This window comes from Larus michahellis, chromosome 1 (assembly GCF_964199755.1).
Source record: "Larus michahellis chromosome 1, bLarMic1.1, whole genome shotgun sequence".
In the NCBI taxonomy this organism is placed as follows: Eukaryota; Metazoa; Chordata; class Aves; order Charadriiformes; family Laridae; genus Larus; species Larus michahellis.
The window spans coordinates 105,459,846-105,531,934 of record NC_133896.1 but is presented as its reverse complement, the minus strand read 5'-3'; the positions used below and the strand labels follow the sequence as shown (position 1 = coordinate 105,531,934).

At 37.7% G+C, this 72,089-nt stretch overlaps 1 protein-coding gene across 5 annotated transcripts in view; it reads right to left on the bottom strand.

Annotated features, from left to right (window-relative positions):
* Positions 1-92, bottom strand: part of EPHA6 (EPH receptor A6) — a 512,920-nt gene extending 512,828 nt beyond the window's left edge. For all 5 annotated transcript variants that reach the window (XR_012588748.1, XM_074597837.1, XM_074597854.1 and 2 more), the window contains exon 1: positions 1-92. This exon is cut by the window's left edge and continues 660 nt beyond it. The gene's annotated coding sequence lies outside the window, so the exon portion shown is untranslated.
* Positions 93-72,089: the final 71,997 nt, after the last annotated feature.

The following is a 72,089-nucleotide window of genomic DNA, read 5'->3' as shown; positions in this document are numbered from 1 at the left end:
TCCTTCACGCTCCCGAAGGCATCAAGGAAACTTGTGGGGCGGCATCCCCGCCGCTCGCCCCTCTCAGTCTCTGTCTCTCCCCCCTCTCTGCCGCGGAGCAATCAGAAACCAGGCGGCTCTGGTGTGATGTTCGCTGCTCCCTCCCGGTTTGCGTGCCGCCCAGCCGCCTGCAGTTCGTTTTTGGTTTTTTTTTTTGGTGGTGGTGGTGCCGCCGCCGCCTCTCCCCTGCCGCCTGCGGAGCGATCGCCCCCACCGGCGCGGCCGCGGGGCCGCCCCGCCTGCGCCCAGCCCGGCGGGTGGCGGGTGCGCCGGGAGGCCAGCGCGGCCCCGCGCCGGGGGGCGCTCCGGGCACAAGGCGCCGCCGCCAGCCAACGGGCGGCGGGGCGGGCGGGAGTGGAAGAGCCGTTGGAGCGGCGGCGGCGGTGGCGGCGGCGGCCCCTCCTCAGCCGCCCCTCCTGAGGGGAGCGCGGTGCGGTGCCGGGCGTGAGGCGGGCGAGGGAGAAGCGCCCCCCTCGCCTCGCCGCTGCCGGCAGCCCGCAGGTCAAATGCGGCCGGTTCGGCGCTAGAGGGGGTTAGTTGACAAGGGAAGGGGGGGAAAAAACAACCGGGCCCCGGCCGGTGCGCTCGGCTCGGGAAGGGCCACGGCGGCGGGGCTTCGCCGTTTAAAGGTGGGCGGGATGCGGGGCGGGGGCTGTGCCCTGCCCTGGCGGCGCCGGCCCGGGCCTCCACCGGCTGGTAGCGGCGTGGGGGTCTCGCAGGAGAAGGCGGGGGCATCACTAACCGGCGGGAGAGGCGGCGGCTGCCGGCTGGGAGCCGCTTCCTAAAGTTACGCCGAGGGGGTGTTTGGGGCTTTTTCTTTTTTCTTTTTTTTTTTTTTTTTTTTTTAATTTCTCAGTCAGGAAATAGGCCGTTGTGCAGGGCTGGCGGTGGGGAAGGCGGGTCGGGCAGGGAGGTGGCGGTGTGTGTGTGTCCCGGTGGGACCTGCCGGCCCTGTGAGCGCCCCCCGCCCCGGCCAGGCCTCGGCGGTTGGCGGCTGGGACGGGACGGGACGAGACGGGACGGGAGGGGCTGGCGGTGGAGGTGCCGCCCTTGGAGCACATCTCAGGCGCCCGGGTCCCTCTCGGTTGTTTAATTCGTCCAGCATTTCCGTTTCTGGATTTGCGCGAAGGCAGAAAAAACCAAAAACCCACCCCACAGGAAGATCCTCATATCCGTATTTCTGAATGTGAGTTCCTAAAATCAGGTGTCTAAATCCACACCTCAGAGAGAAACAGCTGTCTGATTCCCAAGGTTTCTGAGTGTTCCACAAATCCCATTGAATGCAATGGGTAATGCAACTACAAGATTTTGCAGCAGAGAATATCAAAGTTCCTGCTGAGGTGCCTAAACAGGTGCTCAGAGAAGCTGTATATGGAAATAATTACTTCATAATGCAAGAATAAAGAATATTTTTTAAAAATATTATTTTACGGATTATTTTCAAAGGAAGTGTTCAACAAAGCCAACACAGAAATATATATTTGGGATTTTTTAGAGGCATTTTTTCAGATTACAGCGGGCCTACAATAATGCAATATTTCCCATATTTAGCTGTATTAACAACGTCCTATAATGAAATGAACCTTTATTCAAAAAGAAGGTTAACAGGAAAAGCTTCAGGAAATATTTATAAATAGCGAACAAGTCATTAGTATTTTGCCTTAGGTTCATGGGGGAGGTAAAAGGAGAAAAGTTCAATTTTGGAATTTGGGGGTTGGACTAGATGACCTTTAAAGGTCCCTTCCAACCCAAACTATTCCATGATTCTATGTGTCCCAATACTGTTCTGTTTTAGAATTAACACGGTCAAGAAGGGAAGTAGCACTGATATTACAAGGCTAGCTTTTTGGTGTAATGGGTGAGCATTCAGATTTTTCTTCTGCTCTAATTCTTGGCTCAGTAGTAAGATGCTTCCCAACCAGACTGACAGAAAAAAATTAGTGCAGGACATATAAAGGGCCCCCAAATTAAGATGAGTCATTTGCGCCCTGCGGATTATCAATACCACTGCTTGGCTGCAGCCTCTGAAAAAGACTTTTTGTGTGTTAATTTGCACAGCAAAAGTAAAGTGACATTCCTTCCCTCAGGTCTGCTGTTGCATGGTACAGATTTGGGGTTTTTATAATAAGCTTTCCTCAGACAGCCCTAGTAACGTGTGTGTGTATATATATATGTGTATATATATATGTTTAGATGTGTGCTTGCACTCTCCATATACTTATGTGCACTTGTGCATCTCCATGTACACCTGCATGCACGTCATATGGGCACGCTGCACATTATGCATGGTTCCTTGCCATTAATGAAGCCAAAGTAGACTTCTCCAAGGAGCTTAGAAGGTCTGGCTTACCACTTCTTTCGCTTTTAAGGAGGCAGTGAAAGATGTGATAGGAGCGTAGACAAAATCTTTTTTGTGTTTCGTCTCACATGCAAAGCACAGCTTTGTCTCCTGGTAACCTTGAACTCCACAAGCCACAGGCAACTCTTAGGTAACATAGTAGCTAAAAGGGGTGGCATCTTCTCTTAATTGTCCCTTCACCAACTTTTAACTGTCTACAGAATTTCCGGGGGAACAACTTTGAAAAAACTCCACTCATTCATCTACACACAGATTAAATTTTTATAACCTTGTGTATTACCATGAATTCCAAATTAAATCTTAACCACTGTGCTTTAATCTTTCAGATGTATGCAAACATGGTAAAGGTAACGGATGAAAGCAGAAATATTAAATATAAAAAAGGTAGAGTCCTATTTATATAGCCTTTTTTTTCCTGAAATTTAAAGCCACTTAGTATTGTAAACAGTGCAGCAATAAATGCTGTAAGGGATAATTGCACCAGGAAAAACAAAGAGGAACCACAGTTTGAGAACCTTCATAGTCAGATTTCTAGAGTAGGTTTCTGTAGATGCGAGGAAATCCATATATTACTGTTCCTGAAACAAACCAGGATTTGATCTTTCCTGGGAACAGAAAAGTTCCTACTCTGTTTTCATTGTCACTTTCTTAAATAAAGGGAACCTCTTTCTGTTATAAACAAACAAAAAAAAACAAGAAAGAAAATATAGCATAGGCATAGAATTACATGTAATAAGCTGTCCTTTTTTCTTTGGGCAGTTACATATACATAATTTATCTTTAATGTACCATGATTGTATTAATTATAATAAAGCTGTGACTTCCTGTGAAAAAGAACAGGCATTCCTTTTTTTTTAATTAAAATTCCCCATAATATAGTGTGTTTTGTGTTAGTCCTTTGAGCCATCATTCACAACTGTATGTGATTTAATGTGATCAAAGTAAAAATTTTAATTAAGACACTGACAAAGAACAGCTTTACAATAAACTTAAACCACATTTTCCATACAGTACTCAGTAGGAATCACTGATTTTAAAATTAGTGTAATATTTGGACCAAGACATTAGGATTTTTTACCACTCACGCATACTGACCTAAACTGTAACATGTACACTAAGAAAAAATATAAAGTAATATTGATCCCTAAAGTGTGAACCAATAGCTTTTTTAGTGAAAAAATACACTGCCAATTCAGCAGTCTAACCAAAAATGAACCTTTTAATAGTATCTCTCTTATTCAGGGTTCTAAATTACACTTTCCCATAAAATTGAAAGTTAATTCCGTTTTGTTATACATGGTATTCTTGTTTCTGCAAAATTATACACATAATTTTTTAGGTTTTTTGACACTAGATCACTACTGGTACTTTTCTTTCTTCCTACCATAGTGGCCAAATATGCCCAAATATTGTATGTGCAGCAATTCACTTTAAGTTTTTAAAGTATTTGCATATTTTGGCAGTTTTCTGTGTTCAAAAGATGCACACACCCTGAGAATCAAGGGGAAAAAATAGAAGGTTCATAAAGTTTCAGCCTTATTACCTTTTCTATTATTGAAAAAGGCAATGAAAGAAAACGGATGATAGTCAAAAAGAAAAGTGTAAATTCAAAGAAATCTGTTAGAAAGATAAGCATACTGAAACTAGGCTGAATAAGTATTTGAATTCTGACATTAAAAATATTATTTGGATTACAGAGCTAATGGCAACACCTTAGTCATGAATTTACTATGCTGCAGAATATTTTGTTATAGGCAATGATTCCTACACATACAGGATCCAGGAAAGTCATTTGCCAAGTCTTGCCTGCTAATTATGTAAGTTATGTTACTAGATTACATTTTTCTTTTCAATAGACTTGTATATAGCGTGGACATATTCTGAGCACACTAATTCTAATGCTCTGCACCATGTAAGAAGGTGCAATTTAATTAAGTGACAATGAACCAATTATAGTGAACAATGTTTTAGGGAAATTACTGACAAAATGTGCAGTATAGTAGTTTCATCCCCATCTAGTTACATGCACAAGCTTTGAATTGCCTCAAATTATTTTTACACTAAAACTACTGAATCACAATGATAAGATTATACAAGGTACAAGCTAGTAAAATGTTACACATTTTTCAAAGTTTATACATTACAGTTACAGAAGAGCCTATATGACAACCCTTTCTTCATCACCAGTATTGCCTTTTGCATTTCCATAGTAATGTATAAAATAAACAAAATATCAAAATTTTAAAGAGGTGATACAGGCAAATCGGTTACCATGTTTTTCACTTGCAGTTCCTTCAAATAAATCTAATTATTTGGATTAACAGGCAAAGCAAAAGATACAGTCTGAGAGCTTTATGTTTTGCAGGAAGGTCTAATAGTAATAGAATTGTCCTGGAAATCTTTCAAGAATAACAAATTGCTTGGCAGTGAATATTTTCAATATTTAAATTTAGTGAGTGGAATCTTGCCGCAGAGGGGCAAAGGGATTCCAGATAAAGGCAGCAGAATGAATTAAATCACAGATCCTGAAGGAGAGGAATGGAACTTCTAGACCACAACAATAAACACTGTGGCCTCGTTGACAATGGAGGAGCCAAAATTTTCCTCGTAGTGTTGGCAAAGGTATGTCAGAGATGTGGGTATGATTGTGGTTTAGTAGAGCATCTGAATTAAAATGCAAGAGAGCAGAATTACACATTAATCAAGTTTGGGAGTCCAAGACAGGTAAGCTTTTATATAAGGGCTTTATCCATCTCAGTCAATTAAATAATTCTAGCTGAATTAATTGCAAATTTGAGTTTGGTCTCTAAATGATAAAATAATTTTATTCACAAACAAAATGCTTTGGAAAAAAAGAGAAAAAAACCCAACTGTAGTTACTAGCGAGTGAACCAGATTCTGTTGGCGCTCCCCAAACAGTCCTCTTGACATAACGGAGAGCGATGAAGTGAGGGCAGACTTCAAGGCTGTGTCTAAACTGTTTATCTCCTGGAAGTTCAAAGACTTAGATTGCACTCTTAACAGCACATAAAGCTTCTTAGCTTCCTTTCTAAGAATATTTAGGACCAACTAATGAGCGTAGTGAGATACTTCTTCAGTAATTAAAAGTAATAGTAAATACAGCCGTAAATGAATGTATAATGGTAATGCTATAAACATTCTGGGTCACATTAACAAGATTATGTGCCCAGTTTTAATGACCTATATTTCAAAATGCCATTGAAATTTTACTGCTAAAACTTAAAAAAACATATTTACAGCTTTAAAATATACTTAAATTTAAATTTGGACCCTTTTATAGAGAGGCAAGAACTTAAATTTCACGCCGTACTCTTAAAAGTTGTGAAATCAGAAGTAAGGAAAAGTAAGGTCAAAAATATTAATTCATGTTGTAGGTTGTGATAAAGCTGGTGGTTTGCTTTTGAATGGTGTTAGCTATGGACAAATTGGAGCTGCCTGTATCTAAAGACTCAAGTTTTATAATACTTTAGAAAAATGGAAAAATTTTCACATGCTTTAATATATGTTGCTTCTGAAATCAATCCCTGTGGCTATATACTATTTTACTTGAACTAATACTGTATCTACTTAAAGATTTGAATCTTCCTGATTGTTTTTTCCTTTTGGAACTGCTGCCATGTAGATGAAAATGAGAAAACACCGAGTTTGGCTCAGTACAAATAACAATACAAGCAAACAACCAGACTTATTATAAAGACATATATTTTTGCCCTTATCCAACTACAGCTTAATGCAGAAATTGCTTCAGGCACTGGAGCAGACGTGTTTATCATTACCACAGATTAATGTTCTGTTTGAACAGTAACTTCTATTCATGCTTACATTATCTTAGTATGCGGTGTGGTGTGATGTATACATTTCTGCACATCAAGATGGGCTAATCTCCTCTACGGGAAGCAATTGTTCCCATGAAAAACTAGCAATAGGATGTAGTAACTACATCATAAGTGAGACATGGGTAGCAGTTCTGTCAATGTAGCTGATATAATCTGAACTACTCCCAGAAATGGTGAGTCAAGTTTTTTTCAGTTATATGCAATGGTCCTTCGCACCACCACCAAACTAATCTGATGCAATCACTTGGTCTTAAATTCTACACAAAATATTGTAATTAATTTTGAAAAAGAAACTGTTACAAGTCTGAAAACATCTGTCCTTGGCACACACTCAAACTGACACGTGGGAAGTAGGCATTCACAATGACTTCAGTAAATTTGAACCTCTCAGGCAACCTTTACTTTGCCCTTAAAACATGAGAGACATCTTGGAATGCAGTCACAACCTATTAATTGAACTTCGCAAAATAACAATACGTCACCAAGTTTATTTACTTGAAATAGCCACAAAATGTCCAACAATTTTAAACACAATTAACACTTATTAGTTTCAGAAGCCCTAAAACTGAAGTTTTGCTTGGGCACCATGTTGTTTCCAGAAGCAATGACAATTCATTTATTAAGCACTTGAGGAATGCATTTGGATGTCCAAGAGAGTGTTGCACATAACTGTAATGAGACATGGGATTATGCCTTCAGACCTACCACTAAATATTTATATATGTGTATGTATGTGTAGGTGTATGTGTGTATAAAAGTAAGTGTGCACATACATATTTCAGCATATATACTAATTTTTCCAAATATGCGACCTAACATTGCGGTTCAAATCGTTGTGATCATAAGAAATTATCTGTTTTGTAAGGACATCAAGTAGCCTGCATATTTTATCTATGCATTTGGCAAATTAACATTCAGGTATTGTTTAATTTTTAACGATTTTTAAATTTTAAAGATGATAAAATTGATAACAAATTGCAGACTGGTATTAACTACTGTAGGAATATCCTCAAAGTCTAGCTACTTCCGTAATTTTCATATGTGAATTTCCCAGCTTTTTATATTCTCATCATTTTTATAGATGACGTATTTACATTATTAGGTGCTGGGTTGTGGCATTGTGATCAGCAGACCCTTTTCAGTATCTGTGGATACAGCTGTATTGCTAGAGACATCTCCCCTTCAAACTTAGTCTGATTGAAGGTCCCCTGTATCTGTCTAGAAATAAAACACATAAAGTGGGACTGGGCTAGACTGGACTACAAGGAAAGTTCTTAGGCTTAATGCTTTGAGTGGACAGCCACGGAATTTTTTCTTGTGAATAAGTACTGCAGATTTATTTTTTTTTTTTTTAGTATAAAATGTGTTTTTGTGCCTTCATTCAATGCACAGGATTAGTAGTGTTCAGGACTGTAAAATCAAGTGAGGCAGCAAGGTATTACAAACATCACTTGTATGAGTTAGAATGTAGCCCTTCAGGAAGACAAACTCAATTCTGTTCTGACGTTTGCTGTAGCCTTTTGCTGTGACGCCAAAGCCACTGACATCAATGTTAATCACAGTTAGCTGAACTGCTGATCACGTAGATGGGAGTTGTCAGGAACGGATAAAACAGGTAGTGACCAAAGGTCACAAAGTTTAAGAATAGCCTCATCACTTTGTCCTCACCGGGAATGCCCCTCTCCCCGTCTGTCTTCCTATAACCTTCCGTTCTAACTGCAACCCACTTTTCTTCTATAAGTATAAAGGCTTTGAATATATTTCTTGGTTGTTTGATCAGACACAACATTAAGGAAATGTGGGACACGTTACTGAGGGGAAGTAAGAAATAAAAGACCTCCCTAAGTTTTGCAAGCCCAAAAGCCTTATGATTTTAACTAAGGCTTTGGTAAATGAGAAAGAAATTGCTACACATTTTCTGATTTGACCCACTAGTCTATGACACAATGTGGTATCTCAGATTGCAGTTTTGTTCCATCTTATTTCCACTGAATTAAAAGAGCATATATAAAAGGAGTCTTTGTAACAGGAGATTTGCTTAAACCTTGAATAAAAATGGAGATGCTTCTTTCCTTGGTAATATAGTATTGTTTAGGTCTCTTCAGGCAGGTGTGATAGGTTGGGCTAAATAGGTTGGGCAGAAATAACAAAATAAGCTATTATACTGCCATTAAATCTGGCAAGAACGGAATAAGATCTATCACATAATATGTCACTACAAAGGGAAAACCCCCCAGAATTACTAAAACGGGCATTTTTTAAAAGTCATGGGTCTAAGAAGAAATCAGTCAAGAAACTGTTTATCTTGTCAAAGCTCTATGGGAAAGCGTTTAAATTTCTTTTAGCAAAAAGTAAAAATAATAGTAAAAAATGAAAATCCAAGGTGTGCGTATGACTTAACTTTGTGCCAGTAACCCCTTGGAGGGCTTACTTTGAACTTTGAAACTTCTCTGCTTACAGCGATTGTCTCTACACAGCGATCTGTTGCTTTATCCTTGCTATGATTCATTATTTCTTAAGAACTTCTGCTTGACTTTGCTCACTAAGATCCTTTGCTACCACAACTTCAGCTGGCTGCCTCTTACTAATCCTCGCAGTGTTTTCTAATAACGTGGAACAGGATTTTAACACCTACTTTCTAGATGCATGGTTGCTTCTGTTCATCAGGGTTTAATTCACAGTATAATTTACTGTGGTGCTGTGTAGGTTATATAAAGAACACCTATGTGCATCAGCTGTTTAAAAAGATCCCATGCAGGTTGAGGGACTGAGGGTGAACAAACATTTTTCTTTAAAGTCTTTGAGGAACAAGCATTGTCAACGTTCTGTTCCATACATTTTCTCTCCAATCCACAACACACAAGAAGACTCCTATTGGGACCACGCTATCCACTGAAATTAGAAAGATTTCAGTAAGGTTGCCTTTGATCTTTAAAAGATGATTTAAAATAAAATAATTACCTCACATAAAACAGAAAAGTTTTCACTTTTGTTCCTGAAATCTATAATTTGAATCACCTTAAATACTTTGTCAGCTTTGTTAATAGTTATTAGATAACAGAAGAACACACGTAAATTATAAGGCCCTCCAAAAAAACTTTGAAAAGAGTCTACCTGTATACCACCATCAGTTTTGTGAAGAATAAGATATTTCTGTAAATACATATAACTAAATATATTTGTTGTAGTCATCAACTGCTGCTGTAATAGGGGAAAACTACAATAATAAATAAGGTGGTGTACCTGGGAACCAGGCGACTGAATTAGTAGCTTAAATCTTACAATAATATATAGCATTATATAGTATGAATCATGTCATCTTCTGATCTGTGAGTTTTATTTAATTCCAGAATCTGAAAAGATATATAATCACTGGACATAAGATGTAATAAATGTCCATTAAATAAGTATACTACGAGACATTTCAATTTAGAAATGCAGCCACTTCTAAAAAAAAAGTTTTTCGTAGAGAGCAAATCTATTTGAACCGCTGATCATGGGATAATGAGTCCATGGCAACAACTCAGGCTAGCATTTGAAATATTTTGTTACAGATGCTTTTAATAATCTAAGCCTAAGTTTCCAAAACCTCTTTTCAAGGTGGATTGCTGGTAATTCTGAAATGTTTACTTGATGCTATGTTGAAAGTAAACAGTAGGCAGAAGTTAATGCTTTTTGCCCTGAAAAGTATTAGGGTAAATGGTGTTCTCATGGAGATGAGGGAGATGAAATAAAACAGTGCCACTGACACAGCTTTTTAAATTCTGCCACTTTTAACTACATTGAACAAGGAAGAGTATTTTCAAAATGCAGAATACAAAACCACTTTAAATTATTTTCTAGTCAGAAGCCATAAAAGGATGAGAACATGGAGTCCTTAACTTCTTAGTATTTCAGAACAACCAACCTAACAAACTACACTCCAAATACTGTTTTCTAAGACTGAAAGGCCAGTGATATCAACAATGCTGATTTTTCAGGAAAAGAAATTAATCTTAAGGATGCGTAGTATGAATAACGAGCACAAGGTGAACTGTTACAGGGACTATCAAATGCGTTTAAAGCTGAATGTTGTCTGACTTGTTAAATTGACAGATTTTAAGTAGTATATGGTGTTAAAGAAGCTGCTGCCCAAGCATTCACACACCATTCAAGGAGTTGCACACACATTACCCAAGTCTTTCACTGCTGGGACCGGGGTCCCTTGGCAAGCAGGTGACCCCAGTGAGCCAAGGGGTGCCCCTTTCAACTCCTCACACACACACACACACACACACACACACACATGCACTTACTCTCAGGCACCCTCCCTTTTTCTTCAGGCTCGACCCTAGGTTTCCCGCAGCAGAGTCTCAGGTGCCGGATTTTATTAAAATAAGCAATTTAATTAAAAGGTACAGCAGCAAGGTCATCCCAGGCTGGGTGCCTCCAAAAAGGGAGGGACCACGAGCAAAGAAATCCCTGGGCAATTACACCCTTGTGACCTATACACCCGTCCCTCGTGCGCTGTTCATGTGTCTTTCAGTCCAGTGGTGATTTTTGGTCTGGGGTCTTCTTACACCTTATTGGATTCTTTTTCTGTGTCCAGGCAGGCAGGCTGTTTACTGCTCTTATCTTCTTGATTTGCAGTCTCTGCTGATGGTTGTAGCCTCCTTATCTTCTGGTTTATGCTTCTTGTGCACCTGCGCTTGCTGTCAGAACATGGCAACTGAAAAGTCCTAGATTTAGGGAAAACACTACCAAAACATCAGTATGTTATCAACATTTTTCTCACACTAGAAGACTAAACGCAGCACTGTACCAGCTGCTATGCTAGGAAAATTACTAAGAAAATTAACTCTATTGCGGCCCAAAGGCTTCAGCAAATCTAGCTACTCATGCTAAGTAAAGCTAAGCAAACAGCATAAATCACACCATATTATAACCCCAAGTAATTTATTCTCATTTAAACTTACTTATTTAAGCAAAACAACAAATATCTCTCAACAATGGATAAAGAATGAGAAACAGAACTAAGCTTTTATGGTTATCTATTACATACAAGATGCCACTAGAGGGACTTGTACAGCCAAGAGTAACTTACATGAGCTTCAGACAGAATTGTGGATAAATTATTAACAAAAATGGAAATATGAATAAGAAGTAGTTACAGTTATGTTTTTTTAATTTCACCTAAAAAGAATTCTGCCTTTCCATCTGTGTCTTTTCTTGACAATATCGTAATTTTTTTGTAATATTGACATGCTAAAAGACAACATCAGGAGCATACCTTTAAGATTATCTATATCACATAGCTAAAAATAGACTTTGTTTTGACTGCAGAATACGGTTTAAGTACCTTTAGAGTTATTCTCACTCCTCTTGATTAAAATTCAATTTGTGCAATTCAAACAGTTCATTTGTTTCTGTGCAAGCAAGGCAATGTAAAACAGTATGCATAGTTCACAGAAAAACCTCATCTGTATAGACAATGAATATTCGATGAGGCGAAAGGATTGAAGAATTTTCAAATGGATTTTGAGAAGAGGTCTTTATAGTGATCTAGCTGCACCACATGAGTAAGATGCTAAAATGGGACAAGGTATTTTCTGCCCTGTATTTATAAAATGAACACTTGAACTGCAGTAAAAAGATATTTCTGTCCTTTCAAGTTTTTCTACATATCTGTTTCAGGTAGTAAAATACGCAACATTAGTCCAAGAAGAGAAACATTGTATTGCTGTAAGAAATAAATTGATGGTAAAGTATGTAGTCAAACTATCACAAAAAGAAGATATTTGTGTAATTGTCTGCTGTAAAATTCGAAGTGTGGTTAAAACACATTGATAGTTGACTTCATATTTATTCCAGACAACACCCCAATTTATATTAGCAGATGGAAAGTGAAGTGGTTAACAATTTAAAACATTGGAGACACATTTCATGTATCTGTTTACTTTCATCATTGAAGCGCTATAGCCAAATGAAGTTTGACCTTATAGATCTTATAAGAGTACACTTTAAAAACTTCAAAATCGGTGTTTTGAAATGCCAGACAAGAATGAGTTGAGGTATTCAAGACAATGATAGTTTTGTGCTACTGAAATGGCTGGATCTAATTCAAAGCAGAAAGTATGATCACCTCTTTCTATTACCTTTCTGGCTGATGCAAGCTATTTTTATTTTATCTAGAGAAATATTTTTGGCAGAAAAAGAAACACTTTTAAAACTTTCCGACACAAATTTGAAAGTAGTGCTATATTGCACAAAAATGTGTGTTACCTAATGCCTTTAAAGAATATGTTCTTATTTTCAGACTGAATCAAATGGTAAAAACTTGAGAATTTTTTTTATTAGTGGGAGAGTAAAATGTTACAGTAAAGAAAATATTAGAATCGGTCTACAAAACATTATTAGTTTAAGAAGAATGCAGAAAACTTTAATACGTGGTTCTTAAAATGGAACGAACTCAGAAAAAATATTGCTAGTTTTATTAAAGTTTGCGTTTGTATAATTATCTCCTCTTCATATTTTTTTACAACAGTTTTATTGAAATTATTTTTTGCTCATGAAATACCTAATGACAGATGTATTATTTTGTGTGTGTGTGTGCTTTTTCTGTTAATTCTTATTATATAGGATATATATATATATAAAATAAGGAGAATTGCAAGTCTGACAGTAGAGAATTAAACTGAGTAGATTATTGACCTTACCATACTCCATGGAAAGAAAAACAATAAAAAGTCCTGTTAAACTTAATCTACAACATTTTTATTAAATCAACAGCATAAGTAAAGCTTTCCCAGGAGTTTCCAGTCACATATGCTAATATGCGAGAAGCACACAACACGGCAAGTTCTGTACTATGGTGATTATGCGAATCCAAAAATGATAGAAACAAACTTTAAAGACAGATGTTTAAAAACAGCTGCCATTTGCTAGCAGGGCAGTACTTTTAGGGAAGCAATTGTGTCTAATTTATCTTACCAATGAAAGTACAGGAAAATCTTGAGCGTCTGCAAATGGGAATCTCTAAATTAAAACTGGTTAAACTGGATATAGGAATGCAGTCATGGCACATGATCGAAAAAAACCAAAAATCTTAATACATATGTCATTGGATATGACTGTATCATTGTACCCTAACCTGAATAGAGTAATATATATTTAATGGCTACTGAGCGTTCAAGTGGTTTCTTCTAGCCTTTGGTCCATTAAAAGTCATCACTCACCTTTAGCTCACATTTCATGTACTTCCTGAGCATGTAACATTCACTTAGCCTAGAAAGGTAAGTTGACTTTTGCTGCCTCTAAAGCTACTCACATATACTAAATTACTACACTGTTTCCAATGATTATCATGCATTTTTCTCTGTATTATCTTGTTCTAGCTACTAATACCTGGATTTACTAAAAGAGGATTAAACGACAGGACTACACTCTGACAAATTCAGATTATTTTTTCAATATAACAGGGCAGATTGGATACATGTATCTCCTGAAAGCTTACACAAACCAACCATGTCTTGTAATATTTCCACTTCTATTACAGTTTCAGTTTTTTTGATATAATTATAAGAATGAAAAAAGAGTGTGAAACCAATCATTTGAGAGTGACCAGGTAAAGAAGAACTAAATAAGAAGGCCTGTCATAAGAATATTACCAATACAAATTCAGATCTTAACTAAATCCAGACTGTATTAAAATAATGTATAAAACCCCCTATTTATTAAAAATGGCTTCTATTGAAGAGAAATAGTATTTTTCATGTTTACTCAACATCTTGAAGTGAGAATTTATTTGAATAATTCCAGTCTTCTAGAACTTTGAGTTCACATTCATATATGCTCCAGCTTATGCTTTTCATGCCTGATTATCTAACCACATAGGATAAAAAAATGTTCCAGGAAGGTATTGTTTTCCAAAATTGAGCAGGATGCTTTGATTACCAATCTCAGTTTCTGTACCACTTTGTCAGGTCACTTTTAAGGTTGCACCAGCAAAGGCTGCTCAGCCTGATGTTTTGGGTTGTGTGCCACAAACTACATTACCTGTTCAGCCGGGTTTACCCAGCCAAAAGTACCACCATTCCCTGACTCACGGATGTCATATCCCAACGTCCTTCAATGTCCATATTTCTTTGACATCCATACAGATACTATTTTATCAGCGTAGGCTATCAATCAGAACGATACTGGTGAGTTAGGAAACGAACAAGGAGGGAAGCAGAAAGCAGCGCCAGTGTTGCAGCTCTAAAGGAACACCTTGTTCTCTTTAGGACTGGCTAACATCCTTTACCATTTGCCCCTTTGATCACCTACCATCATTTTTAACAGCTGACCAGTATTTAAGTTGCTAGAGTCAGGCCAGAAATGGCAGGTTTTGATGGTTCTAGGCAAGCAATATAAGCACATGCTATGGGATATATGATGCCTCTCTGCAACCATATGGTTGCAGGAAGGCATCATGGGCTTGTGCCACAAATTTCTAAGCTCATGCTTGGGTGGATATACATCGCCTCAGAGAGTGAGGTGTGATTTCGGTAATGGCATCAGTGAGGCACACCTACCTATCCAGGGTCCCATAGAAGGACACAATGATTCATTAGAACTATCAAGGTAATCATTCATGGAGCTTCTGGTCCTCAGCAATCACAAGAGGTAATGTGAACATCAAACATCATCCCCATTTTAAGAACTTAAACATGTCCCAGCCTCTCCCCACAGCATGAAGGTGTCTAACTCTCTTACCAGTATTTGTGATTATTGCCTGCTGCCATACTACGTGATCTGAAGATCATGTTGCCCCAAGGAAATTGCGTTATATTGTCAATGTCCTACAGGAAATAGTTAGGTGAGCCTTTGTATGATAAAAGGCCAGCTGACACTATATACAAGCTTGATGGTGCTAAGAATAATTCTGTCAGTTACCCCATGGTCCACAGCAAACTATTAAATCTGTGAGAGGATTGGAAATGCTCCTGGGTGTACGAAGGAGGGAAGGATGCTCCACTGGGCTCTTTTCCAGCCAGACACACTGTACCCATTCAGCCATGACAATATTTATGGCAGTTGTTTCTATTTCTGTGATAGGCTGCCTGAAACATACAATCTACACACTACCAAGGAAGTCACTCTCTAAACAGAACACAAAACTGCAAACAACTATCCTTCTATTTCAGCAAGGCTTTGGTAGATAAGTAGATACCCAAGTGGGTTAAGGGCTGAGGGTGGAGGAGTGAGGTCTGGCACCTGTAAGGCCCCAAGAGCATCTCTTCTCCTGGGCTTTTGCTGCTGGGGGTCAGGGATAATTTAGAGAGAGGGCATTTGACAGCTGCCTTCCTGCTAGTAGCCGTGGGGAAAGTCCCCCAGACAGCACTGCAGGGAGGCCTCAGCCAGGGCAGCCCCTTGCCCATGAGAGCTGCTTTTAAGCTGAGCCTTTGACTCTTGTCCCCCACCCAAACTACAGCTCCTGGTGCATTGCAGCCTGTGCAAAGCCAGGGGACTCTGACTGGCGGGTTGCCTTCCCACCTTCTCTTGCTCCATCACCATGCACCTGCCCCTGCCACTGGACTGTGTCTGACCTGTTCACTGACACTGGGCCTGATCCTGCCCCTGACTTGCTGGCTGATGTTCCCAGCCTGACCTCAGACCTGCCTCATCACAATGGACATGTCTGACTCTCACTTGAACACGACTGCCATCCTACCTCTCGTGTCTCCGTTGCGTTGGGGTGTTGGGAGCAGCAGGGCAAGACCTCACCTGACAGCAAGTCGAGCAAGTTGGGGGACAGCTGAGGGTAGCCCCAACCCTGGGCCTTGGGCACATCCCTGGGGATGGCGGGTTGGGTTGGAGTCAGCGCTGGGCTCAGCAGGCGTGAGGCCAGGCAGGGCAGGACTGCAGTGCAGTGGGGCTGAAGCTCAGGCAGGGACCAAGCATGAGAGCCTTGGCCAAAAGCAGTTCCCACAAGCAGGGGTTAGTCCTGACTGCAGTCTTCTTGCGGCACAGCACTGTTGGGGAGCTTCCCCCCATGACCAGCAGCTGGACAAGGACCACAATCAGCTGCAATGTCTCTGAGCTCAGCATCCCTCCCACCTACCCCCAGGAGGAGGGGTGCTCTTGGGGCCCTTCTAGCAGCCTACTCTGAACCTTGGACTTATGCTTGTTTCTAAGGCATTTTTCCTAAGGCTGGGATAACTATGTCATAGGTCAAATCTTATCCAAAAATCCCTTAGAATACCTGTAATGCTTATCTGGTTTTTTTGAGGCATCAGTGACACCTTTGTGAAAGGAGATATTGTCAACGTTATTCTCTGCAGAGCTAAGCACTCCAGGCAGGAGCAGTCACTGTGCACGTGTAGCCTGTGTAGGGAAAAAACGTTCAGATATCACATAATGCTAAGTGGCTGGAATGATTAGCACCTGTGCACTGTAAATTCAAAATCCATACTGAGAAATCTTGTAGCTGAGTTCCACAAGCATCAGAAATATGCAATACTGTACTATTTAAACATACACTTAATAAACCCATGCTCACCTTCCAGGAAACAGCAATTCAAACAGCAAACAGATCTCTTCTCTGCTGACAAGACCACTTGTACAGTTTCTTTGAGCTGATCTCATCCGCCACAGTGTGTGTGCCACACGGTGTACACCTTTTCCCTCTTTCCTATTCTACCTAGATGGAAAACACCCTATAAAAAGCATATGACTACACAGGACATCCTCAACTACATCTTTTTCGAGCCAGTTAAAAGAGCTCTTTATCTATTCAGTATAGCTGCACTTGACACAATAAGTAATTCCTGGATGGACTGAAAAAAACTAAGAAAGTTTTGCAGTTATCCAAAGTAAATTTTACCCCATTGGGCATCCATAAAAATCAAAAGATAGTACTGGACATCTTTAGCTTTTAGGGAGTTACTGAAACTTCTATTTTGGAGATATTAACTCAAACTTAATTTTCTTATGTTACAAATATTTGAAATTAGGAATAGAGAGCTTGTATAATTAGAGGTTGTGATGGAAAGCTAGAATTAATATAATTGTAATTTTTAAGTGGATTAAATGGAACAGCAATTTTTTGGCATCATCTGACACTACCTAAAAACTGTCTGTTACTAAAGTAGTATAAAGTGGGAAAAGTGAGGAAGTGTGAGAGAAGCAGTTCAATTTATCTCCCATTTATTATTTTAAAAATGTCTTTAGAGGGTAAAATTCAGAGATCACAACATACGGAAACAAAACAGAAATAAAGACTCAGCTAAATACTAGCCTTTGAATCTAACCTCTAACTTTTAGATAATGAAATTAATAAAGCAATACCAGCACTAACTTCTACAAGCATTAGCATTTAACAGGATTTGGAATATCAGAAAATCTTTTTGACATTGGGAATTTAAGAGCAGATATTAAGAAAAACCACTTCCTCCACCTGTGAATGTAAATGCTCTCACATTGTCTCTCTCCCTGGCCCTCTCCCCATTTCCTTCTCCTTTCACGGCGAAATCTGTTGGAGTTGAAATTCCAGTACCAGTACCAGTACCAGACATTTAGTCTTCTAATGAAAAAAAAGTTCTAACAAACGTAGTAGGTCTAAAGCAAAGAAATTATTTTTGCATTGTCTTCATCATGTTATTCAGCATTATACTATTGATATTTCTGAAACCAGAACTTGTGTTCCAAATGACTGTTGCCTCCATAAGGATCTGACCTGAGACTTTAACCCTAATTTTGCCAAGGACAGTGTATAGATGGGCTAGGCTTCTGAAAGTGATGTTGAAAGATTCCTGCTGAGGACATCTAAAAATTTCTTGATCTAATAATATAAGGGGACTCTTACATAATCTTCTGTCAGAAACAAAATTCTCTTCCTAAGTCTTTTATGGTGTAGCTATTTCATGGTTAGTAAACGTTTTATTTACTTTGCCAATTTTTCATATGAAAAATGTCCTTCTCTTTCCTAATATATTCTTCATTAGCTTGAGTTTTGCTTGAGATCTTTGAGCACTTTTCTGACCCTAACTTGTTAACATGAAAGCTTTGTTACCATATGAAAGCAACTAAGCATCCTTTGGGGGAATAATTTTTTTCAATTAAAATGGATATTTCTAAGCATTCTTGGAGGTTTATCCTTCTTATAAAAAACTTTAAATCTGGAATAGATATTTGTTTGAAAAAATCTCTCCTTTTACCGTACAGAGCATATGAAAACGTTATATGGAATTGTATTTGTACTATCTTCAGTTTCTTTTAAGGTGATGCCAAGGCTTATTCCAATATTCTGTTGTCCAGTGCTTTCCAGTGCCTTCTAATCTTTTGGTCCAAGTCACAATTTTATAGACACTGGGAAATTTGTCGATCTACATTACAAATGTCATTTTTGGTTTCTTAGCAATGAACACAGTGTTCAAGCCATTCCACTTATTCAGTTCTGCATTTTTTGACAGAAAACTCCTTCCATTATACTTTTTCCTGTTTGGAAACTCATACGCTCACGAATGCCCTCTGACTTGAGGAATCTATAGCAACACTTATCAAGACATTCTCCATCAAGTCAGAGACTGACAGAGACACAGCACAATCATTAATCCTCCACAGAATACACAGCGACATAAACCCCTGCTTTACAAGCCACAGGGGACCACTTGCCTGGCATGCAGCTGAACTGTTGCTTTTTGAGGAAACATACGGTATTCACAACTCCTGGGCATAACAAGGTTTCAGCTTTGACCTCCAGAGAGTCTCTTGTGCATATCCTCATTTGCTTTATTCTGTGAGATCAGAGAGATGATTTGTTGTTAATATCAAGTCCTGTAGTCAGTTTTTGTTCTGCATATAGAGCATAAATACATCTAGAAAATTGAGCACTGAGTTATTAGTTTAGCATTTTTGCATAAAACTTTTAGGGACAGGATTCTGTAGTGGAATTTAGTCTTGATTTAGGCACATATGTTTTCTACAATGCTTATGGGAACGAAGAGACTCTTTAGAAAGGAATTCACAACAAGTAACACACCTGAAGATGTCTGAACTAGCAATAGGAAATGATCAGAAATTCTGGACTTCTAAAATGCAAATTTTTCAGTTCAGAGCTTAAGTTTCTTGATGCCATAGGTTTGTGGGGCAGGGTGGAGGGCAGGGCATATTGATTTGTGTTTTGCATTGCAGATAGGAGAACTGCATCCTACATCCGTAATTAGGATTGCTCGTCCCTTGAATAATTCACATTGCTGCTTTTTTTTTATAATGAGCACACTTTTAGTAAAATACAGATTTTTCTTGGTTTTGTATTTGTTGGTTGGGTTAGGGTTTGTTAGTTTATTTGTTTGTTTTAAACAGAATATTTCTATTTTTGTAGATGATCTAAATATGAACATCAAGGACTTTCAGTTCCTGGATATTTATGTTATGGACTGAGTCCTATGGATGGGGTCTAAGAGGGGGTGGCATATTTGGGAGAATATTTTGTCTCCTCTTTTACCATCATCCACATTAGGTTTTATTCCTTAAAATCTTCCAGAAGCCATGGAGGTTGCACAGAAAATTGTAAGAAAAATAAGTGTTTATCGCAGCTGATACACAGCACACTGGAGAACATCTTTTGAGCTGCAGACATCATCTGCAAGAACTACGTAAAATGATGAGATTTTCTAAAATTTCCGAAGTTTGCAAATGTAAGCCACAATATCTCATGTGTGGCAATGATAAAAGGCTATATAACTGAAGGGAACAGAATTGTTAGCAATATGAAACTCCTTGAACTCCTGCTTGTAGTTAAGGAGCCTTTAAAGAGTCTTTAGGGAAAAAAAATCTACATTTTCATATCCTAAAAATGGACCATGTTGAGCTTCATTTCCTTGCTCACACGTTGCTTAACTCCCGCAATGAGAATATACAACTTCAATTATGTCTTCTCACAATGGAACACAATGTAATTTTTCACAGACACATATGCTGTATATGATATTGGGCAAAATTATTCCTTCTTAAAATTCCATTCAATTCATTTTATGGTAATACATGTCTTCTGCCATGTATACAGGCAAAAAAAAAAAAAAGATTTTCTAACACATTTGTTTTAAATACATTTGTTTTAAATTTACATAGTGTATATTCTTTTGTTGGACAATGACAATTATGCATTACCTTCTTAGTAGTACTATCTTATATTACTTAATAGAATATCTTCAGAGTTTCAAAAAACTACTGACATTCAAAGGTAATGAAATTCACAGCCATATATTCTCAGTGTTATTTCTCACATAGACTTTTTATTACTTAAATAGGAATTAATTATAACTTAGAAAGTTGCAATTTCATTCTTTAATAGGTAATATACTTCCTAAATTTCTAAAAAGCAGTACTCTCTCAAGATATACAGCAGTAATTTGATTTATTAGATAATATTACCTTTTAAAAAACAAAATCAATTGCTGAAAGGGTAACATATATGAGCATAGTTTGATAAGGGACTTTGATTTCTTAAGTACACCATGATAAAGTATTCAAGGTATACTGCAGTATTTTATTTTTTTCCATTAAAGTTTGCCTATTACATCATTTTCAGACTGTAAATTATTTACGTCTGTTGAACATTCTGCCTTGAATTATTTATTTACTATGAAAATGTAAATTGCAATATTCTGTCAAATTTCATGCAATCCAGTGAAAATAATCTAATCTATTGAGGGTTGATACTATTGGTTACATGAGCTTCCCCAGTGACTGGTAGACAACACTAAAGAAACTTCATTATAATGTAAGAAAGGAAAAGAAAAGAGTGACCAAAAAGTCAAGAAGTAAACAGGTCTAAGTTTGTTTTTTTAATTGAGACAATGAAATCATTGGCATTCCAAGAACATGAAACTTTCCACATTTGCCATTTAATTTGTTATAATGTGTCAGAGATTTTGATTATACATTAAAAAAATTGTCTTTTAATTGACTGTTTGATTTACATAGCAGTAACTGACTGTAGTGGTTATCTCTCTTATTAGTGTACAATTTGCATGAGCTAATAAAAAAAACTATATTCCAAAATGACACTGTTTGATTCTTTTTAAAGTAAAGGAAAAGATATGTTGAAAAAATGACTGTAATCTTTCTCTCCTGTTTCAGTCTTTGTGAAACCATGACAAGTATAAAGCTTGGATGGTTGTCAATTAAACATGGAAAATATTGCTTTATTAAGGTTAGTTCCAATAAACTTTATGGAATAAAAGTTTTTGAGTAAGGCAAATAAGATTTGGCCAAGGAAACAATGCTTATGTATCCTTTGGAAAACAAATAACAGACAGTCTGCCATAACAGAAAGGATAAAACAAACTTGGATTCCTGCTGACCCATATGGGCTGTTCAGTACCAGGCAGGGATAATGTTCTGGCATAACAGCCCATTCCATAGTGAAAAAAAGGGAATACCTTGTTCTCACAAGAGATAAATACCCTATTTAACATACAATTTAACAACTATGAAGTCAATATAGTAATGGACTATTTATTTGAATAAGTAGACAATTTACAGGCAAGATTATTAATTCCGTGCTTTTTAGAATGTAATTAGCTGTGCTGCTCACAATCTTACGCTTGTTTCAATACCTAATTCTTCTGTTTGAGTTATGTCTGACATGCCCTAATTCTCCATTTAAGTTGGACCAATGCAGAGTAACACTCTTGAAAGTCAGTGGGTTGCAGTAGGGTAATGAGCAGAAATGAGCAGCGATGTTCACAATTCCTGCCCTGATATACACAGATTGGATACCAAGAAGATGAATTATTTCTATAAAGGCAGGACTAGTGTTCTTTAAATGGCTTTCCATCAATGATGAGTTATTTTGTTTATTAAGTAATTTAGTTTCAAATGGAAAATGATAGTTTTACATCAGACAGTGTCAGATTTTCTTTACTAATTGCAAAGTGTATTATACTGTCTATGAAATTATGCCTGCATTGTGCCTTTCCAGAATAAAAAATTTGAAAAGTAAAACTGCTGCACATTACAGCAAGATATCCAGATATAGCTATTCCTATTATTCAAATGGCTGCTAGTGCAACCAGCTTCATCTTGTTCTAAAAACTCATTTCCATTTGCTTTCAAGTATGGTATCAACACCTTTTTTTTTCCTTCCAATGAAAAATGAATCCAAATATTAAGTGACTTAGCGGTTGTCTTTCTTCTTGCAGATCTGAAACTAAGGAAAACTTCAGTTATTCAAATCAGCTAAACTATTCAAGCTACAAGCAAACCTGAACCAGATACCCATTAGTGAAAATAGGATTTCTGCCTGCTTCCCAGTTTTCTAGCCACTAGAGGGCAAGGTTTTTCTCTGTCTTTTTGCATGTGAGAAAGTATTTGGCTCCTAACACAGAGCTGTTATTTCCTTTAAAGCATATATGGCCTTGAACATGCCATTCTACCAGGTACATCTGAACTTTAATCCTTTCACCACTGTTGAACAACATTCAAGGAACAAATAAAGTCACAAGACACCTATATAATACAAGGATTTTCTTAAGTTGGTGCTCATAGTAAACAGGAGAGAAGACAAACTCTTATTTGACACCAGCCTATGTTAACTCAATTCCTCACTTACTTTAAGTGTGCAGCCTGCACCTTTGTGTTAATTATGTTATTAAACTCTTAAATGCACCAAGGTGAATTGGAATACGGATGTCAAGTACTTACGTCAAACCTCTGAAATTGGAAAGGCAATTTTTATTCTCAGATCAAAAAAGGTCAACTACCATTTTTATCAAAGGGAGTATCTAACCTTCTCTTTGTTTTTCTTTGCTTGTGGATTATCCTTTATTTTTCTCTGGAGCACACATTTCCCCTTCTTCCAAAGATGCATAACACTTCACTTGTTCCACCAGAAATTTAATCCCGTTTTTCTTTGGTATACTAACACTGTGATTTTTAATACATTCTGGATTTTTTTTGTGCTATTTTGGGGAAAAAATTGTCTCTACTTATAGCCTCCGGAGGTTTTATTTGATCTTCCTATTTGTTACTTCCAGACAGGCTGGAAATTACAAGGCCCAATTCTGAATGACTATTTTTTTAATCAATAATATTCTGACCTCTTGTCTATATAACCTATTTGGAACCCAGTTGTCATTGCTCTTTTCTTGATTATCTTTCATCAGCTCCCACTGCTAGCATAAACTTTAGCATTGACAACTAAAGCACTGTGGAGCTCAGTAAATCTCTTGAGTTATTACCACCTCTCTCAGAGCTGCTCCGCCTTCTTTGATAATACTTTGTGTCTCCCATTATTTCTTTATGTTATTTAGTCCTTTATTTCATACAATTCTCTTCTTTTTTTTTTTTCTGCTAGTGGATTTTTTTCAGTGGTGTTTTTGAGAAGGAAATATTTCCTTCATGTCTTTTCCTAAGATTCGTTGATTTGTACACTAGATTTACTTGTCTAAAAAACTATCTTCATGGTTACGAATGCTACACTGAATAAAGCAGCATGGCATTTGACTGATAAATTTGTAAGGCTAAATCTAAGTTTTGTAACGCTTAAAATATTTTCTCAAGTTCAGTTTCAAAGAGATACTTAGAGCGTTGTCTGTGCATCCTTGTGATTTCTGATATCAACATGCAATTACTCATAAAGTCAGTTCCTTTTGTATTTGACAAACATCTCCAATCCCTCCCAAAACAGAGATGACTTGTGTTCTCTCTGGTAACACCCATGTGTTGTTATGGTATTTTCTGGAATGCTTAGCCTGTGCAAACTGTGTTTGTTCATCCTTCTATAAGAACTGGTGCTGGGGCTGGGCAAACTTCTCTCACAGACTTCAGTCCCATGGCTGTGGTGGCTCTTGCATGTCCATTACTGCCTCAGCTCAATCCCTGTCCTGGGAGCTCAGAGGACCACTTTTTCTCTGGTCCCTACTATTTGATCTGGTGAATGTGGACAAATTATTTGAAGGCAACGTTTTTATTTGCACAGATCCTCAAAGCCATGGTGCACTCCTCAAGAAAATCCACCAAACAGATATATGGAACAAAAACACAGCATGAATTTCAGTAAGAAATAATCCAGAAGCAGATTGGGTTGCATGGTAGGAAAAGCTGTGTCTGTAAAGACTGGAAGATAAAGGCCACAAGGATGTCTTAGCTGCCAGATATTATCTTTTTATCTTAATATATTATCTTCCCTGACATATCTTCTTTAACAGATAAGATAGGAAAAAGACTTGAAACCCTTCTATATGACTGATATTCTACCCTGGAGAGGTGTTCAAGCCATAGTGCAGTAATATAGTTGCAGTCAGATATTCTGACTATCAGTAGCCCTGTCAAGTCAGCAGAGTTCTGCAGTGCCAGTAATGAAACCATTGTAAGTGGAAAGATATAAATTTTACAGCTACCCTTTAGTTTACCTACAACTATTCTGAACTCTTGGTACTGTCAAAAGTGCAGTTCTCCAATTGAAGAGAACGTTTAAATATCATTTGCAAATAAATATTATTTTAAATATGATTTTTCAAATAAAAATGTAACACTTCCTGAGTAAATCTTATTGCTATATATAAAAGCATGAACAGTGGGGGGGCAAGTTATAGAAGAGGCATAGAGTTTCTCTTAATTTATATTCCATTAACATTACGAGTTGTGTATAGATTTGTGAGAGAAATAGTAAACTATCTCCATTGAATGCATTACTAACACCAATCTAAGAAGGAAGCATTCTGTAACATTCAATATAATATGTAGTATAATATGGTCTTTAAAATACCATATATAAATATATAAACATATAAACATATATAAACACATAAACTACCAATAAAATAAACATAAGGATTGATTATTAATTGGTTAAAAGACAAGCAAGAAAGGTGAATCCACTTGTTCACCTCCTTAAATTTGAGTCATATTTAGGAAATCTAAGAAGAGCGTCCCCTGACTTTCTCTAGTTGATCAAACGTACCCATGGGTATTGAAGTCATAGGAAAACTGTTATTGTTGATAAAGTTTTACTTGCATAAGGAAACAAACTATCTTTGTAAAATGATTTTCAACAAGGATCTAAACATGTTTCTACCTCATATACAAAATATTCAAGTTGCATTAAATATTCAGAGTGATAGAGAACAACCAAATTCAATGCTGAACATTAATGCCAAGGCTGTCTCCCTGAGGCGGCTGAAGTCACTCGTTCCTTGCAGTGAAGGTAGGAGACAGACTTCATCTAAACACAATCCAGTGGCAGCACCTGCCCTGCACTGGTTGACGAGCAGAGCAGTCATTACCTTTCAGCTATATATAGCTATATGCATCTTAGGAAATCAATCAAGGATTTGAACTAGCAGATTGAGCAACAACAATCAGTTGCTAGGTATCAATTTTGCTAGCTGTCCGTGTCAGAAAACCCTCCTTCTTCTGGCATAGTTTGCTAACAAAAAAGTATAAGCATTATCTCCGTGGGAGACCCGAGTGTACAGTATCACTTGGCTGCTGCTCTTTGCTGACTTTGCCCTATCAGTTCACCATGTATCTCAAGAATGATCACAACAGTATCAAATGATGCAAAGTTATTTGGGATGTAGTTTGTAGATGGATGAATGAGGTGAGAAGTTTTCATCGTAGTCACTCACGTTCTATGCACTACAAAACCCGTACAAAATCCTTGGCAAGTAAGAACTTATATGCAAGACACGAGCTTTCTACAAATATAAGAATCTCGTTGTTGCACTTGTTAGAAAGCAGTTTGAAATAGAGGAGGGAAAATCTGTACAGGTCTGCTCTGACATTTTAAAATAGAAATTCTGTTCACCACTCTCAACTGCTTTCAGAGCACCATTTGGTCTTTTCCTTCCTATGTTAGTGAAAGGCGTGAACTGTTTAGAGGGAAAACTACTTTTTTTTCCCATCCATTAGTCTGGTCATCTCATTACAACAGGAACTAAATTATCATTTTTACTCATATAAAATGTGTGGTTTACCTATCAGCCCTTCTAAATCTGCAGCACCTTTGGTGAATTTGCAGATAGTTTTGTATATTAAATAACGTGCAAAGAGTAATATTTACTCTCTAGTGTATAAAGCAGTCTCAAACTTCACCATCCTCCAGTATGCAGTTAATATATTCTACATGAACAATCAGATTAATTGTGTGTCTAGTAAAAGTTACAAGTATAATTGCATTGGTCTGCTCATAGCTCATTTACAGTTTGAGTCACTTAAGGACAAAATTATGACAGTGTTCTCTTTTTAAATAAAAAGAAAGTAACAAGATAGTTTGTTTAAACTAATCGATATCCCCTAATTCTTGCATTTTTCCTCTTGTGTTTATCAGAACTTAGTGTTGTTGTTTTTTTCTTCCAAAAAGACTTCAAGTCATTTTGAAGTTGTTTCTGCTTCTCCCAGTGCCAAACAAAATCTGAAAACTAAAGGCTCGAAATGCAACATCATGAAGAAAGAAGCCATCATTTTGAACTTTTAATTTCTTTCCAATGAATTGGTCTTTGATTTTTTAAGATATAGGCTAATATCCTCTATTCCATTTCTCCCTGGTTGTGAAATTGTTGTCAGGGTTTTGCATGTGAGTTTGTGCACATATTCATACACAAGCATGTACTGATATGAACTGTTAAACACAGTTCACATAATGATTTAACTTTCTCTAAGAAGGAGAAATTTCTAACAACTTCTCTTCAGTTGCGGTTAGAAATGATACAGGGTACATCAAAATACAACAGCTATTCAAATAGTCAGCAAGATTATGGGTCCTGCAAGACCATGCAAGAATTGAGCAAGATTAAGCTACTTGCTAGCTAAAGAGCAGTTAATGGAAAAAATCTTCCTGTCCTTACGCACCAGAAGGAGAACTAATTTAAATCACTAGCTATAAGTTATGTGTATGCAATTGCCATATCTCACCAGAAATTCTAAAATTCTGCTCTTTAGTCAGGCCAACTGCGTGAGACCAAATTCTTATGGGTGATTGGAAAAATATGATTCAATTTATGTTCTAAACAGGTTAAAAATAGAAGCAAGAAGGAACTCCAGATACATTCAGCAAAGTTATAACCCTTTTTAAAGCAAGCACAGGCTTACGATACTTCAAATCCAAAATTTAAAAATTTAAAAAATATATTGTTCTAAACAGTGTCGAACAAAATTATACAATAAATTATACAAAGAGAATGAGAATGAAATTCCAGCAGGGGAATCTTCGCTGTTTTTATACAATATCATGGACATACATTGCATACCTTGTGTTATCCCTTTTCAATCTCATTTACAATTTCTAGGCCTTCAAAGACAGTTCAGTAAATGCTGATGTGCCTCTCCAAGATTCCAAGACGCATGGTAGCTGTATCACGCAGTACAGTTGCATGATTACTCTTAAGTCTCAGTGGTAGCTGCTCTCCTAATGAGCCAGGATAAAATCATTAAGAAATAATTGTGTGCAGGTTTTACAGATAAGTCTCCACTCTGGGGCAAGGCAATCCTGACAGACTTTAATATTTCTAAGGCAATATACTCCTCCCTTCCTGTTTAATGAGCCACAGATTTTTAATCTGGGAGTTTTGGTGATAGGCAGAAGAAATGCACAAGAGGTCGGTCTGGAGGCATCTGTATGCATCTCTATGTTATACGTGGTCGTATTCCATATAGACAATGAAAAGTTGGGAAGCAAAACCAGCTCTCAATTTCCCCAGAAGTTCTGTGTTACCGTCTGTGTTACCACTTCCTCTGGTAATTTTCAATCACAGAACACAAGTCCGAAAGTAGGTTTGCTTTCAAATGATGGGCTATCTTTACTACTACCCTTTAATGTAAGAGAACACATACAAAACCATAACTTGAGTTACACAGCAGAACTGGAAGAAAATCTAATTCTAGTTTGTAAAATCATTGAGAAAATAATTGCAGTAGAGGATTTTCCATCCCTTAAAGATGGAATGCAGCTATGTCATGGATATATAAAAACCAGTTTATGTCACAAAAAGAAACAGGAAGTGGAAGATAACAATTCGTTACAGGAATTCAAATATTCTTAATATACTACATTTATAATTGTCCTGGTTTGAGACAGAAAAGAACCAATTTTCTTTTCAGTAATTTTACTTTTCAGTTAAGTCTCTTCTAACTGACTGCACTCTCTGAAATTAATGGCATATTTTTCAGTGTCTGCTTCTAGCAATGATAATGTCTGATGTTTATAGTTAATACCAAGGAATGGTACGCAGAGAGGCTCTTGCTTATACTTATTCCTGTAACAATCAAGGTCAGCTAACTTTTATATGTGCCACATTGGGGGGTCAGAAGTGGAGAAGCATAGAGGGGTCGCACCTGTGGGAACAAGGGGCCAAGACAGGTGACCCAAAACTGGCCAGCGAGGTATTCCATCCCATCTGGCTCATACTCAGTTTAAAGCTGCGGGATCAAAGGGGCCAGCCTCTTCCTTCAATGGCCGGTGTCTGAGGAGGACTCTGTCTGTTCATCTGCCTTTGATTTCAACCTATGTGTTCTGGAATCCAGCTCCTGTCCTTCACTGAGTCCGGTCTAGGACTTTCTCAGTGCCTGCTGTTGATGTGATTGCCATCTTGGGAGCTTGATACTAGTTTTGTATATATTTGTGTATATCTTTCGTTATTTTCTTGTTACTATTATTATATTTTCTTTTTGTTGTTAATAGTTTTAGTTTCACATTTCATTAAAGTAGTTTTAATTTCTTTTTAACCCATAAGTCTCTCTTCCTTACTCTCTCTCCCTTCTTTTTTGGGAAGAGAGAGAGGTTAAAAGAGCATCTGTCATTTGTTTAGTGGCCAGACCAGACTAAACCATTACAATAATTAAGCACAGCCTATCCAAAAACCATTTTGTAATAGCATTCTGTGAAAGTAGGAAAAATAACAGATGTAAAACAGGTAAGATGTCTTGAAAAGCATATTAAGGAAAAACACAAAATCTACAAAAAGATAATGACACCATTTAGAAGTTCCTGGTCTGCTTTTCAACTCACAGGCATGCATCACTTCATAAGAGCAGCCTGCCACACAACACACTCCACTTTCACCATGCTACTACCAAAATGTCAAGCTTTTAGCATTCATTGCACTGCATCTGCTCCAGTCCACTATACCTCAACTTTACCTGCCTAAGATCATAACCCTGTCATGAACAGACACCTAGTGAAATAATTTGGTGAGCTGGAATAGAGCAAATTTTAAAAATCTTTGAAGTATCTCTTAGCTGTAAAAACATTAATTCCCCAATTTCCCATAATAGGTTTTATCATCTCTTGATGAGAATAATAACAAGATCAAATACCAAAAGACATTGCAGAGATCTGAGTAAAGATATTTTCATACAAGTTGAGTCAACTTGCTGCGATTTATTCTCCAGATATTGGCCCATGCCCCCAAAAATGCAGGCACAAAAGAAACTTATTCTGACTAACTCCCCTATGGGGTGTATATTCTGTGCAATGCTTGTATTTAAGTGCAAAAGACCAGAATTTTATTTCAGCATTTGATCAAATGAACTCCTGTTTCTGACACACCAAAGGAAGAGTTTTCGCATAACAGGGAAAATTGGAGTGTTGTACTTCCTCCGATGGTCTTTATCTACCACTTTTTCTTCTATAGTTTAGATTCAGAGGGAGAAAGAGACAACCGGTCACATGCCAAACCCTAGTAACAATTAAGTTTTTTGGTTTTAGAATGTCTCCATTTGGAGTCTTCAAAGGCAAACCATGGGAAGCTATGTAATTTCAGTGAAACCTCTTAAAACAGGAGTATGAAAAAGTACTTGGGTATAGAAATGTGCATGTGATTAGTTGACTCTATTTCTTATTGTATATATATCCACGTACACATTTTAGTACTTTCTTAACTTTCCAGGTGAAAGAGCTCAAGTTACCCTGAACCCTTTTCATAATAAGAGATTTTCAGTTACAGTTTTTATGAGAAAGGGTAAATCCCTTCTGTCACATCTCAAGGCCCATTTAACTTCCCCAATCACTATAAAACAAGTGCTGCTTGTTTTCTCTCACAAACTGTCTCTCACCTTCTCTCACCCCACCTGTGTTGAAAGTTTTTCTTGACATTTATGATAATAATGGCATCTGTGCTGTCCAATGCACTTCTCCTTCTGTGTTTCCACCCCTCCCCACCACTAGCTTATGTTATACTACAAAGAACTGCACCGCAAAAAGGAAACACTTTGGCCAGGCCCTGATGCTGCTTATTCACAAGGCTTGCTCTATGAAATCCTCGTCTTAGTACTGGAACACCAAATCAAAAGGAAGAGATTTTCTCATTCTTTTCCCTTGCCTTTAGAAAATAAGATAATTTGATACGTCAACATGAGACCATGTTGTAATAAATAAAGTTGTTACTTGTGGCAAGAGGCTTACGGGAAAAATGATCAAAGTCTGAAAGAACTGGCTATTTTTAGCAAGCCATCTAAGCCTAAACCTAGAGAAGACTATTATATTCAAGGGGGTACGCACCTATTGCAGTATCTCAGGGTATGGATTTGATTGCTATTCTATCAAATACAACAACATATTGAACTTACCCCTTACGGTTGAACACATTTCTTATGTTACCTGATCTACACATTGCTGTTATGCTACAGTGCAGGTCTTCTAGAAAGGCATTTTTTTAAAGCAACATTTTTCTAAATGATGCTATTAAAATGTATAAAGCAATTTCTTCAGCCTTGTTAGCTAGACAAGCTGTTCTTAATCTTAAAACCAGGAAAGAGTAAATGACTAAAAAACTGGGATGGAAGCAGATTTGACTTTGCACCTAGTTTCAATATAAGATTTTTTATGTGACCTTCAACAATTCTCTCAACTATGATACACCTTTGCACTGTAAGAAATGAGGCCTTGTCTTACAACGAGCTCTGCACATTTCAGGCTTTGTTCAAGACTGTCACCTGCCCCATCTAATACTCGGTAGGTACAGGGTAGTTTAGGGAGTAACTAATTTATGAGTTCAGAATACGACACACACACAAAATTTCAATCCCATATTATGATCCTTTAGATCAGACTGAAAGGGAAAGAACAGCAAAAGCTTAAGCATTTATGCTTTATCTGGACCATCTACTATTATCCATCTTACAAATGTCAGCTGAAGGGATATACTTTAATTATTCTTCTATATTCTGTTTTTATTCCTTGAGCTACATAATTTTTAAGTCCACTCATATATCACTGATGTTATAGGAAAATATGATGAGAATTCATAAAGACCATGCACTGTTGTAAACTTATCTGTTTTCTGATTTCATCCCTGGAGGGTTTAGCCTTTATATAGATAATTGGTGACATTTGCAACAGCCTCCAACCTCCGCTAATGTTGGACATTATAAATTGCACACTGAAAATTATTGATTACTGAGTTTCTTTATGCAACTGAGAATGTTCAGTGTCTTAGAGGAACTAACCCTAGCTCCTCAGCCTTCTGTTTTGATGTTATATCTAGACTATCCACCCCATAAATGACATCACCCATCCTGTCCACAGTCCTTCGAAATGTGGAAAGTTTCTACAGAACTTCTAACTTCACTTTAATAAATCTGTTCACCTTCAGGGTAGGATAGGAGGATATGAAACTTAGATGAACTAACTTTCCACCGGGACTGTGGCTTAGTGCATGCTGCTCGATCTGTTCCTCTTCAGAGTGCCTGCCTATAGAGATGTTGTAATAGAACCACTCTGTCTCTGTAGCCTGTAGGACTGACTACATCTTATTTCTTTTTCTATGTTACAACAGTCATCAGGCTGAAGCAACATCCCTGGTTACAAGGATACGCACTCATGTTCCGAGGGCACCGAAACTTTCATTCTGATCTACATTTTAGGCTTTCAGCTTAAAAAATCAAAGGTGGAAATGAGCGTAAGAAAGTTAAAACAAATAAAGTTTCTGTAATTCAAGGAAAATTTCTGCCAAATATAGGCAAGAAATTTAAAAACAAGTGGATAGCAAACAGAATGGAGCATTAAGTTTTGCAACACCTTTCTCTGTTTGTATAACAAAGAAGAGAAAGCTTTCCTAAAAAGCAGTTAATTTCATTTCTATAGTGTGTCTTTCAAGATGAGCTTATGGTTATGGCAGACTTATACTGCCATATATAGTTCCTTGTTCTTCCTACCTCTGTCATAAGAAAAGTAAAGGTTTTTTTCTTAAAGAAACATCAAAGTATTCTCACAAAAGAGACCTAACGGTGTCTCATGCCCCGAACAAAATATAACAAATCTCTATCTGCCCCTGTGTCAGGAAGCGAGAAAGTCTTGCCATTATAGTGAGTGATGGAACAAAATTCATTATGGGTTCAGACTCAAGCCACACTCTTGTTCTGAAGTAGACATATTTTACTTTACAATAGCTATGTTGTATATTTAGTCAACTGTAGGACTTGTTCATCTTCTTAGATTTCATGTAAATGAAGCTCAATGAATAATTAATGTTCAGCTTCAGTAAGATGGAGACGGACACACATGTGGCCAGATTAAAAGTTTCAGGAGAAATGTGTCTAGTTGTTGAAATGTGGCCTAAGAAATTGTTTAATTTTCATTCAGACAGTACAGGAAGCAAAACATACATACCTGCAACTTTTACCACCAAATTGATAGAATAAGTTTTATTTATACAGAACTACTGAAAACATTTATCACCTTTTGAGTTTATGGCAGTAGTTTATTGCCTTCTTTATCTTTTCTTTGACAGCTTCGAGTTGTGCCACTCCACAGAATAATATATCCCACTGAAAAGACTGACTAGAAAAGCCATAAGATTTTATTCCATTTGAAAACACAAAGCCTTTAGAGAACCTCAGTTCCCTCTGGATGGACATTTTCAGCTTCTATGCTGCCAAATAGATTTTAAAGAAGCAGCTTCCTCCTGTCTGCTTCCTACAGATGTATTGTCGTGGAACTCTACTTATATTTGGACTTTTGGTGTTAAAATAATTTTTTTCCAGAAAGGCATTAACAGGCATTAGACAGAAAGAAAAGAGGAGGAAAATAGAATTAGCATTAATTAAGTGGAATAAAGAAACACAAAGCAAGTAACATTTGTTATACAAAATGGCTTCTAAAGAGCTATGACTCTTCATTTGTGCCATACAGAACGGGCAATTAATGGCAAAAGTGGTGGAAAAAAATTCTACAGTGGTCTGTCTTAGTATAAAACGTGTTGCATAATGAAGGTTGTTTTTCGTTTTGCCTTTGTGAGCAAAGATTTTTTTTGGTTACAAAAATAACAATGCCCATTTCTTTGGCAATCCAGCAGAATCTTGAGTAACAGAGATATAATTATTGTTTAAGAGTTTTAACTGGTGCTAAGTAATTATTTTTTATTCCTTTATTATTCCTCTATTCCTTTATTATTTAAACCCCATTTAATTTATAACTCTTTGTTCCACAGCCTGTCTTCCAGATTTTTTTAAAAGAAACAAAGTATGTTCAACGTGGCTGTATTGAAGTTGTTTTGCTATATATTCATTTTTGTCCCCATCATAAAGCATAAACAGTCAACTGATGTGAAATTTGGAAGTCATGAAGACTGTTTGCTGGAATTACTTCAAGGACTTCAGGAGCCGCAGACTGGATATTAAGTCAGCAGCTCAATAAGGTAACAATTGTTCTCCCTAAAAGCTTCTGAAGGACTGAAATTGAACATCATCATCCATCCAGGAGCAGAATTTGGGCCCAGACAAAATGTAGTGAACTACACCACCACTGATACAGCACAAGTTTCTGAAAATGCTGAGCATCCTCAAAGGCCTTTGTCATAATGTTGAGCATGGCTGCATCTTGCACAGTTGCACAGTAAAACATGCTAAAAATAGTGACTCCAGAGGAGAAGCTGGGAAAATAGTAAAAGTTTGACCAAGTCAACAACAATTCCAAAATTATCCCTGATCTAAGACGCCAAGCTTTTAGGCCTGACATAGGGGGTTGGGTATTCACTTCCCTGAATGGCAAATCCAAAACCCAGACACTCCGCAAGAACATGAGATGCTCTCTACAAGAGGTCTATCCAAAAGACAGAAGTAAGAAGATCAGATTATTTCCACAGTGGCTATTGTTAATGATTGTAATATAAAGTTTAATGTTTTTACTAGAATAAGTATTGACCTCAATTGATTCACTGGTGTTGCATCTGGGAAAATGAATTATTTTTTTAATTAAGATCACAAACCACGTTAATTTCAGCATTTGGTTGCACCAATACTCTGTTTTAATAACTTCATTTGAATAAATATTGTTCTGCTTAAATTGAGTGGAAGCTGGAATGTAAAACCTTTGCTATTTAGTTACTTTCACAAACCGACATTTTTTGCAGGTAAGTGCTGCCAGTTTATTTATTTTTTTTTTGCCACGCAAAGTATTCTAGCTTTTCATGACAGCCAAGATAGCCTATTCTGGTCAAACTGCAAAAACGTGAAAGGAAAAGGCAACGTCTGATAACACCTACCTACACTGAATAAGTCATACAAAATGCTCTCAAATTGATACACTGTCTGAGAGCTCTGAAACCAAAGAAGACTTGACACATGCCTGCAGGTATTAAACCCACACATAATTTCCAAGCTTTTGACTCCCTTTCAATTCTGCTGCAACAATGCTGAAAGTGCTCATGATTAACATTGATATTAAGGGTTTGTTTTCACCAACTAACTGCTGTTGGAACTGATATGCAATGTTTGCCAAGCTACAGTCTAGCATTTCAAACAATATTAGTGTACCCCATCGCTAGATTTAAAGCTCCTTATAGCAAGACAAGGGTTAAACTAGTCAACAAGTTAGGACTACCGGAAGAGGACTGAGAAACAGAAGATAAAAGGCTAGTAGGACTATCTAGGAGAGAAGTCACCTGGACAGTGCAGACTGAGAAACTACTCAGCAGAGTGGAGGAAATAAAAAGGCACTTATTTTCAAAGGTGATGCTGACAACTCTGTATGTCTCAGGGGAAATAGAGGGCCTAGAAAAAGGTCCTGTGAGATTAATATGGTTAATATCTACTGTCAGGAGCAAACAATGACAGTGATGGACACATGCATTCCAAGAAGATGCTCTAGGAGAGATTTTTTTCTGTATAACTTATGTCAGTTATGCCAGACCGTCATATTTTAAGACCTCCATAACTATCACAGTAATACCAAAAAAAAGGCCAAATTCTTCTATTTCGTGGATGCTTTTACTGCAGCAAAACTTTGGTATAAGTTTGGTTTTGTCTTTCTATAGTCAGAATTACATTTTTTTAAGTATATAGATTTTTTGTGTTTGATTCCATTACAAATGGAAATGAATGTCTTTCTCAAGGAAGCACAAAAGATATGGTTTCCAACAACTTTCTTAGTGAACCAAAACCGGATCTTATGACTGGGTTGATACTATAGCATGAAGATGAAGATATAATGGCTGTAATTTGTCCAGGTGCTAATGTACTGTTTCTGAAAGTTGCTAGACGCAGAGTATCGGGCAATAAATCACTGGCAGCCTATATATGTTGCAATATTGAATGCATTGTTACATTTGCAGAAACTTTTTTAGATACTCCACAATGATCTCAACTAGTGCATTATATTGAACTCTCTGGGTTTGTTATTTGTGACACTGATATATTTGCATTCAGTACATGCTGATGATTAACCAATACCGAGGCCTGAGTGTCAAATTACCAGATTATAAGCAAACAGCACTTTGAAGACTTTTATCTGGAATTCCATGATTCTGAAGTTTAAAAGAACTAAACAGACATCTTAGTATGGCTGTCTGTAACAGCAGCGTGTGAATGCCCCAGAAACTTATGTGGAGCTTGTCCTGCACTTCTCTTTAGTAGTACCACCTTTACAGGCTTAACTATGGCCTTTATTATCCTATTATCCTTTGCATCCACCTTCTTGAAGACTATTTGATAGACTATTTTCTGTAACTCTGGTTCTTAAAGGAAAATCCAAGCATTGAAATGAACTCTGAGGCAGTCCTCTTGCAAGAGGTTTACGCTGACTACTTGTTTCCCGGAAAGAGCACAGGAAAAAAGTAATTTGAGGTGTACAGTATTCTTTTACTACCTTGAAAGATTGCTCATTTTGGTGATCAGACCCTAGTGACAGCTTAACGTAATGAAGGGTGTCGCAACACACAAAGCAGGAATTTGCACACTGTGCCAGGTGTATGCCTTCATAGCACAATGCTGAACAGGAAGCAAATAGTTCATCAAAACTCTTGTAATGCTTATTGGACAGTGTCATAGGTGTTTACTAATGACAGAGTGGTTTGTACTCCAAAGAAAGGGAAATATTGGTAAATATTAACTAATATCAATTTTGTCATAGTTCTGGATGCTGCTCTTTCATGTGGATTGTGTGGAAAAGGAACCACTATAAGGAGTTTAAGAAAAAGATTTTAAAAGATTAAATTTGTTATATGTCAGGTACTGGTAGGCGTGAACCAGTTACAGAAGAAAGGATAAAGGGCCTGCATGTCTTCTCCCAACTTGTGCCACAGGAGTCTGGGCAGCCACATCTCTCCCTTTTTACAAGGCAGTAAAACACGAAAAGCTTTATCCTCCCTGTTTATGCAATGTGCAACATATTTCTGCCTTACGGGCCTATTTCACCAGAGAAAATTCTATTTAACATTATACCCAGAAGCCAGGGAAGTGCTTAAATGTCAAAACCCCTTCTATGACTGGTGTTTCAGAAGTTTATCTCATATTATAATGTTGTTCCATAGTTATATGGCTCCCATGAGAAAAAAAGCCATTTACTCTTTACACTGAAGCACAATTGCTTGAATATAATCACAGTGACTAATCAGTGCTGAAGAAAACACTAAGCTGCAGTTTCATCCTCTTTCCTATGGCAGTAACATGATTTAAAGTGCTATTTTTTTCAATCTTGACACAGTCTATGTGTGCAAATTACTCAGGGAGGCAATCAGAGTTATGTTTCTTCATCCAGGAGCTACACACAACGCTAGATTGCCCCGTGCACTGGGGGCTTGTTCGGTGCCTGTGTGCTGACTCATGGCGCGCACGGGGAGCCAGAGCCCAGGCAGAAGGGACACAGGAGTCTGGCAGGTCTCCATCTCTCCATCAGTCACTGCAAATGCCTGCATTGCCCCTGTATGTGCCCATTGCAGAGGGAACTTGAAAGCAAAGTGAACCCACCTCTCCTGCACTTATGGATATAAGCACCAATTATTCTGAAATCACCAAGGCATTGGGTCTGTTCAGCATTAGCTCTGAGCAAAGGAAGACACCGGGTTTTGAGAAGTGAACATTTGGTGTTTGGGAGTGTGTGTTTTGAGGAGCCCTGTGCACCAGAAACCACTCTGTAATTATGACTAAAATTTCAAGCACAGGGCAAGGAGGGAGGGTTGTTTTAGAATAACACCCAGAAACTAAATGGCTGCAGTCCCACAGCCCTGGCTTGAATCTCTTCCTGCTCTGCCTCCATGCATTTTAAGCTTACCTTGATACGTGAGGAGCTGGCGACTGTCACGACTGGCAATGGCCTCCGCGGAGGAGGAAATCCTGCCTTGGAGTCCCTGCAGGGAGCTGGTGGTGAGCAGCTGCCACCTGTCTGGTGCCAGCAGGGAGGCAGGACATGGTCAGCAAGCCAAGATGGCGGTCACTCCCTGCCTTGGGAAACCACAGGGCCCAGGGGCTCCCCAGGGGGTGTCTGGGCAGGGCTTGGCAGCCAGGGCCCCTGCCAGGGAGCAGGGCAGCCAGTGGCACCAGGGCAGCCTCAGCCCCGGACATCGGGCACCTCCCTGGGGATAGGCTGAGGCCAGGCCGGGATGTAGGCCTGCGGGTGGGCCTTGCTCGGGTGGGCCTTGCTCAGTGGGGCCCATGGCCGGGCAGGGCTGTGGGGAGCTGGACACACGTCCCTGCTGCCATGTCGCTGGGCAGGGGCTGGGAGCCCCAGGGGGCTGACATGGTGTCCTGGGCCCTGGCCAGGGCAGAGGAGCCCTGGGAAAGGCTGTCCCCAGGCTCCTGCAGCCCACCCCACTGCTCCTCAGCAAGGCCCATGGTGCAGTCCTCGGGGTACCTCTGGCTGCCACAGGGAAGGAGCAAGAAAGAGGAAGAAGGGTAAAGAAATATTTACACATGTAGTGGTATTTTGTTGTTAATAGTGGCATAGTAATTTAAAAATTATTTGTTAAATTATTACTAGCTGTTTTTATCACAATAAATTATAAGTTATAGGTGAATACTGAAGAAATAATTACCCTTATTTCTCTCATGACTTTTAGGTGAAGGCCACAGACAAGTCCAAGGTATTTCCTTCAGGAAACATCCTCCTTCCTGCTTCTCACTGGTGTCTCCTTTGGTAGGTCTTGGAAATAACCAGCCTTGTTTGACTATAGATAACACATTATGCTGTCTTTTTTTTAAAAAAAATGACTACCTAGCAGTTCTTCTACTTGTAATGATTTGTTCAGTTATATAGGCTCCACAGCTTTCAAAATCTGAGGTTTTGCCTGTCATTTCTGTGTTCATATGTTTATTCCTGCCTCCAAGCCCCAGTCTCATGCAAAGCAGTAGAAAGAAACTGGGTTTTTTTCTACAATGTCACCAGTGTCCCAGAATGTGCTTATTTAAGAGGATCCATATTGAAAGTTATTTATCCCCATTGTGGTTATGCCTGAATATACTGTGTGTCTGCCTCACTAGACATTGGGATATTCAGTGATAACGCAATTTACTGAACTTAGTCCACAAAGTCTACACAACATAATACTTTAAGATCAGCTTCCCTCTATCAACCCTCACAGAAATTTCTCTGCAATTCTTCCATTTTCTGTGGCTACCAGGAGTGGTAGCCTTATTTGCTGGATCTTGGGCTTACAACTATGAATTATTCTCTGTCAGCCATCTGACTTATGCACAGATCTAGGCCAGAACCCTATTAAAAATGTGTTTAGCAACAAATAATAAAATCATTTCAAGCAAGAGACATATCTGAGATTACATTTTAAGTTATTACCCCTAATAATTCTGTCTGATTCTATTACTGTTTTGTTTGATGCTTTCATTGTTCACAGCAGTTCTCAGGTTTGTCTGTAACATGCATAAACACAATCATGGAATGCCTAGCTTTTTAAATGCCTGCTGGTAGATATGGGCAAAAAAGCTATTTTTGGTGAATTAAAGTAACATATTAATTCTTGAGTTCACCAAGCAGACCTGAAATCAATCCTCAGCTGTAACAACCTCAAACTTCTAGTAGTTCAGAGCAAAGAAACATAAAAAAAAAAAAAAAAAGTTAGCATAGTGTTCTTTAGGTAATATGGGAGAGTATGTGTTAATGTATCACTCTACATGCTGTAGACACCTGTATAGAATCCCCTTGCAATATAGTTGTTAAAGTATACACAAATTCTGATCAGCTTTTCTTCGATGAAAACATTGTTTACCAACAGATCTGTAGAATTTCACCCAGTTACCTATGAGCAAGACCCATGGGTTTTCCATGCAGCAAGACTTCTGGTTCAGGAAGAGAATAATCTCAGAAATGGCACCCAGCCTTGAATTCAGAGTGTCAGTAACCGATAATCATCAATGATGGCCCTAGCTAAGCTATCCCACTGGCCTTTATTTTAAAAGCTTCATTTTATTTCAAGACTCTTTCCTTCCTCTTCTTTTTATTTAGTGTCCTTGTCAGCCTCTGGATTTGCTGACATCTACTAGATTAAATCCCTACAAGCATTCATTATTGTACTGTGGGAAAATAAACAACTTCTTGAACTACTTCATATTCGTAGAAAACAAATGGTGCAGTATCAGTAATATACCTCTGTGAACTGGAATACACATCTTAAGCCCCTGACACTTACTCTGTTTTCTTTAAAAGCTTCTTTATTCAAAACATATTTTTCCCTTGTCTTTAAGAAAACAACTGTTTGGCTACTTAGTATCTCACAATAAGCGTAATTTCCTTTTGCTAAGGAAAGGATTACTCCATTGCAAAGACAAATGATAGAGATCTAAAGCAAATCCAGGGCAAAATGCCAAACACAATCGAAATTAAAGAAACTGTGAATCAGCAATACACTGACATTCATAAATAATTAGAGGAATTTGTTTTGTTTAGAACAAGCAAACAATTCTGCAGTGATGTACGATGTATTTAATTCTTTTCAGAAGCTGCTACTTCACAGGTACCAAATTACAAAAATTACTCTAAATATCACCATCTTTGGTCTTGTGCTCTATCTTTAAAAAAGGGTCACAGATTTGCATCTAACACATCCCATTAGCTTGGCAGCATGACTTCTGATTATTGTGGCAAATTCTACAGTAATTTTTCAAAAGATGAGCCAAGTTGATTCTTTCTTGTAACCTTAATGTATCAATCAAAGTAACACTGTTATGCTGTATTAGTAATCGTAATTGTGCATTGTTTCACCAATAAGAAAAAATGTTTCTATCAGAAGATTATCTGACTATATGTAATTTTGTTGTTTCTATATTGTATTAGATATGTAATTTTTAGTTATCTGACTATATGTATGAAGGTAGGGTTCATACCTGCGCTATTTTTGTATTTTAAAGGTTTTTATTGAACTCTGCATTAATGCTTTACCATCTTAATTTTAATAAACTCTTTAAAATCTCCATGTTCTATTCTGTAGATGAGTCTTTCATAGCAGTTGATTAAAACTGTTAAATGAAGCATTTAACGTGAATTTAAAGTCACATGCCATCTCATTTTCATCACTTCTCAAGGTATGTAAAATTTTCATTTAACTGTGGATATTAACACAGCAGTATCTAAACACATAACTATCTTTTATCTTAGCTAACACCTGAATCAGATTCCTTTTAATTTGTATAAAATATCATTTTTTCCCTTTAATATTTGTTTAATTTGTTTTCTCACTACCGTACATACAGCATTTCTCACTAGTCAATGGCAGCTGTAAGACTATGTTATGGGAACAATTTTGAGGCTGAGCTATTAGACTGCAAGGCAGGAAAAGATTCAAAGGTCACAGGAAATTTAGAAGATCTTTTAGATTAAGCTGTATTTCCAAGACTGTCACTGTGCTAATGAAGACTATGTGGTGAAAATTGCAGATGTTTGCAATACAATTTAATTAACATTTTGTTTTGAATTATATCACATTTTGCCAAACTCACCAAAAATATAAACAGCACTGTAAAGGAAACATATCAAAGAGTGGGTCCAAGCAGTGAACTGGTGTCATTTCCATTCATTTGTCATTCAGTGATTCACAGGGTTAGTAATTACAATATTTTTCCTTATTTGACCATCTAAATTGCCTCAAATGCTATGGGAGTTGTACATAATTCTTCTCTGTTTTGAATTTTAGTATTTGTACTTTTAGGAATGAAAGGTAAGAGAAAACAGCCTGAATGGTCATCATATATTAAAGAAAGTGGAATGCAGCCTGAAAGTCAACTTTTTAAAAGTAATTCCATTGAGTTACAGAAAATAGTTAATGCAGAAATTGTCATTTGATATATTTTAGGGGCTCTGAGATAAACTTGCAGGTAAATCAGAATGAAAGCTGTCTACACGCAGGTTTGCTACTTGAAAGCATTAATGAAATCTTCCGTATAAGATCTTTAGGATGTACAATAAGATCTTTAGGACACTTACAAGTGTCAAAATGCAGCATAGTACTTTCAAGAGCTTGACTCATAGTAGCACAAAGAAATGTGAACAACATCTTGTTGTATTCTTAAAAGTAATTCTATAGATGGCTTTTATCCTTAAAAAGATAAGCTAAACCAAAAAAGTATGGCTGATTCTTTTTCCAGGTGTGTGACCATTAAGAGTAGAGTTTGAATGTGGTGATATGTTTTGCCTATGCAGTATTTTCAAACATGAAGTCTTCTAGATGTAACTGAGGGTGTATTATAGTGATAGGGATACAGTAGACTTAGTTAGAATCAGAGTGCAGGCTGAGTTTGAAGGCCTGACAATTAAAAAATAATTAAACTGAGAATGTTTGCCTTAAAAATATATAAAGGCTAATTCTGTACAGTATTTTGACAAATTATGAGTATCACCAGGGTATTCGCTGGTATTCAAAGACTAATCTTGGAACTCGTCATAAAGTTTAGACCATGTTTGTGGCGTGTGAAGATGTGATATGTATTTGGAGGGGTTTTGTTTGGTACTGCTACTCAGTCTGTGTGGACAGTAAAGAAATGATATACCTTTAAGCAGCCGAGCTCAAGCTCTAGCCTTAGCATGAAATCAAGTACCACAGGTTTGCATCCAAGCTTTGCATCTTCTATTTCATCAAACAAGCACAGATGGCAGGGAATTTTCTAGATTAACAATCACCTTCCTCTGTCCCTTCTATCTCCAGAATAAATTGCTGATAAGTCTTTCTATTGGTCTTTTCAAAAGCTTTTAAAAGTAGAAGAGACCACATACGTACCAATTATTTTAAAATAACACTCTTGAGGAAAAAAAATATTATTCTGAAACACTATTCAAAACAGCTCTTCCCTTGATGTGAAATGAGGAAGTGCTTCTGGGGAAGTGCTGCCACTATGCCTCAGGTATAGAATGAGGAAGATGATGATTGCAAGCACTTAAAATAACTGTTTTGAAGAAACAGAAGGTCACTGCATAAGTTATATGATTGATTTTTCATGTGGAAAAGCATGGTCTACATACTCTCTAACTCAGGATTTGAGACCTGGATATTTTCACAGCTGCATAGTGTGATAGTCCAGAGGGTCTTAAACTTAATTCTGGTGCTTAGAAATTCAAGTGAACTGAGAGACTTTGTTCATGGGCACAAGCCATTCTGAAGTATCTTTTGGGGGTTTAGAGTAAGTAAAGTTGTTTGTACAGACACAGCTGTAATGTCACTTATTAACATCAATTAGTGTGACAGAATTTGACCTAAAAGTCCTGAAGCAAGTAATTCTAGGGTAATAGTTTATTTAGTTCACAGTGTAGTTTAATAAAGATCTTGTGTTCATAGAAAATGGCATACTTACTTAAACACAAATTTTGATATCATAGATGCAACACTTTCTGCAAATTATTTGGAGGGTAGGGAACATTAGTGCTTTCTACACTAATGCCTCAAACCCCTCATATTTGCAGAGCTCAGAGGTTTGGCAGCAGGCCTGCAGTATGCTAAAGCTTGCTGATCTTTTGTTTGTATCTTTTTTTATATCGTCACTATTCCAAACTGTTCTCTGCAATTTACCTGTCAGAGTGCAATTTTGCCAATAGAAGTCCTGTACTCTGTGTTAGGCAGGAGTCAAAGGGCACCCCCAGCCTGCGCAAATAGAAATTGTGTTGGAACTGCTTACATATATGCACCAAAAGTAGAAATGCTTTCTATGTTCTGCTCACATGAGAATTAACTATCTGGGTTTTTTCCTGGTCAACAGTTTCTAGTCAGGACATAGGACTAGGTTTCATAATCTGCTATCTATATTAATTAGGAAGCTGCTTTTCTTTAGGACTAGGAATAGATTTTCCCTTTGTTGCTAGAGTTTTTGGTTCAGACAAGACAGAGCTCCAAGAGAGGCAGTTCTGGGAGTTCTCTACAATAGGTTCTCTATAAAAACCCATTCAGGTAAATAAGCAAGTTAATTTCTCATTATTGTAGCACATCAGATGACATTGTTTATTCCAGATTCATACACAAAAGGAGACAGCTGGGTTAAAAATGGTCTTAGAGGAAGGCTTCTCTGCAAATTGTCTGAATTCGTACCATTAAAATTTGGAAAGTATCCCGTCTAGAATTAGACAAGAAAATAGCAGGAGGGTCCAAGGTATTTAGGATGGAGGTGGCTGCAGCAAACTTTCCCCCAAAAAAAGAAGGGGAAAAAAAAGAGAGAGGGAGAGAGAAGATAGTGGAGAAATGGTCCGTATTTTCCAGATTTCTGTTATTTAATATCAGATAAACTGATAAAGGTGCGGTCTTTTAAATCCCTTGTTTCTTGTTCCAGAAATGAAGGAATATTGAAAAAAGCTTTAGTGGAGGTGTTTTTGACTTATAGGGGAGAACTGGGACCAGTAAATATTACTTTAATCATCACAGCATAAATAAAAAAAAATAAGAATGGCTGAATTTGCAAAGAAAACTTTGTGAACATGGTCCTGTAAAACAAGATTCAATCCTCTTCCCTTCTCAGTTCCTTCCAGTATTTTTAATACACATGATATTAACACATGGAGAGTCTGGTACTTGAGGGTTTTTTTTTATTATTTATTTATTTTAAAAGATGACTGAGTTTACCAGGTTGTAAAGTTAGCTATGAATTCCTGAAAAAATTAAATAGTCAGGTGGTTAAACAGCATTTGCTAAACAACTGGTCAGGCTTATTTTTGCTTCTAACTCAAAATCTTTCAACTTTTATATCATTTGCTTAGTTTCCCATCACCCAAAAAGCTTACACTGGTCCCACAAGCTTCTATAGGTCTGAAAATGTAGAAGTAGGAGGTATGCCTCTCTATTTCTGTCTGTTGCACATTCTGTCCAGTGAATAGCAAGTCATATCAGAGCATCACGTAAATCTTCAGTCTGAAACGATAAAGGTGAGAGTAAAACAAGAAAAGTACTTACAGTAAGTACTAGCAGAACATTATTCCACTGTTTAGAGCAGGGAAAAAAAAACTTGGTGCAATTCATTTGCCTGAATTGCACATGCCACAGGGCTGGGCAATGTAAAGAGTTGCTATTATGCTGCTATTATTTCTCATCCCTGGTTCTGTCTCAGACTATAACTTTGCTGCAACTTTCCTTTTTTTTTCTTTGTGTTGAACTGCTAGGACTCCCAAGAAGTGCTGGCAGCCTATGCGTTGGAATACAGTTTTCTGTTTCCCTCTCTGATCTCTGCTGTCTGTGCCTCAGTATCCTGGTTCTTCACCTCCCAGTGGTTGTTGCAGGTGTTTCCACTGTTAGCTCCTTTGAGCTAGGCTCCTTTCTGGAGTTATCTAGGAAAGCAGAAGAAAAAGACATAACTTGCCTGTGCTGGAGTGCGTCACAATGTCTTTGAGCATCTGAAAGAGTCTATTTCTGCTTTTTCCTATATCCCCACTTAATGAATGAGCACCTGGCAGATCTCAGAGAATATAAATCACAGGCACTAAATGCTGTGTCAAATGAGCTGTGAAACATAGCAACTTTAAAGAGGAAATAGGCAAAGAATCAGACCTAACACCTGACAGATCCACGCCAGTAAAAAAATCCATCTGAGAGTTGAGTTTATTTTGCCATGTTAGCTCAAATGGCAAAATTAATTGAGACTAGGTTATGAATCTCTGTGCAAAAATCGAACACTGGTATTTGAATTCCCAGACATGACACTGCCCTCTCCTGCTGATACAGAACTATAAAAAGTAAGTCAAGTCAAGCACTGTGTAAGGCACAACCACAGCCATGTATGTGCCGGTAGGCAAAGAGACACACACACAGAAACAAATCGAAGTTTTAATAGCTGAAGATGTGGAAACAGGAAGCATAGGGACAGGGAAAGGGAAACTCAGTTGGCACCACTGAACTACAACAAACTGACTTCTCATCCTATGAGTGAAAAGTGAAATACATTTTTTCTACAAAACATGTATATAAATCTCATTAATAATTTTTCCTACAGTCTGGCCCTGACATGTCAATAGTTTCTATTCCAGACACACAGTGAAGCATTGAAGAGCTCCAGTGTCCCATCGCAGTTCAGTGAGGATCACTCCTGAAGACAGTAGCTCCCCCATTATATTGTCCCTTCAGTTCATACACTATGAAATAGAATTGTCAAAATTCATTAAAAAAAGAATAAACCTATCGCTTTGCAGTGGGGAAACATTGTGAAAAACTTCAGAAATTTCTTTCTATTAGTTTTGGTTCTGTACTGTGCTTGATTCTGGGACTGCACTTGCCTATACAGGCTGACCCCGGGAAATCACATCTAGTTGAGGTTTACCTTAAGCTGATACATAGTTTGACTTAGGCCTGTTGACCAAATGTGGTTGGGCCACAGATGTAACAGGATTATTCCAGCTATTTCTTGCTTCCTGTGCTGCATGGGAAACAAAAATAAACTAGAGAATTTCTGAAGCCATTCTGACCTACTGGGAGCATCTTCTCTGTTATGTTGCTCCCCATGCACATCTGCGCTTCTGGATTCAGCATGATAGGCTGAGAAATGAGGCTTCTTATGTGCAAGGAAAGTCCATTTAACAAGACTGAAGAATAGCTTTGATTATTCTTTGTCTATGCTAACAACAGGCTTAGAGAATAAGTGAGGCAAATCTCCAAGGAAGTAAGCAGCAAATGAGTTTAAATTAGGTGATACAGGTTAGGGTAAGGACTGACATACAAAGGTGATCCTGGTTTATGGGGTTATTTCAGCTTTTTTGAAACATCAGGATGTTTTTATTAATAAAATATGGAATCAAGAACTACTATTACATCTACTGGTTTTTGTTTTTCATCTTAATCACCGTAACTGGATTGCCTTTGGAAGATTCATAACTGTGTGGAAAAGTTTCCAGCTCTAGTTTATAGGAACACTGTATTATTTCTTCCGTAATTGAAACAACTCCTCTAATTTCTGAAGATTTTTTCTGTTTTTACTTGCATCTCCTACTGCTCCAGCTGCCCATGGGTCTGATAACTATGGCATTCCCTGAAAACTGTGGGGATTACATGTAAACAGTTGCATGTATTCTAGTATGAATGCATAAACAAATGCTACTGTAATACAAGTTAAAAGATTTTTGTGACCTTAAAGAGGAAAATAAAACTAGCGGGTTTTATCTGCACGAAGACTTGTTATTAGTATATGGTAAAAAAAAAAATTATTCACAAGCTTTTAAAGATTAGACACAAAAGTATTTAATCAAGCGTAATTGCTCTCATTGAGTCTGAACTGGTGCTGAGAAATGAATAGTCTTATCTGAACCACAAATCTGCTTCTAACCAAAATCAATGAGAAGTACAAAAGTCACCTGAATAACGAGCTGACCCTGCTAAATAGGACTCAGGTGACCAGCAGTGGATTTCAATTATTGGATCAACTCTAGAACTGAATGCATACTTTACAATTAGTTATTGATTGAGTCAACTTCCATACATCATTCTTTTGTCTCTAAACATAATGCTTATGTCATTCTTTTTTAATTCCCCAGTTGTTATACAGCTAAACTTATTCCCAAGCCTAAACGTTTTTTTTTCCTACATGATGTACCGAGTGACTTGTCTTATAATCACTCAGTAACGAGAAACTAGACAAAAAAGTGTAACTAATCAGGGCTGTTGGAACAGAGTTTATAAAGGTAGGTTAACAGGACACACTGAAGAAATTAAGTTCTCTTCAATTAAAACCCGTTTTCACTTTTTCAAAAGTATCCTTTCAATGGTCAGGAGGACTCAATCTTGTGAATACCATTCTGTGGTGAAGTCTAGGAGTGGTACTTTCAAATGTAAATGAAAAAGAAGAATGGATACATTGTGAATAAGATTATTGTGGTGAACTGCATTTTTGAGGTATTTCTGAAAGCTACAGACAATGCTATTTCATACAATAATAAAACAAGTTACTGCATGGTGCAGAACAGTTTTACTTGAATTGTTGCAAATGCATTGTGCTTGTCCTGAGAGGTGTTTTGCAGAAGAAACGCAAACCCAGAGTTGTCATTGTTCCCAGCTGAACGTCTTGAAAGCAATTTTTCACCTACAGTTCTTGAAAGCTTTGACAAGTCTTGTCTCTGGAATAACTGAATAACAGTAAGCAGCAAGCTAAAAATACTACAGTGAAATGGATGAATATTGAAAACAACTAGCAGAGGGGTTTACTGTTCCCTTTTTTCATTTGTTATACTAACAATTGGAACTGCAATACGTGCTTAGAAAGTAATAAGTGTATTCTTGATTATACTGATTAGAGGACCTGATAGAACAGTCTTTTTAGCAACAAGAAATCAAGCTAGAGTAAGCACACACAGTATCTTAAATGTTCAGTGTATGTGGGTAAGAGAAGAGGGGAAGGTTGGACAAAAATTCCTTGATATTATCTGCCTGTTGGTGTGCAGCAAGGGCTAACAGCTCCTTGTGGGCCAGGATGCTAGGAGCAGCAGTGGGGGCCCCCATGGTGAGAACTAGGGCAGAGCCTGGCAGCCAGGGCCTGTCCCACTGCCCACAGCTAGGGAGCAGGTTGGTAGGAGTTGTTAGTTTGTTTGTGAATTTTGAATTTTTATTTTTGATATTTTTTTTTCCCCCTAAGGTCACAATATATTCCCAGTTTTAACAAGCTTTCTGAACCCATTACTTTCTGAGCTCTTGTTGCATGGTACATCACCGACCATCAAAAATTCAGTCGTGTGCTCTTTCTTCTGGGTTAAGTGTGATGACTTGAAGGCAGTTTGAATATAGCCAGTAACTGAATAGGGGTTTGGACTTGGTTTTCATTTCTCTCCTTTGTGAAGAGACGTCTCTATTCAGCTCTAGCAAGAAACCTGGAGAATTTCTTAATAAATGTAGGAATAGCTTATAAAACATGCTAAAGGTGATGGAAGAAATGCAGTCTTATTTAAATTGTATATGTCTATGCTTGTCTCTAAGCACCTTTTGGGTTTTCCAATCATTTTACACTTTATTGCTCTAATTGCACCACCTTGTCTTAGTGAGATTAAACATATTCCCAAGTGTATAATCTCATTTTGCTCAAAAAGAAATCTGTATTCCACCTTTTCATTAATTATGGTGGAACAGCTGGTGACTAGTTAAATTTTAGGTATTACTAGCTGATTGCATGAACTCTACCTTTGTCATTTGTTCATCTAATGTGAAAGGTCTAAGTGATTTACAAGCTAAATGAACCCAGTAGTTTATCATAACAAAGTCTAACGGCATAGTGTGATTTTAAATGATGATGCTGGTTTTGCTACCAATTAGTGTTAAATTTCTCTACCGCTCTTACTTTATATTTTCATTTTTAGGGGTGGTAAACAGAAAATAAAAATTGCATATCTAGGCAGACTGACATGGGAAATAAACAAGCAATAATTTTTTGATGCTTGACACATGTTACCATAATAGAAAATAATTGTAAGCAGTCAGAAGTTTTAATAGATACCCAACTGAAGTGTTTATCAAGATCCTTGAGAGAGTGTTATGCCAACAAGATTACTTGTTTATTAATTTAGTGAAACAATATGCTAGATTTGGCAATGCAACACAGAACACTTATGTCTAACCTCTGTAGGAGCAAACTTTGTGCTTATTTTGAAAACAGTTTTAGAGCTGAGGATAAGCTTTCTCAATAAATGTAACATTACCTTAATCAGATTTTTAAATAGATGGCATAAAATGTCTTCTCAAAAAGTGTTCCTATTTGAGAAGTGAATGAGAAAATGATTGTACCAATGATCAAGGCTCTTCAAAAGAGAGAGAGAACAATATCTTCTGATTTTTTTTTGCTTTCCTATAACTGAGTGATTTTTTTTCTTTCAAGTGCAATGCTTTCATCTGTATTTTTCCACATCTTTTGTAACATTAGTGAGACTTTTGAACACCTTTCAAAAAGAACTGTGGGCACACAGAATTGACCTGGTTTCTGCCAAAAACTTGAATCCAAACACTCACTGCTTGCATGCATAGCTTGGCTATTTGAACTCTATTCCTTAACTGAGCTTAGGAATTACAAGGACAGGCAACATCCTTTAATAATCTAGAAAGGAAATGAAAACCAAAACCTACCTTTGGGAACCAAAAATTTTTTTTAATTAGAAAAGAAAAAGACCACCAGGGGTAATAGTTTTCTAAATATTTTTATTGGATTATTGTTTTGTACATGCTTTTGGAGCTTGAGATGTTCTTCTCTGAAGTATTTAGTTACACTGACAATATTCAGGGCTAATGTCCAACTGGATATATGTTACAATCTGTAATTCAGGATATAAATATTTGGAAATGCTATTTATCTAAAATCAGATTTTCATAGATTTTGAGCCTCCAATGGAAATTTCACTCCCCAAGATTGGTACCAATGAATCTAAGCTAATTCAGGTTTACCAAATGTCAAAAATACTTGCTGACAATAACAAAACCTTTTTCCCCCAAATCCTCTCTCCTTTTCCCTATCCACCTGTCTAAGAGATGTTTTTTTAATTCCTTTTCTTTCGGGCAACACATTTTACAGCCATTATCTATATTGTACTCACGCATGCCTTTCACAGCACTCTCGCTCTGCATTGTGATGTCTATTTTCAGTCTAGTTGTTCAGCTTCTTTGTAGTGACCTTTATTTCTTTCCCTTTCCAACCTACTACACAAACATATATCTCATGTTTGTACCTTCCATTTTCCTCTCACCCTGTCTCTCACCACTTTCTCTACCTTTCATGCATTTCTCATCGTCAGACTTTCCCTTCCCTTGCTGCATGTGGAATACACATTATATCTCTGAAATGGTGATTATTGTTCACACTCTCTTCACATCTGGCACCAACAACTGCCTCTCTACTGACTATTTAAATTAAAGCACTTAATACCCAGGAGCTCTTTATACTGTCTCCCACTAACTTATTAGTGACACTTTTTTTATCATCGCTACCCCACATGTTCATCCTCTGTAACTTCGTTCCCCACAGATGAACTTTTGACTACATGCCCACACTGTCATTGAATCTTGAGCTCTGCTTTAATATGATTATTTGATTTTATGTGATCAAAAAGAGATATTTGACTTCACTAAGCATGGCTCCTGCTCCCTGTCTTATTAATCAGCTGGTCTTACTGAGTATTGTCCATCAGCCTCTTCAAGTCTTCTACCACATGGCCTTTCTAGTATTGTGGTGCATGAGCATTAGATGTTCATTCATCTCTTTTAGACCTTGCTTTGGTTCAGCTGCTTTCTGACTCCTTAGAAGCTTCTTGTTTCTGATACTTCCGCCCTCTTGCTGAATTTTAAGATTGCTAAAGCAACTTCCAGCTTCATCTAAATATCTGCTTCTTTTCTTCTACTGTCACATTGTAAAGTATCTGTAATAGGATCTTCCTACCAAAAAGCTTATTCAAACCAGTTTCAGCTGCTTCATTCTTGTCTGTCATTCCTTCTTCATTCTCAGATTCCTCTTTGTTTCCTGCACAGGATTTCATATTTGGGAGGAAATTCGACAAAAATACCATATGACCTTTGTCTTTCCCAGCTTCCTTTCCTTTCCAGCGATTCCTTCCCCTTTTGCCATCTCCCTCATGTCCATTCAATCCTTCCCTTAGAGTACAGTTACCAAGTGAAGAATACAAGTGTCCCTTTTATATGTATTTCCCTAATATGGAATTTTATCCATGAACACAGATTCAACTATTGTTGCTGTGTTGGTGACTTGCACTCTATTCTAGATATCTCTCTTTCTGGCCAATTTTATTTTTTTATTGGCCCTGTCTGAAATGAACACATGTAAATATAAAATCTGATTGCATTTAGGATTTCATGGCTCTAATTGCATCAGATAAGGCTTAATACTTGAAAATTCAATATTTTGGAGTAGTACTCTGAACAGATTTTGCATACTGAGAAACTGGACTTCCCTGGAACGCTGAAGTCTGTTATTGCTATGGTGAGTATATGCTTTCTCTCTGATGCCTTCCTTTTAAAGCTACTAAGATATACTTTTTGTTTGACTAGCCAACCCAGCCTTAAACAATGTTTGTGCTCTCAAGCTTGAGGTTAGAAAGATTTTGATTCATTCCTATAATATTTGTTGGCTGTTATGAAGTTGAAATTTGCATTTGACGCTGTCCCACATGACATCCTTGTCTCTAAATTGGAGAGACATAGGTTTGACAGATGGACCACTCAGTGGATAAGGAATTGGCTGGATGGTCACACTCAAAGAGTTGTGGTCAATGGCTCGATGTCCGAGTGGTTACCAGTACGGAGTGGCATTCCTCAGGGGTCAGTATTGGGGCTGGTGCTGTTTAGCTGTTGTTGGTGATATGGACAGTAGGATTGACTGCACCTTCAGCAATTTTGCCAAGGATACCAAGCTGTGTGGTGCGTTCGACACGCTGGAGGGAAGGGATGCCATCCAAAGGGACCTGGACAGGCTTGAGAGGTGGGCCCATGTGAACCTCATGAAGTTCAACAAGGCCAAGTGCAAGGTCCCGCACATACGTTGGGGCAATCCCAAGACAAATACAGGCTGGGCAGAGAAGGTATTGAGGGCAGCCCCGAGGAGAAGGACTTGGGGGTGTTGGTTGATGAGAAGCTCAATATGAGCTGTCAATGTGCGCTTGCAGCCCAGAAAGCCACCTGCATCCTGGGCTGCATCAAAAGAAGCATGGCCAGCAGGTGGAGGAAGGTGATTCTGCTCCTCTACTCCACTCTGGTGAGACCCCACCTGGAGTACTGTGTCCAGCTCTGGGGCCCCCAACATAAGTAGGACATGGACTTGTTGGAGTGAGTGCAGATGAGCCATGAAGATGATCCGAGGGCTGGAGCACCTATGCTATGAAGACGGCTGAGAGAGTTGGGGTTGTTCAGCCTGGAGAAGAGAAAGCTCCAGGGAGACCTTATAGTGGCCTTCCAGTACCTAAAGAGGGCCTACAGGAGAGATGGGGAGGGATAGGACATAGCTATAGGACAAGGGGTAATGGTTTTAAACTGAGAGAGGGGAAATTCAGATTAGATATTAGGAAGAAATTCTTTACTGTGAGGGTGGTGAGGCACTGGAACAGGTTGCCCAGGGAAGTTGTGGATGCCCCATCCCTGGAAGTGTTCAAGGCCAGGCTGGATGGGTCTTTGAGCAACCTGGTCTAGTGAGAAGTGTCCCTGCCCGTGGCAGGGGGCTTTGGAACTAGATGATCTTTAACGTCCCTTCCAACTCTAACCATTCTGTGATTCTATGATTCTAGAATTTGTGTTCTAAATCGTTTCTTTTTATATACTCGTTCTCCAAAAAAAGTAAATATTGTGCACTGGCTCTGTAAGAAAACATTTTTGTCAGAAAACAGCCTCTGTTAAGACTGAAAGTCAAATTTGTCTTACATGCCACTTATAACAAAAACAAAACATAAATATAATAAAAATGACTAAATATTAGAATTAAATAATTCAAAAGTTTTAACTATACATAGAGTATGTATGGTTAACTGGTTTAAGTATTTGTAATGCTGATCTACTGAGTCTTCTGAACCTGTGATGTCTTGTGATAGGAAAGTAAATATAAAGCCAGAGAACAAAAAAAAGAAAGTCTGGAATCCTGAAGACATAGTAAAAGGATGTTTTTCTGTTTATGTTATGACTTACTTGCATTTTTATGTATCTGACTGATATGTGGATGAACAGAGAGGTAACTCCACTTAAGACTAAAGCTGAGTATACTTGTGTGAGTAATAAAGTTGTGACCCATAGCTAATCCTAGTTACAAATATCATAAACTGCTCAGCTACTGCAACTGCAGTTTGACAATTTCTGCTGCATTTTGCATATGATATGAAAAATATGAATTATAAAGGCACTTTTTTCTCTCTCCCCACAATTCCTTTAAACCCTTTCTCAAGATACCCTAATGTTTAATATAAGTTATATAGTTACTGGCTAGGTTTTATTTAATCCTGCCATAGTAACTGCTTATGAATACTCAAGTCAGTTCTTTCAGAACAGATCCTAAATGATAATGGTCGAGTTCAATCAATCTATTTATTTATTTATTAAAAGGGAAAACCCGGTGTCCTTGTTTGAGGTAAAACAGAACGAACTTACTGTTCAGTAATTTTATTTCTTAGCCAGGCCTCTTCTAGCTCTCTGAAATTAACAGCATGTTGTGTCTGAAGTGGTTCGTTCAGAGTGATAAGACAGCTTGTGCCAAGGAACGGTATGCAGCGAGGCTCTTGCTTATACTTATTGCTATAACAACCAAGGTCAGCTAATTTCATTATTTGCCCCGTAAGAAGGTCAGAAGCGGAAAAGCATAGAGGGGTCCCACATGCAGGGAGGAGTGGACAAGACAGGTGACCAAAAATTGACCAACAGGTGTATTCCATCTCATCTGCCCCATGCTCAGTATAAAAGCTGAGGGATCAAAGGGTCAACTCTCTTCCTTCAATGGCTGATGTCTGAGGAGGGCCCTGTTTGTTCATCTGCCTTTGATCCTGATCAATGTGTTCCTGACTCCAACTCTGGAACCTGGTTCCCACCCGTCACTGAGTCCAGCCTGGGACTTCCCCAGTGCCTGCAGGTCACATCATCCTGGGAGTCTAATACAGTTTTGTATATACTGTATCTTTTTCATTATTTTCCTTTTTATTTTATTATTAACTTTTCATTAAAGTAGTTTAGTTTCTTCTAAACTCATAAATCTCTCTTTATCTCTTCTCCTCCTCTCTGTGCATGAGAGGCTGGGGTGGAGCATCTGTCAATGGCCATTGGCTGATTTGGCCAAAACCATGACACCAGGTAATCTTAGAGATACCTGAATATCTTTTATAATGTTGTTCGGAAGGAAAGAGAGAAAGAAGATGGATGAGGCTTGGGGCACGATGTTTCCTCGTAGTAAGAAAATCTTTTAAGGTCATGATATGCCTCAAGCATTTTTTGCTGGTTCCACTACTTCCCTGATTCTCAATCTGAATAAAAAGTTATTGTGTATTTCATGTGTTCCTTATTTCATAATTTCAATAGCAAGAGTGTACATTTTTACTGGAATATGCCTCCGGATCTCTGGAGTGTATGTATCAGTCATTGTAAAGGGGAACAATTATGTTCTAATTAACCTTTAGAGTTCAAGAGAGCTTAATGATGGCTGATGATGAACAGAGGGAGATGAGGTGATAGCAAGGTGCAAGTAAATGAAGTCTGTACAAAGGAAGTGAATAGGGATGTTTTAACCTGCTTTTGGCAAACCAGGCAAAATTAAGTGTTGGGCTTTTTTTGCTTTTTTTTTTATCTGCTAGAAAAAGCGATGTTTTGTTTTGAGATAGATTGTTTTCCTTGATACTATTCAATTTAGAAGCTGATCATGCTACGAGAAAAGAATATTCTACCTTTATATTTGGTGACACCATTATTGCTCTTTTCTATAGATTATTTATTTTAATACAACGATATGTCAAAGCATCTGATGCTGTGCTACATAAGTGAAGGAGTCTTTCTCTTACACAGTGAACCAAATTTTGGGGGCATATTTATGACCACTGTTTGTGTCCTGTGGCAATGTAATCTGCATAGACAGACCGGGTTCCCTTTGGGACAAAGCTTGTAGATCTCAGAACCTTTTGTGTATTATCTACAACAGTCTCTAGCTGATGTGAATCCCTTGCTAAGCTGCTATTGTTGATACAAAGGAAGAATTAGGGTGGTCAGCATACTGGTACTTGCTAGAGTGTAGCCAAGAACCCAGCCTCCTGATCATAGGGCTTTATGCAAGTTTGGAGAAGTAAGCTTTTTGGAATGGAGGACATCTCCAGTCTTTAAGACAAAGCTGAAGTGTTGGAGTTAAAGTAACAGGGCAAAGCAGAGTAAACTTCTTAAAAAGAGTCAACATATTTTATATGTTTTCGCCAGCCAGCTTTAGTTAGGGGACAATATTGTAAAAATGGGGTGAGACATTGTAGGGAAAAAGGGAGAATGTTACGAGACTGAGGAAGGAGATAAGAAGAGGACCAAGTGAGGAGTGAAATCACTGTGACTGACAAACAGGAAGAGAGGAGGTTGGAATGAAAGGGCAGTCAGCGTAAGGCTGAGAAAGTATAATCAAGATATTCTCTAAACATACAGAGATCTATACTTCAGCTATTTTTACAACAGTGTCTCTGGGCTGGAATTTCTGGCTGGTTCTTCCCAGCATTTTTCCCCTGAAGCCACATATTAAAGAAGAGGAGAAGTGTCACTTCCAGTATCAACCAGCAGTGAAAGATTAAAACAACCTTTTCCCCTCACTTCTCCCACCTCTGCCAGTGAAAAATCAGAATGAGATCTTTATTTGTTATTTTTCAATGCAATATTGTAAAAAAATTGCCTTATCAATTTCTTTGTTGTGGCATAGCAGCGTGAATGCGGAACACTGAGAATTAGCTAGACCTTTCTGATACAGCAATTACCATTTGTCATAGAGCTTCTGCACTAGGATATAGAAAATGAAGCAGATCTATTACGTATTTTTCCAAAACCTACTTTACTGTAATGAAACATTGTAGTAGTGGCAACAAATCACACATGGTAATTTGTGCTCACTATGCAGCCAATTAAAATTCTGTGTAAAAGCTTCGGCAAGATAATATTTTCTGTCTAATATCATAGATTTTGCCTTAACTTCTCTTGTTCTGGGCACTTTAAGTGCTAATGCACTTATCTTCCTAACATTTATTTGCCTGGTTGCCAATAGATTATTTTGGAGAATGGAGGTATCTTACATTCTCTTAACGGAGTTTCTGCAGTATGTTGAAACTACTGATTTATATACTCTCTAACAGATAGGTAAAATACTCTCTTACAGATAGGTAAAATACTCTCTAGCCTGATCAATGTTTCACAGAAATGATTACATAATGCTTTAAAAATTATTAATTCTTCATCACAAACTTTACACAGATTTTAACCTGATTGGCAGTCCGGCTTATAAATAAACGCATGACTAGAATTAGCATGGTTTTGCACACTGCCAATGATAAATAAATATACAAAAAGGAAGCTGTAATGCTATCTTTCTACAACAAGTTTTGGATCAACCTGCCCTTCATTTTCATTACCACTACTCCAAACCTCATCAATAGGGAAGGATCTTTGTTGTTCTTTAGTACTTCACAGTGACTACACTTCTCAAGCCTACTTCGTTTGCACCCTTTGATATAACAAACTATGCCTCTTTCTTTTAAATAACTCTTCTTGAGAAAATAATTGCATTTTCTTATAAATGGAGAATACTGTCCCACTTTTCATGATGGCAAAAACAATCTTTAAATGAGACAAATATTTAGATACATGTGTCTTTTGAGACAAAGCGCTGATGAAAAAACTGTCGTTGGCACTCTAAGAGATACTCGCTAGAGAACAGATGCTGTTGCACTGGGCTCTGTCAAGCGGTAACTCCATGTGTGGAATTCTCGGAGGAGCAAAAATCATTCATTCTTCAGCAACTTCTAAATACAAAGTATGGTGTGACCATGTCTGCAGCAGAGTCATTTTTGCAAATCTTTGTTTAGGCAAAGTTTTGTTCATGTGGTGCTACTGGGGAATAAAATTAAATGGGATAGCTAGTGCCTGTAATAATGAAATCAGACACATTTTGTGCAGAAGCACAGAATATGAATAAATGTCAAGTTTAGGGAGGACCACTGCATGGAGCAATCTCCCTACTCGTATGTGACATGCCAAAGTGACTAGAAATACTGGCCAAAGACGACTCCTCTCTCTAATTGGCATTTCATATAACTGGCTCTTGAAGCTTAGAGAAAAAGAGACTGACAGAGTTATGGGAGCATTATTTTGGAGTGCTTGGTTTAAAGAGGGGAAGTTAATCTATGCTTCTGGGTTTACTAGGCCTCTGGGAAGCCACAAGTTTGCAAGTAGCCCTGAAATAATAGACAAATTTTGAAACAACTAAAAAAACATCCCACTGAATTGCAAAGCTTAGTCAACAATTACTGTATTTGGACACAGGCACAGAAAAATTCTGTGCACTGGGTCCACATTGGCTTTTCACAATGGTTTCTCTGTTCTGTTCAGCTACAAATTCTTAAGTCCAGCCAGAACTGCACAGAACTGGAGCGGAGAGGTTCAGAAAAGCCTTTCAGAAATGCTCAGAAAAAAAATCAGTCTTTGCCTTTCCTAGGTATTTCTGGCAGAGGCTTCAATATATCCCTAAATTTTTTGTTCAATAGGTTTCTGAGTTTGGAACCCTTGGTCTTGACAAATGAGCCAGTCAGGAGCATCAAACGATGCTTCACTCCATGCCTGCTCTGCATGCATCTTGTATGATAGGGTGCTAGTCATGATGCCTGTAAGGATGCGTCTCTCTGCTGCTCTATTCAGTCCATCTCAAAAGCCATTGACCTACAAGCAAGTCTTTTTTGCCATATAACTGTAGCCGGAAATTGTGGCTTAATGCTTGAACTAACCATTAAAAAAAAAAAAGTCGGAATCAAAACCTTCGTTTTGTCTTAGAAGACCTAAACTTTCTGAGATGCTTTAAATGTTGAAGTATAAAAAGCAGCTACCTCAGAAACTGAAAACTGCATGTGGCTAATGCTTAGTATTTCAAGAGACAGTAGTACTGGCAAAGAAGTCTGAGATTATAGTGTTTAAAATAAATAGCCCTAAACATGGCTTGCTAGATTTGGAAAAGGAGGCATGTTTTAGCATGCCCTGACAACACGCTTCAAGGAAATAATCTAGTGAAAGTGTAGGTGCCAATGGTTATACATCTCAATTATTGCAGTAGTTGATCAAAGACAAAATTTTAACCATAGTTTATGAGGGATGTTTGTGTGGCAGTTTCATGAATCCCCTCTTTTCTTTAAACTTTCTCTTTGTGTCCTTGTTCCCTCTTTTTAGTAGCATCTTGACATTTTTTAAAACACGATTGCTTCCACCGGACAAAAGATACCATGTCTTTCTTCACCTCTGCTTACCCTGACACTTTCTTCTGTCTCCTAATTCTCTGAATGTCACTTCTGTCCTTGCCTCTGTTTGCTCTCTCCACCTTCGTCATTCCTGACCTCCCTTACTTAATTTCCTTCTCTCCTGAGAGTGCTTGTGATCCCCTTGAGATTCTTCTCCTGGTCACCGGAGGTACTGAGGAGGACTGTCAAAGCAGAATAAAGCTGTTTCATACAAGGACTTTTCCTAGGCTTACTTTGAAATGAAGTATAAAGATAGGGTAAATGTCCACAGGTCATAGATACTAATTACTTCCCCAAGTCCTGTAAGCTGGCAGAAGAGTGACACTGCCACTTGTCAGCTTTTGCACTTCCTTGTGAGTCATTTTATATTTCTTTTTTTGCTTTTAATTTTCTGTGTGATTACATGATTATGTAATCCTGTGGTGTCATTCATCTCAAGAAAGCCATTTTTACCCTTTCCATATATAATTAGAAAAATGGAAATACAATCCTAAGGTTTCTAATACCATAAACCAAATAAAGACCAAATAGTTATTTTTAAGTGCCATGGCTTTTCATCCAGTTGTGATATAGGTTAGAGTAAACTTCTTTTAAAAATAAAAAATGGTAGGTAGTACTGAGGGAAAAGAGATGTCCACCTTACTTTTATGAAAAGGTGCTATTAAAACCCTTAAATAATAGCTTTGCTAACCCTTTGCTAACCCTGATTACTGCTCCACCCTATTGGGCTGGAAGCAACATGTCAAACTATAACATCTGTGACTTTAGACCTTGAATTCCTTAAAACAGGAAGCAGACAGGTGTGTAGGGATACCTGTGTCACAGGCGCAAGACTGTTACACTCTTTTGTTCTTACAAAGCTATATTTTACCTAGCCTTTTCAGCTTTTAAATATTGGTTTAACAACAAAATAAAATGAGCATCAAGACAGACTGTTTCTTTTTCCTAACTCAAATTAAGGTTACTCTGCAGTAGCATCATGCAAGATGCTGTGGGTTAGAACCTGTCAGAACTGTTACCAATCTTCTGGTAACAGTTAAAGAGATGGAATACAGAAGCAGAGTATGCACGTCATGCTGCACTTGCTTATTCATTTTCCACTTTATCACATAGTCTGTGTTTAGGGCAGTAGTTTGGGATGTATTGAGAATGCAGGCACAATACTGGACACAGAATCTATTTACTTCTATATGTTCTCTGGGCATGATGAAATAAAGAAAAGTAGTGTTACAGAAGCTTCAATGTGCTTAAGCCTCTGGCTTACACAATCTGACTTAGAAACTGTGGATAGGATAGGGGTCATTTCACTGATCAAGAAGAAACACCACCAAGTCTCTCTTAGTGCTCTTCAAAATAAGGAGGAGGAAAGAAAATCCCAGATACAGTAAAGAAATTAAAAAAAAATGAGCATAAAATTTGTCTGTGAACAACTGCACATGGAGCTATAATAGACAGAGGACCCAAGTGGTCAATAACGAGACACCATTAAATTCTATTAATAACAAGCCCATAAATATACCAGCTAACTAAGCTTCCATCAGTAGCAGATTCAAATAAGTAATTAAATTGCAGTTTTCCTTGTGCTAATTTTAAAAGTCAAATGATTGCTCAAAACTGTGAATGATACCTGGGGAAAAAATTGAAATGTTGGGTGGGATAACTTTCTCAGTTAATAACATTTAGCCATGTATGAAGTTAAACAGATGAATAGTTTTCAAAATATCAGAGAGAAAAACTGGATGGTAGAAAGCTAGCAAATGTTTATAGAAACTACATTTCTAGTACATCACTGTCAGGTGTAATAAAAGCAGCTACATGAATGTTTCAGTGCCTGACAGACTTAGACTGCTAAATCTGGGTGGGGGTAGGAGGTGTCCACCTTTAAAGCTGGGTAAGTTTTGACTTCTATTGTTATGTTATTCTATTAAAATACCGTAATGGAAGTATTATATGAGGGTATACAAAGGACACTGAAAGAATTTATTTTTCCAACAGTTCAGAAATGCTTTATGATTGCAGTGTTGCAATGGGAAATGCAGCTCATACAATTTAATACATTTGCTGGGTACAGTATGTGAATCTTCAGGCAGGGCCTGAAGTGATCGTTAAACTGTGGTCTTTCTCAAGCCCTTTCCAGGTTCCTGCCCATGGTGTGTTGTCCAGCTCTGTCCTGCCTCCAGGTGAGACAAAGCTCAGGTATTCATACTCTCTCCACACGCCTGATTTCCTTGGGAAGGCAGCTACTTCAGCCAGAAGGTATCCATGGTAGAACCTGGCCATGTTCACATGTTTGACATCTAGAGGATCGGAACAAGGGGCAATGTCACATGCTATTCCTGCCTGTCTCTCTCAGTGTGACCTTTATGGCTAATAAAGGCAAATTCCATCTTGGGTCAAAGTTTGAAAACTCTGGCTGTTTAAAACACTTTTCTTTCTTTTTCTCTGAGTTACACCAACCTGTGTTTCCATGGAAATAGAGATGAAAATCTATTGGCAGCTTATAGGCAGGCAGCAGATGACAGCTCTCAGTACCAGATTTCAGCAGCTGACTTTCAAATAACAGTTCCAAGAACCCACTGCAATAACAAGCACAAAGATTTTAGTACAATATTGGCTCCTCCTGTATATATTACTTAAAAAGAGAGGCAGCGTGACTTGAGGATAGAATTATTATTTAGAGAAATGTTTATACCTCTCTATTGACAACTGCTTGCTTGTGCTTTTTCGGCTTCAGTTCTGCAATCTACACGGGGTGCACAGGTGTAATTGTATACTTTCTATGCAATATCTAAGTGATAGGTTATATTCATTTTTGTTATATTCAAATTAAATTTGTTATATTCAAAGAAGATAGTTGGTATTGCTAAAGAGAGATAGTTTAGGTAAAGAAACTTGCAGGAGGGCTAAAACACTCTGGAATATGGAAGAGAAGAAACTCACAAAACTTTGGGGAGAAATTTAGGATGTTTTTTCATGGGACCCATCAAATGTAGTCTCTAAGGAAGATTCCAAGAAAGAAATCTATAAAGAGAGAAGAGGTGATTTGGGGATTCTCTGGAGAGCTTCTCAGGAAGGAACACAACAGTAAAGCACTGTTAAAGAACAGGTTTTCACTCTGCTTGTGAGTCTTCCAGAACTGATCAGAAGCAGTCACAGATAGTCATCTTGTGGGTGCCAAACCTGTGCACCCCTTACGACTGCATTTACTGCCAGCAATAATGCTGGCCTTTTTCACAGTGCCACTGACTAGTGCGGGACTTGCAAGCTACTACTGATTTGTAAATCAGATCACGAGGAAAAAGTCTTTCGTTGTTGTTTTCTTATTCTTTCCAGAAAACAGGTGGTGAAGCTGTTTTCCTTGTTAAAAAAGAGTTCTAATTCATTGTCCTGCTAGCACTGGCCAATATTTATTTTAACCAGAGCTGGAACACTCTTAGCCTACAACTGCTTGTATATTTTGTGAATTTTACTTTGTATATGGATTGTATGGTTTGTATATGATTTTGATCATGAAATTCACCTTTTGCAGAGTGAAAACACCTTAGTCGACACTAATTAAATCCATCTCAATTATGTCAGTATTGCACAAGCCTCGTGGAAGCCCCCTATTCATAGAGAAATTTCCAAGATGTTTTCTTTCTTATCACTGTCATGAATGTTCCCAAAAAGGTCAAGATCAGTCCAGTAAAATACTTCTCATGAAAGGCCTCAAAAGCTCTGAACTGTTAATCCCAAACTCTCCTCCTCACCTCCAGCACTAGAAAAATGATACGTGATGTAATCTCTGATGAATACAGACTAAAAGTCAGTGACTTTCAGTTGACTATTCAAGAACATTGACCTCTCCCTGTTGTTTCAATAACTATGAATAATGATAAATGTTTTGGAGAAAACAGCAAAATGAAAGATTTCCCCGAAAGGAGCAAAAAGAAAAAAGGGTGACCATCACTGGCTATGTGGTGCATTAAGATACTGCACTTTCTCTGAGTGACACTATTTTCTGTGGAATACTGCTGCCAGAACGTGGACCCACACAGCTGATTGCTCTTGACAAGAAAGAACAGTTTTTTCCTTGCGTCTGCTAGTGCTTTGCTCATGCATGGTTCCAGCCTCTAGCGTTTCTTGGCTGCATCTGGCTTTCTCAATCTACTTTCTGTCTTGAATAAAGAGTGTTAAAGACAGTAAGTTGATCCCCCATGTGCATATTTGCATCACTACACCCAGTGTTTCTCAGGAAATAAATTCATGTAAGAAAAGTCTCCTTTCTCCTCCTGCCCTCAAAGTAAGAGGTAATTAATTTGAATTGATGCATGGAAGTTTTTAACAACTTCCATGCATCCCAACTGTCTTGCTTCATCAGTATGAGAATTTCATATCTGGTAACATAATGTCATTCTGCTTCTGTCAGATAAAAGCCTTAGCAATTATACTCCTGGCCTGTGTGGCCCGAGTCATCTATTTAGAAATAAAACCAAGGGTTGGGAGGCTTCTGTGAGATGCTAGCTATAACTTTATCTGTTTCTATATACTGCTTAGCATAACATCTTTAGTTAGTCCCCAAACACCCAAGATTAAATGAGGAAGTAATTTTTCGTAAGTGCTTCAGTGGGGGGAAAATAAAGATGTGGGGGAAAAGTGTATGTTCCAAAGGCCAGAATAAAAGCAGTTATAGAACTGTTTACAAATGAGATCCTTTCCTTCCCTTCTAGTTCACCCATTGTGCCAATCTTGGCTAGAACACTCTATCTCCTAGGCCAAATATTGATAATTCTGGGCTTAAAATAGGGAACTGGAACTATTTTTAAGAATAAGAGCTTCAGACAAGTAGAGTTTAAGTGTTATGCCTTTAGCCTTGCACATAACTATAGGCTTTCTTCATGACCCTTTTTTGTTCCAGGCATTGGCAGATTTAGCTTTCTGAGGAATACCATTCATTTTTTGCTCAGGACAGCCCCGTTTCCTAAATGATGATTCCTTGGAATTAGCTCCTAAGGAAAGAATGTCTTGTCCCAATAAACAGAAATCTTTTTGTCATAGCTGTCAATGCCTGTCATGGGAACCATTCCCCACAAAACTCTTGAAGATATAAAGCTCTGGGATATGGTGCTGACTGAACCTCCAAACAGGAGGCAGCCAACTTTATTATCTATTAAATTTATTCTGGACTTTCAACTTCATCCATCTGTAGTGTCAGGGACATCATGTTGAGAAGTATTTTCTCCCATAAAGTTGTTTGCCTGTTTCTTTAAAGGCCGACAATATATTTTATTGCCTGCACTTTTAGGATCCAGGGCGCTAACACGTATGGTGTGCTGAGTTCACTAATTGCCTGTTACTTTCAGATGAGGCACAAAAATCTGTTCCTTGAAGACCATAATCACTACAATATTTTGTTAAAAAACTCTCAATTCACCGGGAGTGATGCCAATTGAAAATCTGAAACAATTCTAATAGAGTATGAAAGGTAGCATTAAACAAACCTAATACAGTACTGATAGGATGAAACACACAGGAAGCACTGGTGAGCCTGTAAGGATGCTGTTGGGAGACATTATATCTAAAGCTGAAATGTGTAGTAATGGATATCGATTCTGATGCTTTTGTTTAAGGGAAATTGATAGGTGTTATGATTCACTCCTAGTAATGTGTGGAAGTATAAATATTGAAGCAAATAACTACAATATGCTAAACTTATAATTTGGTAGTGTCCAGCATGCCTAATTAGAATATCAGTAGGTTTGCATGAGAAGTAAATGACGGGAAGGAAAAAACCTTTTTTGAATAATGAAGCTTGTTGAAGCCAGGCAAATATTCTCTCATCAGCCATCAGTTGTTTGTGTTTCAATTATTGTCGTATGGATACCTGTTGTGGCTGCATCTAATAAATACTAAAGCATATGTCCAACTGATGCCCTCCTAAGCTACATTTCCTCTTTTCATCCAGATTCAATCTTTTTCACTGAATCATGATTATTTGTTTACAGATGTTGTAGTTTTATTCTCTCTTTTTGTCTAATGAGGTAGAAAAATAAGCTGCATATATGAAAGGCCCGATCTCAAAGTATTTGTAAAAAGGAGTATCTAAAACTCCCATTCCTCTGAGCATGGAAGGAGTTTCTCAGAATGGTCTACATGCTACAATTTAAATTCCCCATTTGCTGTGGTTGGTAAGGCAAAGAGTAAGAGGGAGAGAGAAAACGCAGGCTCACAGGTAGACATATAAGGCAAAGCTTTCACTTTTGTATGCTGAAATAGTTTACCTCCAAATAATCTGCCAAAGCAGAAAAAGCTCTCAATACAACTTTCCTTTGGTTATATTAAAGGCATGTTTACAATACAAAATTTTTCTTTGTAAGAAATATGCTCAAAATCTTAACAGACAAAATAATGGCACGTGTACCAAGGAAATTGGCACTGTATGAATAAAATTGGCACTGTATTAATAAAATTTCTAATTTTATATTAATATGCATATGCAAACTCTGTTTGATTGTTGTCACATTTAGTGCGTTTTAGGATCTTCCAGGCTTTTTTGTTTGGTTGGTTTGGCTTTGGTTTGTTCTTTGTGAGTTAGTAACGAGAGTCAATCTATTAAGGTTTAGGAAAATAATAGAACATATTGAGTGAATGCTGATAGGCTGTAATGTAAACAAGAATATTTAAATGGTCACAGCAAAAGTAGAAACTGGAAGAGAAAATAGTGTGAGAAAACCAATGAATGACATGAGTCTGAGTCTGTTGGCATATATTTCCATAGGCCACTCACCCAGTTGAAGTGTGAGAATTTGTATTAGTGAAGAACAGCCTCAGAAGTTCAGTTATTTTATTACTTGTGTAATAATCTGAAGTGTACTTCTCTACTGAGATTCACTTAAAATTCTCAGCATTTAATGATCCTTTGAATTAAATCACAATATATGAAAATGTGTACTTGTGTTTGCATGCATAAGTATCTCTCTGTGTTCTCTATGTATATTTGTCTTTATTATCTTTTTTTTTTTCTTAGGGTGCTCTAACATCTAAAGAAAGAGAAAACTGAAAGCCATTAGAATGAAAATACTACATGAAATAGCAAGTTTTAATGTTGTGCATCAGGACTTTTAAAAAACTAAATACATATTATATATATTTAAAGCAAAAATGTGTCTCTTTTATATCTCTGGAACAGTTAAATAGCTGAAAAAACCTGAAGCATATAAAACCTCAGATGTCAAAGCCCAATTCTGTGGTATGCCTCATCAAACTTACTTAAATTTTTTTGGTGTTGCACAGAATTTACAGAATTGGAACAAAAAATGCTTTTGAGATGACAGCTATTAATACATATCGTAGTGAGCTAGTACAGGGATATGAATGCGTTCATTTCAGGGTGTATTAAGGTATCCTGTTTGTTACTCCAATCCCATATTTCACATACCATCAAGAATTATGAAAACACTGGCTCCTGCAAAAATCCACTGAATCTTTTTTTTTCTCTTTTCTAATAGTCTTCAGAGTGGTGGTATACCAGGCCAGCTATGAGTACATGAAGAGTATTATTCCTTACTATGGGGAAAATATTCTTATAATAAAAAAATGCCAATTTGTCATAAAGTAGCCACTTTAATAGTAGGCTTTCATGAATTAGTGAAAACAGAAAATATTAAACACACCTGCAATTTAACTAAGTATACTATAACTCCTAAAGTCTCATAGAAGACTTACAATGGTTAAAAATACAATTCCATTCCCAACTCCCCACATTTAGAGGAGTGTTGCATAATAACAATACAAAATCCAGTGAGAGCATTCTCACTAGTATTCTCATGAGGCATTATCATTCTGAAGCAAAGTAGAGGTGTTTCAGGATATTGGTATGAGCAATGTATTTCATTTCCATAGACCTTTAAAATCTAGGGTTAAGCTTTGCATTGTATGCTTTCCCAGGAGACATCATTTGGATTGGTTTCTTTCTTTTGCATTAATATTGCAGAAGCTTCTCATTAGCTACCTATTATATCCCACTTAACATTTTTTTTCTTGAAATAGGCAATTCCTTCACTAATACTAGTTCTCTAGATAGTTTTTCCCTTTCTTTTGCCATTCTTCACTCTCCTTCATATTTTAAATCTGTTTTTCCCATCCTTTTCCAATACTTGCTGGATTTAATTATTGTATTTGGCCACTTATCTTTGCCTTTTTCTGACTTTTCTGTTGTTCCTGTTGGTTGCAGCTTGCTCAACATTTTGACATAAAAATCACAACTTAAATTAAAATAGCTAGACTACAATGTGCAGTCAAACAATCCAAATAAATTCTCCGGTTGTCGCCTTTTAGCAGAGAAGAAATTTTTTATGACAGCACTCTTCCTAGCTACAACAATGTAAATCTGTGTGCAAACTTTTTATATTGAACACCTGCATTATACAATCTTGTATATTTTTGATGTTCACATGTGTATCCTTTTGTGATGGAATCTATCCTTATTGCTCCACTGTTCTCTAAAAAACACGCGTTTTCCTCATCAGTATTGGAATGTGTCTTATTTATTCTGAAAGCTGTAGGTTATGAGAGAAATCTCACCTTTATAAGAGTCTATTTCTTTGCTACATTTATTTTTATGTTGTTAGTTTATGCAGTGATGGCACAACTTTATTTTTCTTCCTCTTCTTTGCTTGTTCTGTGATAGTTTTATATTGATAAGGTGCACCTTTCTACAGACAAGTTGATTGTTTTCACATTTTTGTGTGTGTGATAAAAATATCAAGGATCTTAAAATTATTTTTCATTTTACTGTTGCTGAAGTAGGCAGCAGCAAATGCCATATTCTACAGTGTTTATTACTGCAACAGAATGGCAAGAAAAAGCCAAATAAGTAAATAAAATTCACATACTATCATGATCCCAAAAGGAAAAGATATTTATTGTGGAGCAGGATGCAAGAATCTCTTTTCTACTTGAACAGGTAGTTGGATCATTCTCTAGAAACAAAACATGCTATAATGTTTAGTTACTTACAGCAAATCTCTCACCGATACCTATTCACCTCAATATTCACTGTCCATCTGAGGACGACAGAGCTAACTTACCTCTCAGTGTTACTAGTAGGAAGAGGGAGAAGCGATGGTGAGCATCCTACCTGTATCACTCAGACTATAAACTGGTTTTCACTGTCTTTCTCCAGCAGGAAATATTATGTTGGCATCAGTGTTGGTTAATATTTTTGCATGTAGTCTTAAAACCCGTGAAAATGTAGACATCAAAACTTCAAATACTAAATACTTGATACTTTAAATGTTTATTATTTTATCTGCCATGTTTTTTCAGCAGGCAGATAAAGTATTTGTACTTATTGAATGGAATGGGAATTTGCATGCATTGGTTAATTTTATGGTCTGCACTACTAGGGTTTTGCTCTGTGCTCTGCAGGCTGCTGTACCTGCAGCATGACGCGTTTAGTCACACATTGTTGCAGTGGGGCTGACTCACTTTCACATTCTGAACAATTTGCATGGGACTAAATAGATTTTGGTGCTGGGGTTTTGTAACCAAACTACCTAGTGTTAAGGGATGTATCTGAGCATAACGGTATCTCACTGTGAAAAGATAATGCAAATAGTTTGTGGCAAAACAGTAAGACCAAAAATGTTTATATATTTTACAGTATTTATAAATAACTTTGTAAAGATAAACCTGAAGTGTATCCAGGGATGTTGAATGGAAAGTGACAACCAGGCATAATAATTGTTCTATGAGAAAGAGCTTTGGGGAAGTACTGAGGGTGTAGTTTGGTTCTTGGTGAAAAAACAAGCATGCACTTGTGGTCACTTACTACATCAGCCTGTGGCAGACTTAGAAGAAGCAGGACTACCTCATGTCAGCTGTGGTAACATCTCTGAATGCTGTATACAGAGAGATCCTCCTATGCCATTTGTGGTGACAAAATCCATGGCTCTCTCCATCCTCTTTCATTCCCAATATAGCTGCACAAGAAAATGCAAGACTTTGCCACCAATACAGTTCTTAGTGCTCACAAAATATTCTTTCTTTCTTCCCTAAAGAAAAAATAGTAAGCTACCTGTTAGGTTTTAAATATTGGAGGCTGCTGTGTTATGCTTACAATCTGGCATGGAAACTATGAAGTTGGTCATTGGTAGGATCAGGATAAGCCTCTCATCTAAGGATTCTGAATTGAAAAAAGTAAGTGTAGTTCTCCTGCACTGACCTGGTATGATGGAACTTCTCTGTCTGCCTCATTATCAAGTAGCATGTTAGGTAAGAAACACTTTTCTGGAAGCTAATAAAGAGACTTAAGTGACATTGAATCCTCTTAACTAGTGCCAGTAGCAAGAGAAGCAGAAGACTGGAGGTCCTGAAAATTATAACACTGTATAAAAAAATGAAATTATTGGCTCACAGAGAAGCCAGTACTACAGGTTTGGCTTGACCCCCATACCTACAAGTCAAATCTTGCTTAGAAATAAGTGACTATTCATTCTGAAGAGTGTCTTAATACATCAGGCCACTGCCTATAATCCTAAAAGTCAATTATGCATCCACCATATCATGTGTTTCTATTTTGTAGAAACATACATACCAGTCTCCTCAAATTTAATTTTGTTGAAGAGCTGTAGCACAAACACATATATAAGAATCTTTCTTTTGTAGCTGTAGAGTGATGCGATATTCTTGGTCCTTCTGCACTTCTGAGGTCCTATGTAGATAAAATAATTAGCTGCAGAGCTACTCTGCCAAATATTGTGTCTAGTTTAAACCTGAAGCAGTTCAGGCTTTGCTCTTTTCTTTTCAGATTTGGTTGATGTAAACTGTCTCTTTCAGATTCTTATACAGCTGTTCTTACTAGTATGTACCCAATTACTGTATTTGAGCACCTCAGTTCTCATCATCAGAGCAGCTGTATAAGCTAGAGCATGTTATTAGCCTCAGGGTGCAATATAGAGGCCAAAAGGGTTAAGTGGCTTTGCCATGGTCACAGTAAACATCTGGTCTCTGAGGTCCTAGACTAATGCTTCCACTAAAAGAACTGTCCTTTCACATTATATAGCACTCATGCACACTTAATAGTTTCCTTCGTGACTATGAGGCTGGAGTACTGAGTACTCCCATTTTTTTGCATTAAGTTTTCAAAAGAGTTGATTCTTCTCGATTGCAAAAGAGAAATTGAATAGGGTAATGTAGGTAATCCTGTGAAAGACAGTATCTGTTACATTTTTTCTTGGTTTGCCATTGACATTTATTAAGGAAGAAGGAATCTTTGTTGAAGGAAGAAGGAATGCCTTCAAGAGAGGAGAAAATTCTTTGTGAACAAATGAACTAGCTGCTGGGGAGAAGAGCTGCTGGATTCAATATGAGGCAGAGAAGGGAGCAAACGGGATCTGGGAGCTGGAAAATTGGTGGCTTGCAAAGCAACTGGTGACAAAACTGGGGAGCATGCAGTCAGATCACAGAGGAAACAAAAACTTCCTTTTTGAAGCACTGGAGTAGTCTGTGAAGCTGTAACTGATTCACAGAGTGACTGAAAAAAAGTCTGGAACTGGCGTGTAAGGACACTTGCTTGTAAGGACACAGGATGTTATTTTTCTCCTTTGACATAGGTTTTTTTTTCTTAGAAAAAAAAAAGGAAAAAGCTTATAGACTAGTAAACCCTAGCTTTTGAGTTTACAAGACTTTTCAGTCTTTACAAGACACAAAATACGTGAAAAAAACCAAGGCAGATCCATCTCTAATCTCTTGATGACTCAGGGTCACATCATAAGAATTTACTTGCGGTTTTATTATTACAGTATTTGAAACAAGTTCAAAGTGTTAAATGGTTAAAATGTTTTTGGTCAAGATTTCCATCCCCCAATTTGGACAACCCCTGCATATGACAGGATGGCTATAAAATGCTGTTGTGGCTGTGCAAAAAGGAAAGAGAGAAATTGCCCTGGAGAGTTCATCAAGAAGCCACAATAACATTGAGGACTGGAAGGGAGATGAGGGGTGGTTTGCAAAAAAAGCTGGTAAATTAGCTATGGGAAATCCCGTATAACTCCATTCCACACAGAGGCTAAGAAATGTCTACGCACTACAAAGTTAACCAGGCAAAATATTTTGAATGCATTTAAGCCTGTCCAGCCCCTTTGGATCACGCCATTGTTGTGAGTTTTCTGCTCACAGAATTGCTGTAGAGCCTTGCTCTGTTATGTTGTACCTTATCAAGACAAAGGCTGATGCATGTCCTGATCAGAGAGAAATCCTTACTCTAAGCTCCATTTAAACGCATCCTCAAATCCCAGTTTAAAAGCTCTTCTTCCTAGGGATAAGCATAAGAACATCTTTATCTCTCTTTGATAGAGGGCCATTTCTTAGACATTCAAATTAAAAAAAAATAAATTTCTGCTTTTTTCTGAAACACCGTGTGAAATGATTGTTTCCTGTCGGTATTCTGATCATTGATTTCAGAGTGGTTTCTGAGGCCTGAAGATGTAATACTGTATACTTTTTAATGTATCTAGTATATAATCCTCAGATTGCTCTTACGCTCTCTCCTTTCTAACTGCGCTTTCTTCTGAAGTGCTTCCAAGTGAAGCAGATGTAAGTTTATATTGAATATATTCTTTGGTTCCTTAATTTTTACTCATTCTGGCCTTTTATTCAGTAGGTCTTATCTTAAATGAAAATCGAAAATCTCACTAATAAAAAGAACTTTTTTTGCCTCTGTGATCATGGGCTTTACTGACTGTTGGCTCCTGAGGCTGTTAGGCACCACAAGCACACTCTCTAAGGAAATTTTTGGAATAATTATTTAACACGGACCATTAACTAGCTGTAAAAGTGTAAGAACACCAGCAGATTTAGGACTTCAGGTTTATTAGGAAGCCCTCGCATGTAGAGCTACACATAAAGAAATAAAATGATAGATAAATAAGACAAACTGGGGCAAGAAAGATATTGAAAGCCCAAGAAATTTCCATGTAGAAGCTATTGACCATGAAGTTCCAGCGAGTGTTCATTGCATAAACCGGGAGTTACAGCTTTCAAAGGTGCTGAGCACCGGTGAACGCCTGTGTAAATGATGGGAGTTGCACAGCCCAGACTCAGACTAAATGCTAGCTAAATCTCTGTGCTATCCTTTTCTAAGTCTTCAGAGGCAGAAAGCTAATAGGAAGTGCCATCGAGTAGCTTAGCATCTGGTTACCTGCAGGTGGCTGATAGAAAATCTAACAGAGGACCTTAAATGGGAGGCATGACTTCTGAATTTGGATCACTACCGATCACTATCTCAGTAAAAAAAATCAAGGAG